Below are 72,089 nucleotides of genomic sequence, written 5' to 3' on the forward strand. Positions count from 1 at the left end.
TATGTTGGCAATGTCTGTAGGATCAGTAATCTTCACATCATTTTTGACTAGTTCTGAGCATATCTGGGAGTTTCCTCCCAGGTTTCTAACATAGCTAAAGAATGCCTTATGATTGTCTTTTGAGTCTTTAGCTATTTTTCTCTCAAAATTTGCTTTGGATGATTTTATGAGAGCTCTTAGTTTTTACTTATAGTGATCAAGGGTGTCTTACCTTTTAAGGATTTTGCTCTATCTTGTAGTAGCTTTCTCCTTTTGTTGTAGAGTTTGTTTATGGCTGGGGTCCACCAGAGTGGACGCTTGCCTTTGGTACAGAGAGTCTTTGTTTTGCTTGGGATTGCCTTATCCATGCAGTCCTGCAGGTGCTGGTAGAAGGCATTTGTGAGTGATTCAGCGGCTTGAGTACTGTTTTCCATGCCTCGGGGCCTTAAAGGAGACCACACTAGTCTTTAGAAGTGTGAAGTCGGCTTCGAGAAGTTTTTACTGTGGTCTTTTTATTTCAGGTGGGGTGGGATGAGGACCTCCAGCGAGATTAGTTTGTGATCTGATCTCACCAGTGAGGGGTATACTTCCGGTGTTGAACATTGTGCTCCCATGTTCGTGATGATGAGATCAAGTATGTTATCTCCTCTTGTGGGATGGTGACTAGTTGTTCCATGGCATTTGAGTTTATGAATTCCAGGAACTTTTGGGCTAGGGTGTTTGGGCTTGAGTAGTGTTCCCAGTCTATATTAGGGTAATTGAAGTCACCTAGTATGATGGTGTTTGGTGATACATTTATCCCTCTAGTGTTTTCAGGAAGGCCATGTGAGGTTCCTGAGTTTGTGAGGGTGGCCTGTAACATGCTACAATTTGCAGAGCAGTCTTGCCTATGGTTAATTGCACCTGGATGGTCTCCGATGCATCGTGCGTTGCCACCAGTCTTGAGGTGTGGGTGTCCTTGATGAATATGGATACCCCCCCTCCTTTCTTGGTATTGTCCGGATTTTGGGGCCGGAACGCATGATATGAGGTAAAACCTGATAGTGCTGGGGTGCTCTCAGGAGCCTTGAACCAGGTTTCTGTCACAGCACAGACATCGATGTTCTCCATATTGAGAAGGGCCTCGAGTGCGTGCATTTTGAGATTTAGACTTCTGGCATTGAGCAGCATTACCCTTAGTTTTTTTCCTTTTTTGTTCTCTTTTAATTAACAAATCATTCTGTAGAATACCAGTCTAGTTGCATAATTGTTCTTTGATATATTTAATACAATCTATTCCTTCTAGTTTCTCTGGTACAGCAAAAATGTCAGGTTTTCCCTGCATGGTCTGTCCTCTAACTCTATCATTTTTGAAATATCTGTTCTTGAGCAGTCTCATGCTCAGTCAGCCTTTTCTTCATTTCGATCTCTCGTTTTTGCAGTTTTATTAGTTCATCGGAATACAGGTTTATGGTTTCTTTCATTTTTGTCCATACATTTGTTATTTGAGTTGATATACACCTTCAGTAGTTCATTAAAAAAAAAAAAACAGCTCTGAGCACATTTGTTTTATTTTTTTCCTCCAGAGTACTGGAAGCTATGTCTTACACCAATGCTGGAGCTTGAACTGCTTTTTGTTGAAAAGCTGCATGATTCTTCCCAGTCATTGTTTTCTCTTCACATTTTCTAGTTGATTTTCTTTCAGGCTCTGTAAGTTTCTTCTTTTGTGGCATTCAGGCAGTGCACTTACTAGTCAGTAAAATGAATTTACTAAAACCAACAGTTACTGACCCTTATCGCCCATTTTCTTGTTTTAACACTGGGAGAGCTGAAATTAAGCTGTTGACTAGTGTGCAGCCATCTTGGAAGCTAAATTTCTAATAGTTTTATTGACCTTAATTTGGCCTTCCCTACACATATCAATGTCATTGTATCACTTTCATTTTTTTACATTTTAGGCAGGACACTTGGACAGTAGCAGTTATAAAATGCTATATTTCCTACATTCTATAATTAGGATCTAAAAAATCCTAAAGTGAAGGAAACAACAAAAACAACATTCTGAATGCATAGATGCTAGTCTACACTTTTCAAAACTGCATTTTTGTACAGTTTAAAATAACATAAACTATTATTTTTTTCTGAGAAAGTAGTAATATTTTAGTTTGGATATCACAAAAATACTCTAAACATGCATTTACTGAGTTTCTCAGGGTAAACTTGTCATATGTTATATTTGCTGTAAACCAAATGACAAAACACAGCTGCATAGTGGCTATGTAAGCTTACCAACTGCATTTGCCAGTATAACACTATAACTCTTTAAAAATGTTGGATTTTTGAGAAACATTCTCATGAGGAAAATGTTTCAAGTCAGATGGCTATAGAATTCATATTATATTATCATCATGAAATGTGTATCATTTCATGAGTCTAAACGAAGGGGCCACATAAACCACTGCTAGAAAAGCTCAATTTTATTTAGAAATACATTTGTGTTTTACTTGCAATAAAATACCACCTTGATAAAGACATCCCCAACTGCAGGGAGGGATCATGTACAGCTGTACTCCTAACATAAACCAAATACAATGCAACTTAGTACTCTAGCCTGTGAGGTATCTACATTTGGCATCTATATATAAGACAAAATATTTCAATAATCCTTTGACAGTTCTTATAAAAATGTTTGAGGAATTATACGTGGATACTTAGGCATGTAATCACAATTTTCACCTTGCCCTTAAGGACTTAAATGAAGTTGGTTCAATCGTATTGTCACAGTCATTAAGGAGATTTTGGCTGTAGACTCTTTCTAGTGACAAAAAAGTTTTCTAGGTTCATACATACTTCTGTTTTTAAATTTTGATGTAATGAAAACATTTCAGTTGTAGTCTGGATGTGTATTCTGTTCCCCAACCTTAACAGAAGTCATACACACTTCCCTAACTGAAACTCTGACTAATCCAGTTTGACAGACAGTCAGACTGTAATGCTAGCACATATTTTGCACCTATGTGAATGAGACGCAGTCACTCTTTGTCAGTTCTTACTAACACCTTTAACAACCTATATGTGGAACCTCTGGTATATACCAAGCTTAGACTGCAGCTCTGTGCTTAAAGGTTTACATGTAACTTAGTGATGAAGTTGGCAGGAATATTATACCCTTATAAGTACAATTGTCCATCCTAAACAAAAGTCATATATGTCACTAATGGAAACGAAATTTAACACAATTTGGCAGACTATGACAGTGAAATGATTGTACAAGTCAACATTTGATGATTATTTCAATTACCGTTTTATAATTTTTACTCAAATTTTGAGGGACTTATAGTTTATCACTCATGAGAATTCTGCATCTATGATTTCTTTCCATATTTTGGGTCTTAAAGGCAGCTCATCAAAGAATTTGGTTCAGCCATATTGTCAGATCATTACAAAGGGTGTTGGTCATAGCACATTTCCAGTGTGAGAAAAAAGTTTTCTGGTCAAACAAGTATGATTTTTGTCTCTAATGCAATGCCAAAGTCATTACAACATGTTCTAGGTCTTTAGCTGCAGTTGTAACCTGGTAGATTGCTACACTGAAATGTCTATGTGCACCTATACATAACCAGTGATATCTCAATTAATCCTTTGAAAGTTATAAATAAAAGTTTCAGGCAATTATAGTTAAATGCTAATGTACATCTTACACAACAAGAGACTCCTATTCCACTCTTAAGGATTTACAGCAGGTTAATGTTTGAAGTTAGCTGTGTAATGTCATCCTTTTTTTACTGTGGCTACATTTTTCCAATGACGAAATGTATTTTCTGAATAAATGCATATGATTCAGTGCCAACCAACCTATGAAGCTCCACATGAAGCTTGTAGCAACAGTAAAAGCACTTTCTTTAGGCACTGTGGAGGCAATCAAGAAAAATCCACACACTCGAACACCCAGGAATTAAAAACGAAAGACTTTATTTCTGCAAACAATTCCACATTAATGCTTAACTGAATCACTACGTTTTTGTCCTGCTCTTAGGACTTCATCAGATACGGAACTACAAGCTCCTTGTACAATATACACTCTAACTAAACATCTCCCATTATAATTAAATACACAGTGATTCAGTTAAGCATTAATATGGAATTGTTTGCTGAAATTAAGTCTTTCATTTTAATTCCTGGGTGATCGAGTGTGTGTGGAATTTTCCCTGGTTGCCTCCACAGTGCCTAAAGAAAGTATCATATCTATAAAACATTTTGACGTTTTGTAGTAAAATATTCCAAACACACATTTGTATATTTAGTTATGAAATGTACTTTAGTTGTGCATTTTGATACAAGGGTGGTTGAACAGGCACCTAGTGAGAAAAATAAGTAATATGTACAAGTTTGTGGGAATAGATTCTAGTGAACATACAAGGGTGTTTCCTTTCTTCCTTGAATTAGCACTAAAACAACAGATTCACCTACTTCCATACACAGTGCTTTCACCAAAAATAAGTTGCACCTGAATGGATTTTACTTTGTGAAGATGTTACATAAAGTATGCACAATTAAAATATATGATTGTTTTTATACCATGTTTCAGCTGTCATAGACAAGTTCCCTTCTACACACTAACAACTTTCTGATTAGATATATATTTATTGTTTGACTGCAATCAGAAGAAAGAAATGTTAGACACAGCTATGTATTTCAGCTTGTTTCATGTTTACACAATGCCCCAAACAATCCAGATCTATAATGGTTTAACTGTTATGAAATGACAGCATGTCAGTATCTTCACACACAGACTAACTCTTCCTCAAGTATAATCATTTTTGACTGGGTATATTTCTGATATTTCACATATAGTTATGCATTTTTGCTTACTTCCCAGAAGCAGAGATAAACACACAAAAATACAGATGTACCAAAACAATACAAACACAAAAAGTCACATTTAAATTTGTGTTTGTTTAACTATGATCAAGTGATAGTTGTAGCTGTTTTCATACACAAAATAACTTCATCACCTCAGGTGCCACCCTTTGAAGAAGTAGGTTAACAATGATGAAATGAAAGAAGATTTGGCATAGTAAGTATTAAGCTTATTTTACTAACACATACATCCACTCACTTATTCCCATTTTAATGTTATCAACTGTCAGTAAGGCAGCTGCTTTCATATCCCCACATACCTGCATAGATTAACCACTTTTTGGATGGGTGCACATCCACTATTTGACTGTAATCTGGTGAAGCATGATCTCCTCATCATAATTTATTTAGAACTTTTCACATAAGATACACACACACACACACACACACACACACACACACACACACACACACACACACACACACACACACACACACACACAAGTAGATCAGTTGCTTTCATATACAAACTAACCATGTCTCCTCAAAATTAACTCAGTTTGACAGTGCAAACCTCCAGTATTTTGGCATTGACACTCATCCCACCCCATATCATTATTTAGCTGCAATTACAGTGAAAATCCCTTGCAAACTTCCATCATCCCATAGAAAATGATTGCTAAAAAAAGAAAGACTTGCATTTTGGAGATCTGCACATGTACTGATACTCTTCTTTGTCTCCTCATCTACGTTGGTATGAATCAGCCTGTCTTATATCTTGATCACTGGTGATAAAACAGTTTGGTGCATGCTCCATGCTATTGTGCCTTATAACTAACACATGCACTATCCTATTGTGCATCATATCTAACACATTCTCCGTGATATTCTGTATCATACTAATGCATGCTCCTTGCTATTGTGCATCATGCCTAATGCATGCTCCATGTTATTGTGCATCGTACTTAATGCATGCTCCATGCTGTCATGCATCATACCTAATGCATGCTCCATGCTATTGTGCATCATAAATAACACATGCTTCATGTGATTGTGCATCATATCTAACACATGTGCCATGCTATTGTGCATCATACCTAATGCATACTCCATATTGTTGCACATCATACATGGAAGCAAGCAAGGCTGTAATGCTGGCTAGAAGCATTATAGCCTTCATTTCATGAATGTTCTGCTTTTTACTTGAGTTGTCAGAAAAATAATAAATTCTTCTAACTAAAACATTAATTCTTTATTTAAAAAAACACACATTTGATTAACTGACCATGTAATTTAAAACATTTTTAACTAGGCTGGTGTCAGAGAAAAAGAATGCATGGGGCCAGATTCATTAACACCTACATTAAAGTGTATATTAAATGTACGTGATTTGTATTCAAGAATATCCCTACCACAGGTTTTGTGCTTCCTAGTCACTCAGAAAGATTATACTAAGTGTACATGTAGCCTACACTTTGTAGTAACCTTTAACCCCCTCAGTATTTAAGGCTGCAAGAAAATCAGTAGGAAAACTAAAATTTGGAGGAAGAATGTGTGATTAGGCTTGTGTTCTGTGTTTATTCATAACAATGTACACTTAATGTTGGCATTAATATGTTTTTTCATTATTAGAGAAAGTGAATTTTAGATTTCAGGAGACAATGTTACATATATTTTGTCATCCAAGAAAGTGATTTGGCAGTATAAGGTAGAAGCTCACACAGGTAATACGCTGAATTAAACATTTGTCTTCAGCCTACATTTTGTTAAAACTAAACAAGTTAAGTTGAGTAGTTATTAATGAATGCTTGTATTTTCTGAATGGAATCTGATTATTTTATTCATTTAGTGATGTATAATACTTTATCCTGTGTCACTGGATCAATGTCACATTGGTGTTCTGCATTCTGTTTAAAACCTGGTGTTGTTAATTAATTAAGTATCTGAGTATGATGAAAGGCAAGCATTGCCCTGAAACATAACATAAAGGTTTTATTTTATTCTTTATGGTGCTTCATTGCTTCCTTTTCTTCTTCTTTTTTGAAAACTGAGTTGTTTCTGCACTCATTGTATCTGCTTGATGCCTTGGCAGCCAAAATTAAGGGGGTTAAGTGGGTCTTTTGCAGAGAGTGACAGAAATTGCCTTTCTACCAGAAAAATGTCCACTGCCACCCTCATGGAATTGGGGTGGCACAATGGTGCAGAGAGCAGTATTATCTACTTACAGCAAGAGGTTCTCCAGTTTCATTCTCAGCTGGAGTAACTTCTGCATGGAGTATGCATGCCTCTCTGTGCTCGCATAAGTTTTCTAAAGGTACTATGGTTTCCTCCCACATGCACTAGATGGATTGGATAGTCTTATCTGGCATTAGGTATTTGGGTGCGTGCGTGTGTGTGTGTGTGTGTGTGTGTGTGTGTGTGTGTGTGTAACATGGATGAGCAACTGTATCAGGACTAGCCACCTGGCAATATGAACCTTTGCTCTAGATGATTGTCACTGTTGATGTGATACCCTGACCCCATATGCAGAAATGGGAAAAAGGGGTTGTGGATAGATGGATGGATGGATGGATGGATGGATGGATGGATAATTCTAAATAGCAAACGTAATGTAAATGTACAAAAAGCAAAAAAAGCAAAAACATTTATGAATGTTAATTGTAATTGACAAAGTAAGCTCATTATTTTCATGACAGCTATTAGTTTGACTTTAGAATCAGCACTGGTATTCTTTCAAGATACCTTATGTTTATGTCAAATGACTTATTTTCTGCCCTGTCTACGTTCTGAGAGATACAGACGTGCCATTAATTCAGTACACAGGTATATGTGATACTATCTGCTTCAGTCATCACATCTTGATTTACTGACATGTACTGTTATGCATTATCCAAACTAGTAGTGATACCCTACCCCCCACTCCCAATTACTTATTACAGGAGCTCAGTAAGTCTCTTAAAATATATATACTTTTCCCCATTTCCGTGCACTGTCTATGTTTCTTTTTGTCATTTTCTCTCTCTTTTTCTCTTTCCAGAGAAGTTGAACTGTAGCTTGACAGCTACTGAGCCTTCTGTCTGCTCCTGTTTTTTCTGTGTCTTAACTCTTGACAGATGAAGATTTCTCCAATGCGCAGATCCTTGGAATCACAAACTGCACTGCTTCGACAAGTTAAAAAGAAGTATGTTGCTGTTATAAACCAATCTGGTACAAAAAAAAAAAATAAAATAAACAGAAACATAGTGACATAGATGGGTGAATGAATGCTATTGAAAGGTAGCTTTGTTTTTCTCTAGGCCAATTAATTCTATACCACCTGCCAGGAATACAATTTGGTGTTGTTACAGGTTAAAAGCACATACCAAATTTGATATTTAAACTTAATAACACACTATACAGTCTGCTGTCACTAAGTTTAGGTTTATGGTCCTTTTTTATGCCTGGCTTCCTCTGCTGACCTAGGATGTTGACCCTCAGCAGGGTGCTTCATCCCTGTCTGGAATTACTTTCAAAAGTTATTTGAAAATCAGGGATAATGTACTTGGTGACTGTGGTCCATCCAGCATCAAAAAATAAAAATAGAGTGTTGACAGTCAAAGGAAATATTAACAGTTACTTTTTACTTTTTTATATTTTTAAATAATTCCTTTCTTCTTTTACAAACAGTCACTCAGATGTATCTTTAAACTTCAGGATTTGGTTAAGAGAAGTTAGATTTATTCTAGTCTTTCCCCATAAATCTGATGGATAATTGAAACTGGATACATTTTAGCCTCATTTCCAGCCTGTATTTCATTCCCTAAGGATCCACAGTTTCTACTCTGAACCATGTGGAAGATGTATATGTTTTGCTAAGGAGTGATATACTACTTTGAAGCTGACCCCAGGAGAGAAGGACAGACTCTAGTTAAGAAAGTTAAGAAAGAATGCAGCCAAAAGAATGCCCCACTGTGAAACTGGTATGCACTGCCTATCTCAAACTGGACAGTTTATTGAAAGAAAAAAAATAGTTTACACATTTTGCTAGTTTCTTTAAACCATGTGTGTTCTGCTTTAGAAACCAAATAACCATCTGCAAAATGTTAAGCATTACCTTTTAACACCCATGTGTTTTAACTCAACATTCATTTTGAAATTTTAATTGCATACTAATAACTGTGCAGAACTCAAGTATGTTACAGGTACTGTTGAAACTAGTTTTCTCCGTATTCTTACTAGAATCAGGAATACTGTAAAATTAATCGGAGTCAAAGGGACTAAAATCAGCCAGACTTTTTAAAATATTGATATTTCTGTCTTAGAAAGTTGACAGAAAACAATTACTAGAATTAAGATGTACTTTCTGATGTAAAAGAAATTTGTAGTAATTATTTTTCTTATATTTACTATGTCAACTTTAAGGGAGGGAGGAATGACTCAAAATTCTGATCCAAGACAAGGAGCACCCCTTAATCAGTGACAGTGGAAAGATATGGTCCTCTAGAATTATTTGAAACTGCTCTAACTGAAGATATTAACAGGACTGTAATGGCAAAGTTAAGCCTTAGTGCTCTGTTTGTTTGATATACTTTCCAGACACCTAATAGCTGATAAGATATCATGGCAGAGTGCTGTATGGACTCTGTATTGAATGTTCTTGTAGCAAACATGCACTTTCATTTTATTTTAGAATTTCTAGTGAAATTATATTCTTTGTTGTTTAACAGAATTGAATGTTATATTACAATTCTGTTGAACTAATTAATACCGCACATAGTAAACTGGGTGATAAAATTGACTGGAGGCCTACAGTTTAATCTGGATTCAAAATGCAACGTTACTAGGAAAAAGGCTGCCCATTTTTGCAGTGATATCAGAAGACATATACTATGTGACTTTATTAGTTTGCCATTTTGAATGTTTTTTAAAGAAATTACATCAGAGTACATTTATTTGTAAACTGAAAAAAGAGCGACCAGAAAGTCTTTTATTCCAACATTTGTAAGCAGAATCGTTGAAGTAGCATTCAAATGCCATTCTCAGAAGTACTTTCTAATATTATCTGGGTATCCATCCATCCACAACCCCTTTTTTCCCATTTTTGCACATGATATTGGGGTGTCCCTTCAATAGTGACAGTCATCTAGAGACAGGGTTTATGCCATTGGCTGGCTTGCCCTGCTGCAGTTGTTCTTCCATACCACATATTTGCACACACACTTACACCTATGGCTAGTTTGTCTAATGTTTTATGATTTTTATCAACTACTAGATGACATTTACTTTTCGTATATGTAAAATAAAAGAGCAGTTGGAGAATAAATGATGCTATTTCTTTTTTAGAGAATGGGGGACCTGTACATTGCCACCCTGATTACAGAACAAGCATTCTTCAGCAGGGTGTTACCAAACAGGTAGCCCACTGAAAAACAAGTCTGCTGCTTGACTGCATCATATTAAACTGCTGTGACACTCTAACAGTAAAAAAATGAAATTTCCACTATCATTAAACAGGACTTTGCTGTTTAATTAGAATTAAAACAAAAAGTAAAGAAAAAAAGAAAAGCTTATGTGTGCATGCGTCTCTGTGTGAGTATCTGTACACACCTCTGTGTGTGTGTGTGTGTGTGTGTGTGTGTGTGTGTGTGTGTGTGTGTGTGTGTGTGTGTGTGTGTGTGCCTGTATGCATAAGAACATGAGAGAGAAAGACAGAGACCACTGACTGTAGCAGGGAGTCCAAAAGCAGAGATCTATTGTAGAATAAGAGGTACTAAACTTTTAATATGTGGCATCATTGACTGACTTTAATCCTCCATGACTTACCAGGTAATCAGTGGACAGAGTAGCACTATGGTGTGAAATCAGGGACAGTAAGGTGGGGGGTGTTGCATACCTTGCATTGCATATTTCTTTTTTCTTTAATTTGCTCACAACTACATATCCGTTGCACATGTGTGTCTGACAGTCTGTGTTTCTGAATATGTGTGTGAGTTTCTATGTATATGTTTGAGTCTGTCAGTTTGTGCTTCTGGATGTATATATGTTTGTGTGTGTGTGTGTGTGTGTGTGTGTGTGTGTGTATAAACATAAAGTACTTACATTACTTCTATTTTGGATATAAAATGCTTCCTCCAAAGATAATTGCATATGCTACAGTAAATGTGAAACATTACGGAGAGGAACTATTTTACATCAAAATAATAAAAAAATATTAAAATTAAAAAAAAAAAGAATTTAACAGATATTCCATTCTCTAGGCACAATAATGCCTTTCAGGTTATATGTTATTGTGGAAATAACACACTCTAGGTTGGGCATTTTTGTTTGCTTGGCACAATTTTTAGCTAACAGAGTTAAACCACTACCTTTCCATATATTGTTTTGCATTCTAATTTATCTGTTGTTTAACATATATTTTATAGTATGTTTTTGTTTTCTGGTGGCAATCATTTCCTTTCTTGTTTATACTTTTTCTAGTTAGAGTACATCTTTTTCCATGACACTGTTGATATGCGTATAACAGCCTTTAATGGCTGGTGGCAAAGAGGTGGTCTAAGACTACTGGCACGGCTAGGACTGTCATTCATGCAGGAACAGAAACCATTGTCCTATGAAATGCTGGAATTTGCATATCTCTCACGGAGGTGAACTCTTCAATATCACTGTCTGTCTCCTTGAAGCTCTAACACTTGAACATGAGACTCCTTTAGCATCCAACTGTAGTCCATAGTGTGCCAGCTCTTTTGCAAAAACATCAAAAGAGAATGTGAGTCTATGTTTTTTTTTTTATATATTTTTGTCCCAGTTCTGATAGTCCGCCAATGAGTAAAGAATGTTTTTTAAACCTGAGTCACTGGTTTTACAAAAGAATATCCAACAAATGTTTTTCAAATTTTTGAGTAGACCACAAACTATTGTAAGCTTTCGAGAGCATCCATCAGATATTGTCCAATTGTGCCACTCAAGCCACAATACAACATGTAATAGGATATTCACACAGACCAGATATTCTGAGTTGTACTGCTTTTGGACTTTCATGATGCTACAACTGTACTATTACCAGACAGAGGTTAAATGTGTTATTTACTGTATACTGCTCTGGCCCCAAATACAGAAGACCAAAAGCAACAGCACAGCCAAAGTAGGTGAATTACCATATAAAGAAAAGCAAACATTTGATGAAGTGACCATTCGATAACCTGGATATTCACACAAACAACCCTGCACTTCTGGCTGTTGACCAAAGCAGTGGTCGACCAGACCACCACAACTATAAATATCTATATCTATAGCTACATCTCTCTCTCTCTCTCTCTATATATATATATATATATATATATATATATATATATATGTATGTATGTATGTATATATATATATATATATATATATATATATATATATATATATATATATATATATATGTATATATAGATATAGATATCTATAGTGGATCCAAATATTGTACCTTTTTGCTGGAGATACTAAATACCTACACGATGCTGAGTGAAGATGTCTTAATGGAATACAAAGAAACTAGGTCGCTACTGATTAATAGAGACAAAGCCTGGAAACTATGGTACTCTATTAGGTCTCAAGCATCTAGACAATCCTACTTAGAGCACCAGAACAAAGCAAAAAAAAATCATTTAAACAAGACAGGGTTAATTACTATCAAGACCTGCAAGTGAAGCACCATAGCAACCCACAAAAAGTTTGGACAGCCATCAATAATATCTACCACCCAGGAAAATCTACCACACCAACCCCATCAACCACCACCAATAACATAGCTATCCAGTTCAAAAAGTTTTTTACAGACGCCATAATAACCCTTTCCAACCTCCAAAACTCCCCCACTATACCACCCACTACAATTAACAACAGCCATGTTCACCGAACCACCTAATACACTCAATAACAACCCCCCCTTTAGATTTTAGCCATTCCCCACTACCCACATAAAAAGATTACTAAAGAGCTAAAACCCACAGCCCTAGCCACAGACCAACTTCTAGCAGAATTTCTACACATTGCTGCCAAAGCATTAGCATTTCCCATGTCAATCCTTATCAATAGTTCCTTGTCTGAACAGAAAGTCCCACAGATCTGGAAATTTTCCCACATAATACACCTAAACAAAGGAGGCAACTCCACAGAACTGACTAATTATCACCCAATAGCCATTCTATCTCCCCTATCCAAAATCCTTGAAAGATGTATACATAAACAAATTATGGATCACCTACACACACAAAAACTTATAAGAAACACCCAACATGGCTTTCAGCACTCCAACAGCACCACCACTGCATTAATGGTCTTCACCAATACTGTTAACCTTCACAAAAATAATAGCAAATTTATATCTGCCATCTTTCTTTACCTTTCTAAGGCCTTCAACATGGTGTCACATAACAAACATATTCAATTTCTCTCTGAATTTAACATCAGTCAGAACTCCATATCCTGTTTCCAAAGCTATTTATCAGGTCGCCAACAGGCAGCCCAATGGCAGAAAGATCTCTCCCCTCTCCTTCCAGTTACAATAGTAGTCCCTCAAGGCTCCATTCAAGAACCACTACTTTATTCACTTTTCACCAACAAATTACATACTTCCTCTCCACATGCCTCAGTTATCCAATATGCAGATGACTCTACCTTAATCTGCTCTACCTCCTCCCTTCAGGAGCTGCAGTCAATCACACAAGAATCATTTCTATCAGTCGAAGCTTGGCTCACTTACTGCAATCTAATTCTAAACCCAAACAAAACCAAACTTCTTCTATTTAACCCAACATATTCACCTCAGCTAGTCTCCCCCCTTCAATAGTATGTCCAAAACCAATACAGTAATTTCTCTTGTATCTTACACCAAACTCCTGGGAGTCGAGATCAACTGCTATATGAAATTTGACGTTCATATCTCCCACACCATAAAAAACCTGGTCTTCTCTACAGAAATGAGCAGTTCCTTACTAAACACACAAAATACACCATTGCATGCACTCATCTAATATCTTACCCTACTCTATGCCTCCCCTAAACTCACAAATGTGAATAAGATTGAAACTAACAAACTCAGTATCTGCTATAATAAAATAGCCACGTTTGCCACTGACTCTCCCTTCAGATCACACTATTGCTCAACCCTTAAATAACTTAACTGGCTTTAGCTGGCACATCTGCTCCTATATAATCAACTGATCTTTGCCCATGAACTCCTTCACCAACCTGAAAAAAACCTTGCTCTGAAAAACCTAATTCTCCCATACACTAATAACAGACCACTCCACACTAGTAACACGCAACCTCTACAGGTAACAAAACCCAGTAACACAGCCGGTGATTCCCTCTTCTCCAACATCATATCCAAAAAATGGAATTCACTCCCTCATAGTACAGTATCCCAATCTTCCTTAACACAATTTAAATATATGTTGAAAACTCACCTGGCTGATACTTGGCTATGCTCCTGTACCAGCCCTGGTTAACCTACCCCACAGTTATAAAGCTAACTAAACCACTGCATCAACCAACCTACCTAACTACTAACCCCACCCTTCTCATACTTGGTCTCAAAGCTATTCCTGCAACACTAAATATTCTGCAACACTGAATACACTATACTTGAAAGACAGCTCTCACCTCTGATCTGTACTCACTATAACCTACCTTCTTTCCATATACCCTACAACCAACTGTTTTTCACATGCTCACACCTTCTCCAACTCTGTGGTGTATAGCTTCCTTGCTAAATCATACCAAGCTCAAACTGTAATTGCTTGATTTTCATTGATGTAACAATATTCTCTATGTTAAGTGAATTTTAATTTGTATCTACTTTTATTGTACTTGTAGCTTAGTTGTGGAGCTTTTGTCCCCAGGCCTCCACTGAAAAAGGACATATGCCCAGTGGACTTTCCTGGTCAACAAATGTAAAATAAATAAAATACATAAATAAATAAAAATTATCATATTTGAGGACAATGCAGTACATGCACAAACCCGTAACATCATTGAGTATTTGATTGTCTATCTGAGAGATTAGTTCTGTTACCTTGATACATCTGGGGGCACTACAGTATAACGTTTTCATGGTTTGCAGTATGTTTTTAGCATATGCCATGCTACATAATATGAACCTGTGGAAACAGGAAGGCACCCACATGGTACTGATAGAGCCAGACTAAACACACATGTGACTTGCAATGGAACACAATGCAGCATCATTGGTGTTAGTCGTGAGGTACAAGAGGAGCAAACAGCAGCTACACCACCCACTCCAGAAAGCAATGGGCATGATACAGGGCAGTGCAGGCAAAGTGGTAACACACAGTCCAGAATGATGAGAGTTGATAGGTAGACAGCGACAGCGCAGCACCACATAAAATAAACATGATGCATGCAGTCATTATATGTGCTTGGATTTGCCACTCTGTGTATTGGACATCACCACATACAGTGCCATTACTAGGGTGTGGTGAATGGAGCAGCTACCCTGGGTGCAATCTGTTAATTGGCATGGTTATCAGCTACAGATGGTGTGTAAGTGCAGTACTGGCACTGCTTTATAAGGCACTTAGTCTGTGGTGATAACTGTAGCAAGCTATTTCTTACATTTGTAGCAAGCAGCTTTCAACAAAAGCAGCAAGCAGCTTTAGGCATTTTGAGAGCTTTTTTTTTCCTTGAGTTGAGGGGATCACCATTTTAGAGAAGTGCATAGAGTGTCAGGTAACCTAACTACAGTTCTGTACAATATCCCACAAAGGAGACAGGGATGGAGTAGATGGTCCAAGTTCTCATCATGTGTACAGATGGCAAGGCACACAATGCTACATGACTTTCAACACACACTGTAGTAGTGGGGATTACATTAGAAGAGGTAGAGATGAGGGTTTTGAGGTAATAGGCACTCTATGGCAGGGGTTACTTCCTCTTGTTATGCATATGGGGCACTATTACCTGGGACCACTCTGCCAATAGAAGGAACTGAGGCTTCCAGTGGCAGGGATGGTGTCCAGCTGTGGGACCAGGATCTGGATGGAATCTGCTGAATGTTATTACCACCAATGACAAGGGGTAGCAGAATGTCATACATTTCCTGAGTTGATGAGGACTTTGTATCTTATGATAGCCCCCCTCCCATGTTTACCGTAGTTACGTATCACACCTTAACCTTAGACTTCAATTTTAACTTCCATTTTACTTAGGTGTTTTAAAACAAAGCACAGTTTACATCAGGACAACTATTAATTCATGCTACATGTAATAACAGAGAAAGAAAGAAATTGAATTAATGGACATAATTACTGTCAACAAATATGCAATAATGAACATGCACAACTTACCCTATCCAAAGCCATTTCAAAAAAGGTGAATTTTAAGTGCCTTATGGAAACCATCCAAAGAAGGACACTCCTGAAGTTACAGAGGTAGCAGTTTCTACAGGTAAAGAGCCGGGTAGGTAAACACATGAATCCTTTGCGATGTTCATGTGCAGCTGCTATCAACCTCTGGGAAACTGAGTGCAAAACCTTGGCACAGCAATAGGGCACAACCAACTTCTTCAGGTATGAGAGATCCAAGTCATTAGTAGGCAAATAAATAACACCCATGTTTTATAAAGAATGCTGTAATAAAGAGGATGCCAGTGCAGGCAATGCAGAAGTATAATATGCTGATAATGAGCAGTACCAGTTAATAGCTTCGCAACAGAGTTCTACACCATCTACAGATGACTAAGGTCTGCATTAGGAAGTCCCAGGTATAGGGCATTGTCATAGCTTAGTATAGAGAAAAACAATACAGCAGCTATTAAGAAGGCAGCTTGAGATAACAGGATCTTGATCCTTGAGATGTTTTGCAGATGGAAACATGAAGATTTCACAACAGCTGACACTTGGCCTTGTGGTGTCAGCCTGGAATCTAGAATAAAGCCAAGAAGGCATGCCATATCCGCAATCTCAAGCTTACTGCCACCATGTGTGTGATGACAGTAGGGAGAGGTGGGTCAGAAGAATCCATCAAGGCTGCATCAATTGTCAACTGCAGCTACTTAAATGTCTACTGATATTGTAAAAAAGCAATATCACTAGTGGCTTATAGGAGCTGATCAACATCTCTTCCACAGTGCAGATGCACCCCTAATAGTTTGTACCTGCAGCAGTCATTCATTTTGTCTTGCACTAGCTGCAGCTTTGTGTTCAGCCCTCAAACTAATGTTATTACACTGAATTTCTGTATTCCTCTCTTAATACTGTAATTCTGTACTATGCCAAACTATAGTCATGTACTGCTGTCACAACTTCTGTGTTTAAATTATACCACCTCTTCAGCACTCATACTATTGTTACTACAGTAACTATTAAATACAGCTGTAGTTGTGTACTATACTGTACCAAATTGTAGCTGAGTACCACTCTTGGATCTTCCTGGGTTTAACTTCTTCTACCTTTTCAGCCCTCGTACTAATGTTATTATCCTGAAATTGTGTACTGCCTTCTTACTAAAGTCATTGTGTGCTACACAGAGCTATATTTGGGTACAACACTTGGACTAGACTGCGTTATGTTTTACCCTGCAGGTTGAAGTAGTTGATGCATCATTATCAGCGCATTCATACCTCTCAACTGCCCAGACTTTTGCAGAACGTCCTGGTTTTTCCTTCAAATTTTTGGTTTGTTCCTCCTAAAATTTGTAACACATACATTGCTTATTTATCCAGTTCTGACTCCTGAGTGAACTCTGAAGTACTATCAAGGCTATGACCATTTTGCCATGACTGTCCGATTCAAGGGCTTTTGAAGTAGCTCTGTTGTTTTGTGTTCCTACCCTGCACCTCTGTAGAAATTGTTTGGAATCACAAAGAGTACTGGAGTGCAGTGTTTTGGTTCTCAAACTATATTTATGTATAGTCTGTGAAGACTGATGGAATATCATTTTGTGTTAAGGCAAAGCTTGGTAAATTAGTAACGCTGGTTATCAGTGGAGATCATTGAACTTTTTTCTGTGCTAGTGATCTCTTTAAGGACCCTAAAAATGCTAGGGCTCTGGAGACATTAATCCTTACCCCTTGCTTATTTTGGTGGTCATACCTTTACCTAAAAACAACCTAATATAAAATAAGGTAGCCTTATGAAATTCTCTGTTGATTAGACTACATTTTTTTATATGTCAAAGACCTTAAGTTGCAGTTACAGTTTTAGTGTTTGGGTCTTTAATTGAGACCATACAGTTTTGTTTTTGACATTTCAGATTACTTTAAATTTTAGATTGTTTAGACCTATTTTGAAGGTATGTTTAGTTTGAGTTTAATTGGATTTACATCTTGGTTATAATGTTATATGTAGTCTTTATTTCTTGTTTTATTTATTTTTTTCATAAAACTGCCTTATTTTATATTGGGCTGTTTTTGTTCAGTATAGTTAATTTTGTCATTGCAACTATTAATGTTATTAGACCATTACAGTTTATTAGATCTTTATTATTTGCACTGCATCCATTTGTTCAACCACATTTACCTTTGACAGTTTTTCATCTATGCAGGAATTTACATATTTTACATGAATGTAATGGTCTGAGACATAGGTTGGTCACTTCAAGTGCTTCCATGTGCATTCCTGTACTGTTTCAGTTGGCACACTGCTGATGGTAAACCATCATAGCCCATATCTCTGAACAATACCCAGTGTCTAATTTTTCCAACAATTGAGGTACCTTTCTAGGACCCTGCTTGTGCACTACATTCTAATGCATGGTCAATTGGTAACAAGACCGGGATTATCTGATCTATTACAGTATGTTTATCTTGCATTTATTACTGAGACATGGCTGGATGAAAACTTTGACCACATCTGGCCACACAATTCAACTTGAATTCTTGGTCATACAGTGCCTGAGAATTGGAGGTGGAATTGCTGTCTGCGCTGGTGACACAGTGGAGCTGACTCATGTTGCCACTAGTAAGACTGACTCCTTTGACCATGTTTTGGCCACAATAGCAAACTATAGGTATCTTTTCACCTGTTGTCCACCATGCTATGTGAGGACATTCCTATACGAGTTCATTGATTTCCTAATTGACTCAGTTTGTTGATCTCCTTCATTTATTTGTGCCATATGGCTTTATTAGCTGGTTTGATTATGAGTCAGTGATTCTTACTTAATTTAGTTGTGCTATGAGAGGTTTGGGTTTGTTCAGATTATTACTTCTGTAACTTGTAAAGAGGGCCATAACCTCAACTTGATCTTTTTAATGGATGCGACAATGTTGGAACTTGTGGCAGAACCAGTTTCTTGTTCTGACCACATCCTAGTTCACTTCAGCCTTGAACTGTTGCACTATAGTTCCCTCCAGTCTTGACTTGAAGGTAATTGTTCTACTAGCACATTGGTTTGGAACATTTTTCCAATATGATCCTTCAGGATGGTGCTGATTCCTTGCATGCCTTGGTCAGTAAATATTTATTTTATTTATTTTTATTTTACATTTGTTGACCGGGATAGTCCGACTTGACACATGTCCATTTACAGCGGAGGCCCGGGAAGAAAAGCTCCACATTCAGTACAGAAAAACAAATAGTTAAACAATATGATAACAAAACGATCATCTATACAGAAGCAAAACATTGACAATAGATAAAAATGCAACTTTCAATACAAAAACAAAATTTGACACTAGATAAAAAAATACAACTTCCGATACAGAAACAGAAATTGACATTAGATAAGCATTATAACTGACTATAGAGACACACAGAAACTACTTATAGAAATTAATTAGTGTAAGTTTAGCATAAGCTAGTGTAAATATTAGAAACTTGAGCAGAAAATATAATTCCTGATACTGTAGAAAAATTACAGTAGGTATAATTGGATATGAAGCTATCTGGGGCGGTAGAAACAGTGAAGATTCGGTAATGCATGGACATAGCCAGGAATTCATTAAGTGTAATTTAAGTAAGTTTTTGAACAGAGTAATAGTGGAGGCAGAAGATAAAGCAGGGGGAAGGTTATTGCAGGATTTAGCTACGGTATGGGAGTATAGTGCCTGTAGTGTTGTTAACCTTAGAGATACAAAGGAGTGATTTGTCAGTGGAGTGAAGGGGATGATTTGATTTGTAGGACATGAGTAGGTGACTTAGTGCTGGGGTTCTATCAGGATGTCTCACAATATTGTAGGCAATGATTATTTGATGGTAATTGAGTAGTTGGGAAAATTCTACCCATTGTAGTTCCTTTAGAGCCTGACAGTGATGGGTTCTGAAGGTACAGTTATTAGTGAACTTGGCAATTTTGTATAGCATGTCACAAGTCTAGCAAGATCATGTTTTCTGATATGGGTAAGGATTGGTGCCGCATACATTAGAGTGGACAATAGATGGGTTTGGGTTAGAGAGATTTTCGCTTGTTTTGAAAGAAAGTTTTTGTATCTATATAGTGTTCTCATTTTTTTATGGACTTTTTTGATGGTTTGTGAAATGTGGACATCAAACTGTAGGTTTTTGTCAATTTCTACACCCAGTAGTTTGGTGGGATCAGAGAGGGTGATGACAGTGCCATTTCTGGAAGTGATTGAGAAGGATAGAGAGGCAGGAATAGATTTGTTGGGGGTGAAAAGAACCAATTTAGTCTTTTTGGGACTTAGGATAAGTTGGATCTGAGTAATCCAACTTTCCACTAAGCTAAAGGAATCCTGAGTGAGTTGTTGTAATGTGGTAAGTGAGGGTGCAGAGCAGACAAGAGTCGAATCATCTGCATACTGTATGAGTGTAGCAGGCTGGGTGGAGGTATGAAGATTGTTAGTGAAAATCGAGAAAAGAAGGGGACCTAATATAGATCCTTGTGATACATCTATGGTTGCTGGGAGTAGAGGAGATAGTATACCTTGCCATTGGACAGACTGCTGCCTATCTGACAGACAATTTTTAAATCAGGCAATAGTTGGAGGGGCAGCGGCTAAGGAGGCAAGGGTGTCTAGAAGTAGGGAGTGTGAGACCATGTCAAATGCTTTTGAGAGGTCTACAATATAGCAGATATAAAGTTGTTGTTGTTTCTGTGTTGGTTTACCAGGTAAAACAGAGAAGAGCAGTTATTGTGCTATGGTGTTGCTGGAAGCCATGTTGTGTGGAGGAGAGAAGATTGTGTGAGTTTAGAAAATTCATTACTTGAGAGTAGGTAAATTTTTCGAGTAGTTTAGATAGAGGGGATTGAATGTCAATTGGACGATAATTAGAGAAATCATAGGAATTACCACCTTTGTGAAGTGGAATAATATATGATACTTTCCAAAGTTGGGGGATGTAGGCTTCCTGTATGGAGTGATTGATAAGGATGGATACAGGGTAAGATATGGACTCAGACGCTACTTTTAGGAAGTTAGCAGGTAGATTGTCTGCAGCAAGGATGGTAAGCTTCAGTTTTAGGAAGAGATTTTTAATAGTAGAGGTAGGAACAGATGAGAGAGTAAAAGGAGGATTTGTTATCAGGGTATTTTGTTGAGATATGTAACAGATCTCTGTCCTTAGCACAATTGTCTAGCACTGAGTTATATTCATTAAGAAACAAGAACCCTCGTTTAACCATGTATCCATCTTCTACAATGAAAGGGGCACTGATTGAAGCATTGTTGGCATCACAGGGGTCTTTTGGTGAACAAACTTGACCTGGATGAACTCTTGTCAGTTACCAGATGGAAACTTCTTCTATGAAGACAACATTTCTCTCCAGAGAGATATCATCAATGGTCACTTGCTACTAGAAAAGCATTATCTGCTCTGAAATGTGAGAACACTGGATGCTACTATCATATCTGCTCCTCTGCCTCTTCACTCCATGGGTGTTTCAGTAGATTCAGCCTATCCACCTCCCACATCCTAGATGATGTTTGATATGGCTTATTATGATGAGCTTGCTGGCATTATCTCAGGAATACGTCCAACAACTTGCAGTCTGCGTCCTTGTCCATAAACACTAGTGTTGGCTACTCTTGATGTTCTTGGCCCAGTCATTTTCAGATCCTCATTTTGTCATGGAGACATGGGGCATTTCTACTGGTTTTGAAACAGACCTTCTCTGCTCTCATTAAACCATCTTTGGATCCTGATGTTTTTGACAACTACTACCTGATCTCTCACTGTCCCATTTTGGGAAAAGTTATTGAAAAGTTTGTCTATAAGGATCTGGACACTCACCTTATTTATTTATTTATTTATTTATTTATTTATTTATTTATTTATTTCAGTTTGATAATCAGGTAAGTGGACTACTTGACAGACCTTAGAGTCAGTGGGTGCATGCAAACCTTTCAGTCAGGTTTTTCCACACCCTACAGTACATAGACACCTCTTGTGAGAGTAGCTCATTTTACTATGGCCAAAGACCAATGGCATTATTCATTTTTAATCCTCCTGTATCTCTCAGCAGCAACAGCATTTTATTTGATTGATTGTGGTATTTTGATAGAGCATTTACAAACCTGATATGGTATTTCCTCTATGGTCCTATAGTAGCTTGTTTCTTATCTCTCTGGGTTTGTTCTGGGATCAATTTCTCTTCCTCTTACCCTCTGGTATGTGGAGAACCACAAGGTTCTATCTTAGACCTTTTGTTGTTTAGTTTATATGCTTTCTTTAGGAGATCTGTTAAGGGAGAGGAATTTAGCATCCCACAGTTATGCCAATGGCACACGAATCTACCTATCTTTCACACAAACATAATAATGGCAAGTGTGCATTCCCAGGCTGATGATGTAGGAACCATACATATTTAGTTAATTTGTAACCGGCTGAAATTCAACACTTCCAAATCTGAGACCATTTACTATACTACTAGTATATGTTTCTGGAAGAGTCATTATTTAGAAACATAACAGCATTTTGGCCAGTGGGTATTTTGTTTGGTCCTCAGTTTTGGTTGAGGTTGGTCACCGACTATGAGATTGTCCAGGGTGGCAAGCTACAACTCTTGTTGAACAGGTAGTGAGAATTACACACACACACACACACACACACACACACACACACACACACACACACACACACACTATACACCAGAATAGCAGGCTAAAATGCCAGCAATACTGTGACTGGGAAATGCTACATGCCACACATTTCAAGACTTGATTGCCACCATTTGAATGAAGTTAGCATGCATTCCACACAGCACATGCTTCGAAGAGTCAACAGCCTTGGGTGTTACATCATGATTGATTTTACAATTTAACAGAGTGCTGTCAAATGTCTGCATACTGTCATATATAATTATTGTCAATAATTAGCCTCAATTCAAAGGAAAATGTAGATATCAATATTCATTTATGACGGCTATGAACTGGACTGAGAACAGCTATGATAGATTATAGCAAGAATAGCAATTTCTGCAAATGGTCTGCAGATTATGAAGAATTATTATAATGAAACAGCAGCAGCATTGCACAGGAAAGTGCATTTGGACTGGAAGCATTAAGGAATTTACTTGAACAAGGGACAGCAGGAGCAGCATGTGAGTCAGTGCAGTTTGGAGACAAGTTGTGTTACCAGTAGCAACATCTACCAGCTGCATAAACTATGTTAACTGTTCAATGTTCCTTATACAAGCTCAGTGCCTTGACAAGCCTTCAAAGGGCTTGCCACCACAATACACTGGAGCAAAAACACTAATGCCAACCCAAACATCCAACCTGTTCTTAAATGAAATAATTGACCCAGGCATTTTAATTTTAAGTAGAATATTATTCCACTAACTAGGAAACCTCCCAAAAAATAAATTATACCACTCAGCAGTCTTACATAGTTTAGAATTATTCAAATGAATGACCAATATATTACCAACATTGGAATCTCTAAAACATTTGTAAGCAACAATCAAGCCACCTCCACTACTCTGTATTTAATAGTATATAATAACAAAGAAATGAAATTGCTGTTATAACTAAGGCCCCACATACTAGAAATCCATCTAGTGAAGCACCATTGAATGTCTTCCAATCTATTTAATTGTTGGTTATTAAATATACAAATTGATCCACAGTATTCAATTATATGTCTAACTAAAGTTTTATAAAGTTGTAATAAAACCATCTTATCTTGACTACCAATAGACCTAAATATATTATGTATTTCTCAATAACACGTCCTTATATAATTCACCAAATGTTGTTTGTCTTTTTCAGCTTTTTCCCGGTTTGGGGTCACCACAGTGGAACTCTGGTCTGCTAATGATTGGCAGTAGATTTTTTATGGTGCTGAGTTGCCAACCCGACGCCCAACCTTCAACAAAAGCACACCCATTCACGCATGTCTTTCAAATGCCACTCGACCACGGGTAGGACATGCAGACTCCACACAGAAGGCACTCCAGATGAGAATCGAACAGGAGAACCTCTTGCTGTGAGGCAACAACGCTACCAGTGCACCACCACAGCTCTTATATAATTCACCAAATATGGCTCATAAAATAAAAAAATTATCAACTGGTACCCCCATGTCTTTTATAGATCCCTCAACTTTAATCCTCAAATTATCCAAAGCATAAGGTACAAAGGATTAACTGCTCCAAAATGTATTACACTTCATATCATTTGATGACGCACACATTTGTATATTATCCAGATAACTTTGTAACACAAATTGATTAGATATACCACAGATGACAGACCCAATATTAACATTGTCAGCATATTTACTCAGCTAGATCCTTCAGTCATTGGGAAAGCTGGACATAAATACACCAAAAAGAATGAGACACAACTCAAAACCCTGAGGGACTTCCGATTTAACGTCTTTCTCTACAGATAGTTGATATCCTTCCTCAGTCCTGCATTTCCCAAATCAACCAATTATTTTTCCATCAAACCACATAACTGTTAAAGCCAGAATCCAGTAGTAATGAGATAACCCTGTCATTCTGCATAGTGTCAAATGCTTCTTTCCAAATATAAATTATCCGTACTCAAACCATCATCTAACACCTTCCATAAATTACAGTAAAAGGATAACAAATTTGAAATACAAAATCTACCTGGTAAAAAAGCATGCTGAGTAACATCCCTACTTTCACAAAACATCTCAGTGATATATTCAGAAATATTTTCAAAGCACTTCCCTAGTATGCCAGTAAGACTGATAGGTCAATAATTTTTAATAACAGATGAATCAATGCCTTTTGGGACTAGGACAACACAACTCAATTTTCAAATACCCAGCACATAACCAATCCATAATTATTGATGAAACAGAAAACACAAACAAAGGCCAATTTCTTTGATTATAGTTGACAAAAAATGCCACTTATAGCAGCAGGGTCAGCAGTAGAACTAGCATTTATCAACCTAACTAACTTATTATAATGAAAAAAATAGTTGAATATCATATCCTGTATTACATCAATACTACTATCTACAGCCTTCAAAGCATCATTGCCATAAAATGAGATAAAAACACATTAGATGAAGTACCTGAGTTAGTTAACAATTTATCTCCCTCTCTCAGGGACAAATTTATATTATAATGACTCGTGTACATCTTAAGAAAGCTAAAATAGAAAGCTCTCTTATTCACAACTACATATATAGCTAAATTCTTTTCATAGTTTCAGCTCATACTCCACAATAATTTCCTAAATTTACAATTAACTCTCTTGTACCTCTCCAGCTTTCTTCTTCCAGGACTCTTTTTATATTTCCTCCAAAAATGTATTGTTCTATTACACAATATTTGCAAAAAATAATTCCATCACAAGGTCTTGAATGAACTGGATTTACATGGAACTACAGGAAAATTTCTCACCCAAATTATAAAGGAAACTGTAAAAATATCCCAAGTAACCTTAATGTTATTTGAACCAAACACACTCATCCAATCTCAGGTGGAAAATATATTCCTTTTTATTTTATAATAGTCTGCCCTATAGAGGGCATATGTACATCATTTATAATGAATTGTACTAATAGGCTTAATTACCTTATAAACCTGAGTAAACTGGCAGTGGTCAGAACCAGCTAATTTAGGATATATGTCACAGTCCTTTATAAAACCCAGTTTCTTAATCCAGAAAATATCTAGGATATTACCACCCCTAGTGGGAGACGACACTATCTGGGCATACTCATATACCTTATTTACATTTACCAGATCAACTATAGGATCTATATTGCTTTTATAATTAACCCACTTAATGGAGGAAGCATTTAAATCCCCAGCTAACACATAAAATTGAAAGCCTTAGTAAAATTAAACAATTCACTTCTATCCTGATGATGGGGTCTATAAAAAGGCACAGTCTTGAACACATTATCCTTCCAAAATGTTTCACCAAAATAATTTCATAATCAGAAGTAACATCAAATGTACTGGACACATTACTCCCTAATACAAAAATAGATACTCCACCACCCCAACCTACTTTCCTTATCTTATGGTAAGATTTAAAGCCTAGTAAACTTATAGGAGGATTTCTGTTAGGCATCCAAGTTTTAATAACAATTAGCACATGGTAACAATCCCACAATACCCTAGCCTCCAAATGATGCAGCTTATTATTAAGCCACCTAACATTATACAACAAAAATATCATACCACCATCCTTAATATTGCCAGTAACTCTCAGCACACCTTGTCCTATAAAAAGAATCAAGAACACCATAAAACCTCCTCAACAAAAATCTACAACTCAAGTAACTTAGATGTCTATCAACATACCCAAACAAATTCCTAAGCCTTAGACATCTCTTCCCATAAACACACTTAACACCATTTAAGAACTTGTTTCTTAACAGTGTTAGTACAACTTCTTGCCTCATTAAATAAGGCATTATTAAAACAAAAAGAAAGCATAACATCGTATAACACCAAATCAAAACATATGTCTTGACTTCATTTAATCATTTCATTAATAAACCGAGAAAAAGTAGTTAAGTAGCCTTACCTACATCATTAACCCCTGCAGCCATAGCTACCACATCATACCTCTTCCCACTCAAAAATAATCTTTTCCATAAAACCAAAATATCCTACATCTTACACCCATAAGACAGGAGACTATAATACATTCTTTATTCCTAGATGGCATGATATTAGATTCCTTTAAGCAGAAAATCACTTAATAAAACATGTTTCTCGCACCCTATCATCTTAGGCTGGTATAAATCCTTATCCTCACAACACTTCAACTTGGACTGGAATAGATCTGCTACACTAATAATCTCACCTGTCCCACCCATAGCTCTTCAGCTCTTCTTTCTATAATCACTGTCAGCATCTTTTCCCTAAATTACATTCTCAGTAATAGAACCTAAAACTCTTTTTACCACTCTAACTCCAATGGGAGACCTATTGGAAATCATATCATACTAACCTGTATTAATTTTGTTTTAAAAGTGTTTCATAAATTAGTTTTGGAAGATTCAGCATGTGGACTGTTTTTGGCAGCACTGGTTTTGGTGGTATGCTGCTCTGTTTTGGATTAAACAAGGTGCACTACATGAGCCTTCTTATTGTTCAGAGTTTCTTCATATTGGTTGCACGGATACACGCTGTAGTCTGTATTACTAGTTTGGAATATCAGCATGGCAGTGTTACCAGAGGTGTTTTGTTTACAGTATGCTACGATGGAAGGAGTTAACTGAGCATGTTCTGTACCTAATGTGGGTGCTGCTGCTCCAGTTTTACAAAGAACTATGAAAATGAGTTCTACCGCTATTGAAGGTGACTTAACTCCATTGGTCACCCTGCTCTCAAAACAGTTTTGTCAGTTTCAAAATACACTACAGGAGCTTCACTATCCACCAGCATCTTTTAGAATGAACCGTTCCACCCCAACCACTCCCGGTGATGTCACCTCAAGGAACAGAATGAGATGGAGCAGTCCTCATGAGACATTGAGAAGGGAACAAGATAATGTACATGGTGGACAGGCATCTGACTCATATAGGGATGTATTAAATAACAAAATGCCCATTTTCAGAACTGGTTTAATAGAGAGCTTGAACTAAACACAAATGATGTTCTTCAACCATCACAAAGTTTTCAAACCAAAATGAATGAACTGGAAATGAAACTTAATAAGGTACGTTGTTTACAAAGTGAAAATCTATACCTGGCTGAGACTATTAAAGCTAAACAGGTCCCTAAGGGGCTACGCATGTATTTAGAACTGGTGGACATATTTGATAGACATGGCATTGAGTTAATGCATTTCATAATAAAGTTGAACAACATCAGAATTAACAAACTTTTAGAAAAGTTACATACTATTAATAATGAAATTACAAGTGATTTATTGTTTGATATCAGTGCTGTGAAATATGTCCAAATGTTTGAAAAAGTTGAACAGCAAGTAAATAATAAGTTAAGCAGTAAACAAAGGAAATTATTAAAAGACAAAAAATATTATTTTTATAATAGAGCATACTCCTATTCCTAAGTTTTGTCACATTGCCTCTAGGGGTGTACAATATTTGGAGGAATTTATTGATTTTGGGAATAACAAAAGGAGTGATATAAGGGACGATGTTAATCACTTCTCAACTCAAGTTAACACTCAACCTATTCCCCCAAAACATACTGGGGAGTTTAGAAATGATTTTGATCATGACTTTCCTCCCCTTAGAAGGTCAGAAAGAACAGGAAACCAATGTAGACAGGAGGCTTTTTATATCAGCCACATTACCTGAAAGGACAGAGGAACAGGGGAGAGGGAGAAAATGGAGGAAGAACAACCAGAACAGACAGACATTCACTGGTGGCAACTTTACACAAGTAGATAATATTGTATCAGCCTGTAAGGGAAGATGTCAACTTACCACAGCTACAATATTTTTAATTATGCAGATATAGAAATGAATAAGACTTTTTTCACATTGTTTACAAAGGCGTTTAAGTTTGTACCCTCAGCAAAAGTAGATACAGCAGATATTTTAACTGAATTAAAATTGTACACTGGAAACTTAATTTTCAAATAATGTTTAAGGACCAGATTACAGAGAAGGTATATAATATATCTGGGGTTTGCCTGAAAAAGAAAAGCACACTTAACCCCCCACTCTACCCTATGGTTGCTATATTTGAAAAGACTTGTAATAATGAATTACATAATTTATTGAGATCACAAAAGAAGAGATGTTACAGTTTAACCAGGGATGAAAGACTTCTTATGAAAGAATTTAGGAATAACACCACACTTAGGATTATGAATACTGATAAGGGGGATTGTTACTGTAGAAAACAGATTATTTAGGTCATATGTTTTGGTCCTTCTCAACACAGAGAGATATGAAACTGTCTCCAGGAATGAAATTAACGTAGCACATAAAACAATACTATTGTTGTTAGAATATTCTTTACTACAAGAGGCAATTACTGGAGATTTATTGTGTTTCCTGGTGAATGAGCATCCATTTATTTATTTATTTGTTTATTTATTTATTTCTAGTAAAAAGTCCAAGGTACCCAAAGAAGGGAAATTCAGCCACAAAATTAATAAAAACAGCTTTACTCCAACGAACCAAACCACATTAATGTTTCTTAGCAAACTCCACAAATACGTTTTTGTTTAAAATATTTCATCAGATGCAGACTTATTGGAGGGTCTAGGTAGTGTATACATCTTCTGAATCCCACTATGGGCCACCAGGTACTTCATATCTATTCCAGAATTGACCAGTATCAACCTCCTGAAGAAAGGCGGTGGTACCTGGGAGAGGCTATGAGCAATTTAAGAAAGGTCATGAGACTCTGTAGCCTTGGAATATATTAAATATTTTTATTCCATCAACAGTCCTTGGCTTGAGATTTACTCGAAAAATGAAGATTTTTTTGAGTAAATCTTGAGCTAAGGACTGTTGATAGAATAAATATATTTAATATATTCCAAGGCCACCGAGTCTCATGACCAATCTCACCTTGCTCATAGCCTCTCCCAGGTAGCACCGCCTTTCTTTAGGAGGTCAATACTGGTTAATTCTGGAATAGATATGAAGTACCTGGTGGCCAAACTGAGATTCAGAAGATGTATACACTATCTGGACCCTCCAATAAGTCTGCATCTGATGAAGTATTTTAAACAAAAACATATTTGTGGAGTTTGCTAAGAAACGTTAATGTGGTTTGGTCATTGGAATAAAGCTGTTTTAATTTGTTTTGTGGCTGTATTCCCCTTCTTTGGGTACCTTGGACTTTTTACTACTGATTTTTTGGTACCTTGGTGTGCTTTTTTGCATTTATTTATTTATTTCCATTTGTTTACCGGGAAAGTCTGGCTGGGCAAAAAAATATCCCATTTTCAGTGGCGGCCCGGGAAGAAAAGCTCCACAGAGTACACACTTGTAACGGTTCGATATACATATCGGGTACAAAGTATTTACAGTATGGCAGTTCAGTTATCATTTAGATTACAATCAAAGAACTAGTAAGAGGTACATATTATAGCGATACACCGTATGTAGAGTTCAAATTTTGTTCAGAATACAAGTTGAGAACTAGTAAGAGGTACATATTAAAGAGAAAAGGCTAAGAAACACAAATTTGTTTGCACTAGGGGGTACAATTAAAAACTGTAGACACCAAAATATAGAATGTAGGTTGTTTCCATAGGGGATAGAAATAGACAACTGAGAGGTGGAGGAAGGAGTGTTAGATGGGGAATAGACAGAGTTAGGAGTAAGAGCTGATTAGGATTAGAGAGGGGTAAGAGAAGTATGCCAATAAGTCAGCTAGGTAGAATTAGAGCAAAGATGCTCCCTCAGTAGCTGTTTGAAACTGGTAGTGTTGCTAGTAGTGAGTATGCTTTGAGGTATGTCATTCCAAACTTTAGCTAGTTTGTTTGAGTACAAAGAATCTCCATAGTAATTATTTGACTTTCAGAAGTAATTTGTTAAATGACCTTAATGTTCGGCTGGTGGAGTAGGGCACTACTAGTTTGCTAATGGATGGACAGTTGTCTGGGTGATACAGAATAGAATGGTAAGAACTAGTTGATTAAGGGTTAAAAGGTTGGGAAGTTCCAGCCAGTTGAGTTGGTGTAGTGCTTTGCAGTGATGAGATCTGGCAGGTTGGCTGGAAGCAAATCTAGCTACTTTATGATAGCAGGATTCTAGTTTGTTTAGGTTACATTTTCTTAAATTAGTGAAAATGGGGGAGACATATAAGAGGGTGGAAAGAAGGTGAGTTCTATAGATGGCATGTCTGGTGGAATCAGTTCGAAACAGTTTATTCTGTATAGGGAACCTAGTTTGAAATTGACTTTCTTGATAACTAGGGCTAGGTGTTTATCAAATTTGAGATCCTTGTCTATGGTGACCCCTAGTAGCTTTGTATGGTCTACAGGTTTGACGATGGTCTTGCTTGAAGAATAGATGGTGAAAGTAATAGGGTCAATATTTTTTTTGCTACTGGAGAAGAGCATAAGTTTAATTTTGGAAGGGTTAAGAATTAGTTGTGAGTTAGAAAGGTACTTTTCTGTGTCCAGAAAGGATTATTGGGTTTTGATGAGAACAGTAGACAGGGAAGGAGCAGAGTGTATGAGGGAGGAGTCATCAGCATACTGAACTACTGTAGCATATTGGGTGGCTATGCAGAGATGATTTGTGAAAATGGTGAAGAGGAGAGGCCCAAGAATAGACCCTTAGGGTACACAAACAGAGACAGGAAGAGGAAGTGATAGTTCATGATGCCGTTTAAGTGCCTGTTGATGATTAGTTAGGTGACTAACGAACTAGGTGAGGGTAGTATGGCAGAGGTTGAGGGAGACTAGTTTGTCAATAAGTTTTTTATGGGAAACAGTATCAAAGGCCTTAAGTCTAGGAATATGGAGGAGGTGAGTAAGCCTGTCCCAACAGTGTTTGGGATACCAAAACTTCATAAAAGTATATAAGATCCCCCCCTATCACTTAATAGTTGAAGCTCATAATTCTATAACCTAACCTTTAGGAGTGTTTGCAGACAGTATTTTACAAAAAATGCTTTGGGTCCACTGGAACATATACTTAAGGATTCCTCTGATTTTTTAACTAAAATTAAAATGATTTCAGTGAATCCTGTAGCTTTTCGACAGTGGACATTGTCACTTTATTTACATCAATACCTCATAAAGAAGGTCTAGAAGTGTTCCACAAAGCCATACTTCAACTCCCTAACCTGAATAATATATTGATTAATTTTGAATTGGAAGTTATGGAAATTATATTAAATAACAATTACATTTCATTTGAAGGTGAATTTTTAGCCAAGTAAAAGCCATGGGAGCTAGTTGTGCCCTTATATATGCTAATTTAGTGAAGTATAGGTGGGAAAAGGTTCATGTGTTCAGTTCTAGATTTAAGGAGAATTGGTACACCTACTTACACTTTTTATATGACATCTTTATTCTATGGAAAGACAACAGGGTAGTTAGGGATGAATTTATAGTATACATTAACAACATTACTCCCTTCCTCAGATTTACACATGTACAGTATTATGACAAGATTCATTACTTAGATGTATTGATTTTTAACCATACTTAGCTGGAGTATTTTTGTTTTTTAAAACATTTACTGAGCTGAATTAATTTTGTTTTAAAAGTCTTTCACAGAAAAGTGGTTTCAGAAGATTCAATGTGTGGACTGTTTTTGGCAACACTGGTTTTGGTGGTACGCTGTTCTGTTTTGGAATAACCTAGGTGCACTACGTGAGCCTTCTTATTGTTCAGAGTTTTTTCATATTGGCTGCACGGACACACGTTGTAGTCTGTATTACTAAAATATCATACATCTTATAGCCACTAAGACAGGAGACTGTAATATGTTCTTTATTCTTACAAGGCAGGACATTAGAATCCTTTAAGCAGAAAATCACCAAGCAATAAAACTTGTTTCTCACAAGCTATCATCTTAGGCTGGTATAAATCCTTATCCTCACAACACTTTAGCTTGGACTGGGATAGATCTGTCACACTAATAATCTCACCTGACCCATCCACAGCTCTTCAGCTCTTCTTTCTACAATCATTGTCAGAATCTTTCCCCTAAAGTACATGCTTAGTACTAGAACCTACAACTCTTTTTACTCCTCTAACACCAAGGGGAGACCTGTTGGAAATCATATCATCTTCCATCTGTAGGGTAACAGAATTAGTCAGAACACCCAAGTTTTTTTTCTTCCTTATCCTCATAAAATACCTGACCATTAGCCACCCCACAAACACCACCATTAGAATCCTGAAAAGAAACATTACTCTGAGGATCGTTAGTTTGCATCTTCATAGTTTTCAAAACTTTAATAACTGGATGAAATGAACAATTAACTTTATCTTCATCCACCTGAGTACACACATCAACATTCAGACTACTCCTTTAGTCATAGCACATTTTGGAGAACTTAGCACATCTTTATCCCAATCCAGAAGACAAGTGTCTAACATAGGACACAACAGTACATTTATGCAGAAAGCCTCTGTCAAGCAAATCCCTAAAATAAAAATAATCCATTCTTTCCATAATCCTAATTCAAATCAAACCCCTGCAATACCAGGCTACAACTCTTACCACACTTTTCGGCCACCAAACCAGGACCGAAACACTAAAAGTGGAGGAGTGTCAATATTCACCAAGGATATTCACACCACCAGGCTAGTTGGCCAACACAATGTGTCTGAAATTCTCCAAGTGCAACTAACACTACGTAAGACTGCAATCCAAATTGTAGCTTGCTACAGATCCCCCACCATACCCCAAGATTCTCACTACACCTTTCTAAACATACTGGAAAATATTAAGATAGAACCAAACACCCTAATACTGGGTGATTTTAACTACCCTGCCTTTAACTGGGAAAACTACTCATGTCCCAACACCTTTGCGCAACGGTTCTTGGAATTCATAAATTCCAACGCCTTGGATCAACTAATCCATAGTCCCACCAGGGGCTCCAATATCCTAGACCTGGTCATTACCAACATGGGAAATCAATGCTCCATACCTATGGTCACCCCCTCGTTAGTCAGGTCTGACCATAAGCTAATCACCCTTAACATCCACATCCCACCCCCACCCCCCAGTAAAGAAACCACCATAAAAAACTTCTCCAAAGCCAACTTCATGCTACTCAAGTCAGAAGTGACAAACTTCATGACACCCATGCAGACGGGAACTGAAAGTTCGACTGCTGAATCCTACACTAAGGCACTGTACGAGCACATCCACTCATGCATGAATCGTGCCATCCCAAATAGAACCAAAATGCTCTCATCCAAAAAAAGGAAGCCAATCTGGTGGTCCCCTGCCATAAACAAACTTTACAACAAAAGGAAGAAACTTTTGCAGAAAAGAGGAAAATCCCAGGATGCAAAAACTCCCTTACTAGCCTCAGTAAGAAACTGAGATGCCTCATAAAATCCTCCAAAGCTAGTTACAAAAATAAAATTGCCAAAGATTCCAAAGGCAACCACAAAGCATTCTATAACTATGTCAAGAATCTAAATGGCAATGCTCAGATCTGCTCTGAGCTAAAACAGAATGGCATTAAATATACTGATCCGAAGGATATTGCCAATATCCTGGCAGATCGATTCAGTGCCAACTTCACCCCCCTCTCACCCCCTAAATGGCCCATCTCAATACCGGAAGATTGCCAAATTCCAGTAATAACAGCCACACAGGTACAAAACGCACTCTCTAAAGCCAAGAATACAGCATCCATGGGACCAGATGACATCCCGGGCTGTGTACTACATGAACTACAATATGAACTGGCACCTCACCTAAGTGTCATGTTTAATCATAGCCTCACCTCAGGTTTCATGCACACTGAGTGGCGCAGAGCTACAGTTATCCCAATCCACAAGGGGGGATCCACCTTGGATTCCGGAAACTACCGTCCCATCAGTCTGACAAGCCTTATCTGCAAGGCCATGGAGCGTATTATCATGGAACTTATAAACAAAGACATTGGCAACCTTCAAACACTGGACCCCACCCAGTTTGGGTTTGTGAGGGGCCGATCTTGTCTCCTGAACCTGATTGACTTCTTTGAATCAGTCTCCAGAGCCATGGACAAGGGTAAGGTGGTCCACACAGCCTATCTAGACCTTGCCAAGGCCTTTGACACCATCCCCTACTCTGGAATCATAGATAAACTTACTAAGTTGGGCATTAATCCCTATGTCACCCAATGGGTTGCTAAATGGCTTACTGATAGAACCCACACTGTAAAAGTAGCCGACCCAAATCCAGCTCCAGACAAGTGACAAGTGGAGTACCTCAGGGTTCAGTCCTGGGGCCGCTCTTGTTTGGCATCTACTTCTCTGAAGTACAGGTCAACACTAAGGGACTTTGGCTAACAAAGTTTGCAGATGACTGCAAATTGGGAGCCATTATTGAATCCCCAAATGATGTGGATACTCTACAAAAGGGCCTTACAGAAACAGATGCTTGGTGCCAGAGCCATGGGCTCAAGCTCAATGCCAAGAAATGTATTGTTATCCCCTTTGGGAAAAAACATGTATCTATGAATTACCATATAGGTGGCAGTACACTAAACACAGAAAGTGTGATAAGAGACTTAGGGACACAGGTGGACAGTGGTCTCACCTTTGATAACCACATCGCCACAACAGTCAGGAAATCCTTCTATGTGGCACACCTCATCATGAAGGGCTTTTCATCCAGAAAAAAGGAGGTCATTGTCCCACTGTACTCATCCCTCATTAGACCCATTATAGAATACAACGCCCCATTTGGTATGTACCTCTCAAGACATCTGCAACAACTGGAAAGGCCTCAGAAATACCTCACTAAAAGAATCACAGGCCTAAAGCAGATGCCCCACGCTGACCGCCTTAAAAACTCCAGCTATACTCTGTCGCATATCGTCTACTCAGAGGCGATCTCTGCTTAACATACAAGGCCATGTCAAACCCAGAGCTGTTGGACATGCTACACTTAAAGAAATCCCAATCCCTCAGAGCTACACGCTCCAGGGATCTAAACCTTGTCATCACAATAAACAAAACATGCTGGAGGGATAGGTTCCTGACCCAGAGACTCCCCAGACTCTGGAATAGATTGCCCATACATGTCAAGCAGAGTGCCTCTTTGGACCTCTTCAAGAGGAACCTTGACGATTGGATGGGAGAAAGGAAATTCACCCCAGGGATCACGTCAGTTGCCCTGCTAGACAGGGGTCCAGGAAAGTAAATAATGTGGGAAGAAATAGCCAGGGAATTGTTATGGCTAGGCTTGTATAGGCCCTAGGGCTGATAGTCTAGTACCAACCTATGAACCTATGAACCAAAGCAAAAGGAAAAAGAAAAGGAGAAGCAATAATTATCCCTCATGGTACCTCAAAACATTCCTAACATACCTAGCATGCTTAACACGCAAAAAAAACCCAGCTTTTCATCTTTCCATAGATTCTTAGGTGCATCTACTAAACTCACATCCACTCAAATTGAATGCAATTTAAATTCTCAAAACACACAGCAATTGGCTATTCCAACAATACCCACCCCTAAATGTAAACTCTCCGTCTCCAGTCCTTACAAGGACTTGAAAAGCACACACAAAAGAAAAATAAAATAAAAATTAGCTACCAAAATAATAACTTCAGCCCTTAAAATGACTCAAGGGGGAAGCACACCAACACCACTAAGCAACACACCTTGTTATAAAACTAGACAATGGCCTAAGATGAATGCAGGGGATGACAAATGACATTTCTAAATACTTAAAATAAACTAATTATTTTCATCTCTACAGTGCAGTGGATTCTGCTACAGTGTATAGTGCAACAAAGACAGTTCTGATCAGAAATGATCAGTCCAGTAACAGTGTATAACAAGGAGTGCAGCACAGAGCAAATGAGCCAGATATAGCAGCAAGTCCTGCTGTGCAACACAATTTAAAAGCTATACTTAAAAGTTATAGCCAATCAGGAAAATAAAGCTTAAGCCTGGACCAAAGATAATGTCCAGAACACCAGCAATTTCCTACTCTCAATAGGAAAAAAATGACTTCAATGACCAAAACTCTAGTGCAATAAAAATAATTAACAGTGTAGCAGTGCATGCACTTTAAACGTACACAGATGGAAGAGGATTAAGCAGACACCATTACCCTGGCTGGAAATTCAAATCCATTTTGTATTGATTAGTCCAGTAGCAGTGTGTAGCCTATTGTACTGTCTGAGCCTGCACAGTGTTCATTCCTGTGACTACACAAAGGACACAATGAAATGAACATTATATCTGTGCTACTCCTGTGGCTCTGTGGAGGACATGCTAAGGGTGCACATGCAAAAAGTACTATATGAGCTCAACCGTAGCTTATTTTGCATCATGATACACCTGGATATCTCATGTTCCTCTGCCAAAACATAAGCAACATATGGTGTGGTCAGCCTAGTGTCTAATGCAATGCTGGACTACATAAACCTACTATGTTACTTACCTGGTTCATCTTTTAATGAGCTGAGTGGGAGTTAATCCATCCTGATGCCAGTGTCCACTCATCCCAAGATGATCCCAGTACTACTGTCTCCTTGCAAGATTACAAGAAATTTCTCTGGCTGTGCTAGAGGTGTTCTCCATGCGGCTGACTTCTCAGTGTGAGTATTATTCCCTACTGAGTGAGACAGGGAACCTTTTAGTTAGCTAGTGACATTTTTCCTGTAAAAGGAATATATAAGAAAACAGCTCCACTTCTTAATAATAATGACCATTCCTCCTGGCATGTCTAAATGTCAGTTCCCTGTGCTTTTTCCTATTAACCTGGTGAACCTGGGCATTCTGAGGCAGTGTAGCAACTGCCTCATGTACACAGAGAACCCTCTCCCCTTACCTCCCCACACTCAGACTTGTGAAAGATGCACTTATATCTCCAAACTGGAAGCCATGCACTCTCAAACTAAGACTGGAATAGCTGGTCAAGAGGAGAAGGTCAACACCTGCATCACACCAAATACAAGACATAGCCCTCCAGAACACCCACCATCACAGTTCTTACATAAAAACACAAACCACACACCTATCTTCACAGAGGCTCTCAATAGAAATCTAGAAAAACAACAGAGACCTCCAAGGCAGAAATGCACTCGACCATCATAGCACAGCACAAACCACAAGACACATAGCTCATCTACACAATGTGCCCCTCAACCTAAGTCCCTAAGACAAAACAGCTTGCCCAATACACTAATCATAGGTGACTCAATAGTGAGGCACACTGATGTCCCACTCACTAGTTTGAATAAGGAGAAGGTCACAGTCAGCTGTCTATCAGGTGCCAGAATCTGACACATAACACACACACTCAGGACTGTTGTCACTGCCCATGTGGTTGTGAATGACCTGAGATGCACCTCCCTGGACTACATGAAAAGAGACATGGAGAAGCTTTCGGATTATGTGGCCCAGGCAGGTATGACCCTAGGCCTGAGCAGCATCCTACTGTCAACTAGAATGATACCGCAGTACAAGCAGAAAATGATTGACTTCAACAATTGGCTAAGTGTCTGGTGTCATTCTAAGGGGATCCAGTATCTGTCTGCTTGGGATGACATGATTGACAGACCTCGATGCTTTACCAGAGATGATCTGCATCTGTCACCCCTGGGTTTCCGGATACTGGCTAAGGCTCATGCCACCCCTATAGTGCCTTTTTTGGTAATGTTCCAAAGACCAAATTACCACCATAACAACTATAAATAAATGCAGCCTGAGGGTCATGCTGCTCATTGCTAGAAGTCTAAATCTCAAGATGCACTTGCTCGAAGCACTCCTCAAAATGAACAACATCGACACTTGTGCTGTAATGGAGACCTGGTTTAAAGCAGCAGAAAGCACCACTGCGCTACCAGGCTATAAGCCATTCCACACCTTTAGGCACCAAAACATGGACTGAAGCTCCAAAAGCGGTGATGTCTCCATAGTCATAAAGGATATGCACACCTCCAGACTAGTAGCCAAGCATAACGCATCTGAGATACTTCGGGTACAACTAGCATTGGGTAAGACATTGATTCAGGTCATAGCCTGCTATAGGTCCCTAACTATGTCCCAAGACTCTCACTCAACATTCCTAAGCACCCTAGAAACTATTAGGGTCCATCCTAACACTCTCATACTAGGTGACTTCAACTACTCCTCCATCAACTGGGAAAACTACTCATGCACCAATACACTGGCCCAACCCTTCCTGGAATTCATCAATTCCAATGCCCTGGACCAGCTCATTGTTACCCCCACTAGAGAAAGCAACATCCTTGACCTGGTTATTACAAACATAGGCAACCATTGCTCTACACCAATAGTCAATTCCTCCCTGGTTAGATCTAACCAAAACTAATCACCATGGAAAGCCACATCTCACCACACCCTCCGCAAAGGTAACCACCATGAAAAACTTCTCCAAAGCTGACTTTGAGCTCCTAAAAACAGAGGTGGTTAATGTCATGGCACCTATGTCAATGGAAAATAGATGCATGACTTCTGAATCATACATCAGTGCACTGTACGAACACGTATATAAATGCATGGAACTAACCATACCCAACAGAACCAAGATGCTCTCCTCCAAAAAAAAGAAAGCCGATCTGGTGTTCCCCTACCATTAATAAACTCTACAACAGAAGGAAGAAACTGTTGCAGAAAAAGGTGAAGTCCAAAGACTGGAAAAACTCCCTTATTAGCCTCAACAAAAAGTTGAGATCCCTCATCAAAACCTCTAAAGCCAGCTATGAAGGCAGAATTGCAGCAGACACTAAAAACAACCACAAAGCCTTCTATAGTTATATCAAGAATCTTCACAGCAATACCCAGGTTTGCTCTGAGTTATTGTACAATGGTACCTCCTATACTGAGCCAACAGATATTGCCAACATACATGCTGACAGATTCAGTGCCAACTTTACCCCCCCCAAAGGACCAATCACAATACTGGAGGAATGTCATGCACCCAGCATTACTGCAGCACAGGTTAAAGATGCATTGTCCAAGGCCAAGAATACAGCTTCCATGGGACCTGGAAATATCTCTGGATGTGTTCTACATGAACTACAAAGTGAACTGGCACCACATCTGTGTGCCCTGTTCAATCACATCCTCACCTCAGGCTTTGCCCCTACCAAATGGCACACTACTACATTCATCCCTCTCCATAAAGGTGGAATGACTACAGACTCTGGAAATTTTTTCCCTATTAGCCTGATGAGTCTGATATGTAAGGCTATGGAGAGCATCATCATGGACCTAATTAACAAGGGTATAGGGAATCCCCAAACTCTAGATCCCACGCAATTTGGTTTTGTGAAAGGTAGATCACGCCTACTCAACCTGGTTGACTTCTTTGAGTTAGTCATCAGAGCTGTGGATGAGGGCAAGGCAGTTCATACAGCCTGTCTCGATCTGGCCAAGGCCTTTGATACCATTCCCCACTCAGGAGTTATTGATAAACTCACCAAACTAGTCATCAACCCCTATATCACTAGATGGGTTGCAGACTGGCTCACAGACAGAACCCACAGTGTGAAAATAGCAGACTCCAAGTCAGACTGCTGACCAGTCACAAGTGGAGTCCCACAGGGATTGGTCCTGGGTCCTTTCCTGTTTGGCATCTACTTCTCAGAAGTCCAGGCCAACACAGAGGGACTCTGGATAACCAAGTTCGCAGACAACTGCAAGCTGGGAGCCATTATTAACTTCCCAAGTGATGTAGACATCCTACAGAAAGGCCTCACTGAGACCAATGACTGGTGTCCAAACCATGGCCTTAAGCTTAATGCCAAAAAATGCATCATCATCCACTTTGGGAAAAACTCATGTCCCACTAATTACCACATTGATGGGAGCCCACTGAACACTGAAGGAGTTATAAGAGATCTGGGGACACAAGTTGACAGCATCCTCTCCTTCAACCACCACATTGCCACTGTGGTCAGAAAGTCCTTTTATGTGGCACATCTCATTACCAAGTGTTTTGCATCCAGGAAGAAAGAGGTCATCATCTCTCTCTACTCTTCCTTCATTAGGCCAATTGTCGAGTATAATGCCCCATTTGGCATGTACCTCACTAGACACATGCTACAGCTGGAAAGGCCACAAAAGTACCTCACGAAGAGGATCCTAGGCCTTAAACACATGTCCTACATGGACAGACTCAAAAAACTCCAGCTATTCTCTGTCTCATATCATCTACTAAGAGGTGATCTCTGCTTGACTTACAAAGCCATGTCTGACCCAGCTCTGTTAGAAATGCTACATCTAAAGAAATCCCAACTGCTCCGCACCACATGCTCCAGAGACCTCAACCTCATTACCACAATCAACAGAACATGCTGGAGGGATAGGTTCATAACCCAGAGACTGCCCATGCTCTGGAATAGACTTCCCGTACATGTCAAGCAGAGCACCTCAATGGCCCTCTTCAAGAGAAATATTGATGAGTGGATGGGAAATAGAAAGTTCTCCCTGGGGATCACTCCAGTGGCTCTACTTGATAGAGGCACTGGGAACTAATGTCTTGTGGCATGATGCCAGGGCACTTCTATGAGCTAGGCTTGTAAAGGCTCCAGGGCCATTAGCCTAGTACACACCTATGAACCTATAAGACATGCATGGAAAGAACAGTAAAATTGAAGGAGAATGCATGAAGATGACTGCTGTAAGGTGTGACTATATCTTTCAAATGTACAGATTTTTCAGAATGTACAGATTTTGGCCTCATATTTTTGGTCCATGTTTCATAAAGTTCTGTGTTTTTCTGGCAAATTAGTGGTAAATCATTAAAGATTGAAATTTGAAAATAATGACAAACATTTGAGTTTCAGACTTGATTTCATTCAGAAAATTCATGCTAATCCAAACCTGTTATTCTATCAACTTTTCAAGTTTATAAGAGCGATATTTAAAAATTGTCCCTGTTTTCTGGCCTTTATTCCACTTTTATTTATGGCTTTGTCCAGATTTCTTGCTCTAAGAGGTTAAGAGGTATGCATGTGACATGCAAGTACACAGACAGATTCTGCTGATATAATGGACTACCTTGTTTCCAGTACAATTCATAAACACTTGACACATGCAGGTACATATTCATATTGTAGAAGGGTGACTATCTTTAGGTAGGTAAACAAAGACAGCTTGACTCACACTTTCAGAGTATTGTGTACCTCTTCATAGCTCCATATAGGCTTTGAAAGTGCTGCTGTTTCCTCAAACACTGCTGCACAGATTTCTAAAATAGTTTTCAGAATGTCTACAAGTTAGCATGCAAAATAGTGGCATAATGTCTAGCTACTGAAATGTATACCTGTTTGCACAACATGTAGGCAAATGAAGTCAAGTGCTGTGAGTGTCTAGAAATCTCTCTATTTCTCTGTCATGCATCTATAAAACATGAAGAGAAGCTCTGTGCTTTGGCTCAACTCTGACATCCCATGACCACATACATTTGTATGGGACTTGCATGAGTACACACATTGTACTTCTTTGTAGTTGCAAACTCCACTGTCTTCTTTTCAGAATCAAATTGCATACATGATTTGCAGCCACCATTTTGCTTCTCAGGAATGCACCAACAGTTTATGAAGATATTCACATGGCAATGGCTACCTTTGTAGGATCCCAATGGGGACCACTTGCATGATGCATGGAATAGAGTAAGATTACACTCTAGCTCTTTCATAGTCCTTTCAGAGTGTGGCAACTTGTTCCCGTAATGTAGTCACTTCCATAAATCTGCTGTTTGATTTGTCTAAAACTGACCTCATCCATGGGTATTACTGTGACAGAAAACAGTGGAAATGTTGGCCTGCAACCCTACTACTCTGATGATGTCCTTGGGTGAAAGGCAAAGGTTAGGCAAAGTGGACTGCGTTGTATTTTTGTCTTGGTATATTTGTAGAACTGTTCTTATTACTGGCAGGTCCTTGTTTCAGTCAGCATAACAAATGGGTGTGGGATACTTCGTGGTATCAGGCAGACGTGGTAGTGGTGGCATACTGTGTAATATGTTGATAACATTTATTGTGAGCCTCTGCAGGGGCATGATGTGATGTGGTTATGCTGCACTATCTCAGGGTGCCTACACAGTACATAATATGCATGCATGTGTATTAGGGACATATCTCTGTATTTTAACCTGTACATATGGGATATGCACATTCCTTTTACCTAAGTCACAGCTATATTGGCACATACCCACGGGACTGTAGGTTGTCGGTGTTGTTTTAGCATCTTATTATGCACCTGTCATAGTTCTCTGAGTTGAGCTTTATGAACAATTCATGAACTGTATAACCAACTACAGGAGGTGGCTGGTTTAGCTGTACTGTCATTTGCTGACCTGTGCTAAAAATAAACCAGTTTCATTGTTAGGATATGTTTATTTCTGGCAAACTGCCTGTCTTATCGCCTCCTACAAATCCTGGTGCAGATATTCTCAGCAGGTAGCTGAACTGCAGGCTTCCCCATGCTAAGGCATTAGCTGGGGAGGGTGATAAGGGTGAGAGTGTTTCTCCAGAGTGGGGTCACTACTTCTCACCAGTAGATGGCCAAGCCACTTTGCCAGGACTTACCAGCCACAGCTGAAGCACATGTCAGTGGGAACACCAAAGAGAGTAGTGGGTTGATACAGGACTAGAATGGAGAGTCTTCTGGACAAAACTGCAAATTTGTCACCTGGCCATCAGGACACCAGCGGAGGGTGTGGCCATACCAACAGCCTCCTTGGTTCATCAGTTATGGAGGGAGCCCAGCAATGTCCTCAAGTGGAAGACATCATGCTGCTGCTCATGCCAGACTATTTCCCTTTTGGTGTAACTCCTTCCTCTTGTGCCAGGCTCAATATCTTATGGGTTTTACAACCCTCCACACCACTATTTGTTGCCTTCTGTTTAACTCTGTCCATTCCATATCTTCCCATCCTGGTGTGTGCACATCCACCTCTGTTTGCCTATTCCATTCAGCTCATGTCTGTATCAGTGCAATGTTCTCATCTGATCTATCTTCTTCTCTTCCCTTGTTTTCCTTTCACCCTTCCCTTCTCTCTGTATAAAGAAAAAGGGGTCCTTATTTCCTAAAAAAAGTGATGCATTGCCTCCCCCCATCATGCACATTCCTATATGTTTTTCTCCTTTGCATTCTTCTGTTTGCTACTATCCTCTTTTTTCATCTTTCCTATACACTACTTTCCTCTTCTTTTATGCATCAAAGTGCAGCAGTTGCAAGAACCATATGGCCATATAACATTATACACTGCTTGTCCTGCCATGGGATGTGCTATCATGTCTTACATTGCCTGTACATATACCAGTTAAGTCTGAAATGTGTCAGTCTGTGAAACATTTTCAGTTCTGATGACAGTCTAACAAACTGGTACGTGGCTAGTATATGGGCTGTGTCTTGAACTTCAGTGTAAATGTTTCACTGCATGGATGTGTCTGCTTGTGTGTTTATTTCTCATCTATGAACACAAGTGTACAGCTAGCTGAATGAAAGTACTACCTGTCTCAAGATAATTAATTAGTTTGTGCAGTGCTGCACAGTGCCACCAAGGTGCGCAGGTTTTACATTGAAGTGCAGTACATCTCTATCAATCTCATATACAATGTTTCCATTTTAATCATATTTTGCAACATGTTTTCCCCTACTGTTCGCTGGTCTTCAGCCTTTTTCCAGTCAATGGATCCATTAATACTTTATCACTTGAGCAAGATTCAGCTGGGAGAAGCCACTATTTAGGAAGCCATCTAGGGTAGTTTGGATTATTTCTGCTTGCACCCCATCCCCTGCATGCACTAGATTAGCTGCGTATAAGGGACATGGCAGTGGGCTGATCATGGAGGCCATCATCTGAATTCCACAAGGGGCATTCTCTCCAAACTGGCTGTCACTGGGAAGCATAGGCAATGGCTGGACTCCATGTACATCCAACCCTTCTCACTCCTGGGAGAAGTGAGTGCACCACACCCCTTTACTCCTCCCCCTTCCCACCAGGGTCCTCCCGTACCAGGGCTGTTAACTGAACCTTAGCAGTCTTTGTCACAGCAAGTGCTACATTTTTATGTGCCACATGGCCAGGCAGATTCTGCAACACTAAGTTTATTATATGCGCTAATCAGAAGTAAAATAAAGGAATGTTTTAGTGAGCATGAATCTTTTGTGATTGTTTTTATGTGTTTTTGTATTGTCCTTATATCACATTTTTTGGTTTTACAGTAGAAGCTGCAGACCATCTGTCAATGTTCCTTCTTATAATGAATTTCAGGTAGCCATCCAATAGAGGCTGCCCAATTCAAAAAATCCACATGTCTCAACTGTTCGCTTCAACAGTTTATTATAAAACAGACACACAGCACAAGAAATATCAGATGAAGCGCTTTCATCTCTTATCCAGAGACTTCATCAGAATCAGTTACCAAGAAAGGAAATTCATTTAAATAGTCAACCTGTTGTACAAACATCCACTTCATTGGTTGAATATACAATTGGTAAATTGAGCATTCACAATTATAGTGCACAAACTCTGCTTGTAAAACAGTATAAAAAGAAAGGAATGTTTTAGTGAGCATGAATCTTTTGTGATTGTTTTTATGTGTTTTTGTATTGTCCTTATATCACATTTTTTGGTTTTACAGTAGAAGCTGCAGACCATCTGTTAATGTTCCTTCTTAGCATAAACTCATTATTTTTGCGACAAGTGCAGTATTTCTTTAAAGGAATCAGTGTCAAGCTACTGTCTAATGATAATCTTGAATGATCACTGCTTTTAGAAGTACAATGTTTGTTAAAAGCAGTCAGTATCGCGTTATTTTCCAAAGAGACACTGTATGATTTCATTAAACAATGACACCTAAGTCTATAATAGTTGTCTCTTCAAAATCCCAGTTCACCTTCAGTTATGTCCACAGGACAAAAAAAAAAAAAAAAAACTCTCATTGCTTTTACAGCTCTTTAAAAAAGTAGTTTTACTTTTCTAGATATAATGATAAACATTTATAAAACTTTTAATGCATTGCATCACAGAATGAAGGAAAGAATGTATAGAATAAACTGGTAGGCCAAACAAATCCTTTATAAACATCAGCATACTCCATTAACAAAGTTTATATTCAGTTAGAGAATTGGCAACATGTGCATTAGTGAAATATATTTTACATTTTTTTTTACTAAATTGTTTTCATCAGACATATGCAATGTATTGCAGTGGTTCTAAAATATAATACTATTATAAAATATAAGCCACAATGTTATGCTGCTAGACAGACAAAAGTGTGCCAAGAAGTTTTCTGCTACTCACTCCCCTGTCAACTGTTTTGAGCTCTCTGCATTTGTGTGTGTTTGTGTGTATGTGTATGTGTGCGTAAGTGCATGTGTTTGCGTGTATGTGTGCGTATGTGTGTGTGTGTGTGTGTGTGTGTGTGTGTGTGTGTGTGTGTGTGTGTGTGCGCATTTGTATGTGAATTTTCACACACTATCTTTTATTCTTTGTCTTACAGCTTGACCAGTTTCCTTGCAAGTAGCTTTTTATTCTTGTTTTTATTTTACTTGTAATATAAGTATTATGTCCTTGTATTCCTTTTTTTTATACACAGTTTGCAACAAAAGAGCTATACCATTTTTTGCTAAAGTTATCGACATACTCTTTTGTATCATTTAAGCATCCTTGAGATTAACCTCAGCTGCTTAAATTATTACTGACATTTTCGATCGCTGTCAATGACTTACATGAAATAATTGGCACATCTGGTTACAGTTCAGATTGTGCCCGCTAGCAGTTTGTACCTGAGGGAATCAGTCCACTCATCACATCCTAGCTACAACTGTGTTATGTACGTAATTTTAAGACATTATTGTCATAATTTTGAGATTTATTCTGGGATGCTTTGAGCACTGTCGGTACAATGAAGTGGTTAAAAATTAAATAAATAGTGCATTTTTTTAATTTGCACATGCTGGTGTCTGGGGTCCATGATGAAAGAGGGCTAAATCCTTGACTGTGACCAAGGCAACCTTGGAATGACTAGTGCCCCAGGCGACTGATGAGGTGGGAACAGAAGTTGGGAATGAATGACTGACAATAGCTTGCCATCTTGGGAAGACACGAAGTAGTATGTCCTGCTACAGTGCTGCCACACACTGGAGAAAGAGGTGAATGACACACAGTGTATGGGCCAGGAATGTGGATTTGGTTTTGTCCAATTGTGTCCTCATAGGTTCATAGGTTCATAGATTAGTACTAAGCTAACTGCCCTTGCGAGCCATTTTAAGCCTAGCCAATTATCCCTTGTGAGATTCAAACCCTGCACCTTGTGTTTGTAAGGCAAACACCTTAACCATTAGGCCACCCTCCCACCATGGCACACGTGTGGGAATACCCACACTCTGAGGCTCTTATTTTCCACTGAGATCAAGGAATGTAAGTTCATGCAGTTATAGGCATTCTCTGAATGGTGAGCATAACATATCTTGCTATGAGTTGCTGTATAATAGTTGTGTGACATGGCAAAAATCTACATTGCTAAGTGGACTGCAGTGTGAAAAAATTTGAGAACCACTGACATAATGCAATATTTCACCATTGTAAACCATCCAGACATTAATGACTACAATGGCATGTCATTCTCCAACTCATTAAAAAACGGAAAAAGCACCTGTGCCCTGTATTCCATTGAAAATAATTTTCCAAGAGCCTCAAAAAATGTTGAAGATACTGTCAACAACATAAGATGACATGCATTATTCCATAAAAAATGGCAATATATGAGCCTCATTTTTTACTGCCACCCTAATTAGTACAGCGCCTTTTCAACCAAGAGACCTGAAAACCAGGAAACTAACAACCTCCCCCCATGACCATAGCATCTACATATATTTATGCAGCCAGCTTCTCTAATGCAAACTAACAGTAAACATCAACAAATCCCAAAAAACAGGGTCTTATTGCACTTAGAGAATGGGCTATTTGTTAAATTGTTTTATATTTGTTTTTTTTAATTACTATATACGTTTTAAAATATGTTTGATGTAAAATAGTCCTTTGCTAAAATCTCAAAGCTTGCTGTAACATATGTAATTATTGTTGGAAATGTATTTTACATCTAAAATGTAAGTTATGTAAAAATTTATTCTCCATACGCGTGCATGCGCACACACACACACACACACACACACACACACACACACACACACACACACACACACACACACACACACACACACTAGTTACACCCACCACTTTGTTGAGTGAATACATGTCAGATATCTCGGTGTGAGCAAATAAACAAAAAGAATGCACGGCATTGCAACTGTTCCCCATGCCTCTTTTTTAAAGCATTTATATTAAAGTAAAACATATAAGTAAAAATAGTATGTAATAACTCATCTTATAAAAAGTTGCATAGCATTGCATAAGTGTAGCAAATAAGAAAGAATATATAGACAGAGGAGATCAGGGAAGGAAAGGGAAAAAGAAAGAAAATGCAAGGAAAACAGAAACCTACAACAGAAGCAAAAACACATACACCAATATAACTGATCAATAGTCACACTCTACTACATTCCTGACTCTCAACAAATTTAAAAAACAAGGTGCTACACTTGTTCAACTTAAGCTCAGGCATAAGCACAGCTTTCCAGTTCTGCAATATCTTCCTTTAGTTACCATTGCCCCAAGTGCAACGACTTTTCTCATATTAAATTCAATGCTTTCTAATATTTAATAACCAAACCTCTGGAAGAAAAGGTATTTTTGTCTTAAAATCATGGAGACCCTCTCAGATGATTTTTCCATATAAATGATTATTTTGTCCCCCATGCCGCTTTACTATTCTTGACTTTGTCACAGAGTGCTGCTCTGTTCCTCACAGAATGATCAATTTTCTGGTAAATCACTGAGGATAAAAGTAATTCAATAATGACACACACTTTGTAGTTTCGTACTTCTTCTTGTTAATAGAATGCCTGCTGAGAGACTGCCTGTTGCAGTTGGAAAATGCTACTATGTGCTATCTCTGTCTCTCTCACATGCACAGACACATGTATACACACGTGCACACACACACACACACACACACACACACACACACACACACACACACACACAATACATGCACACAAACACACTCGCACACATACACATACATGCATGCACATACACAAACACGTTTCTGTTTTATTTAAAGTTTACGCTCGATAAACAGCAAAGCGGTATTTAGTAAGCATAAAAAATAATGATCATTTGCTTTTTTTCTTTCAGAGTTTCATGGCAGCTTAATATATAGTTGTGAGGCAACAGGCTTGTTTTTCACTGGGCATTACTTTGTACATGTGCAGACTGACCATTTTCTGATTCTAACCTCAACATGAGCTTTTTCAGCCTCAACCAATGCCAAAGGCAACTTTAACTTAATTACCAAAAAGACTCTGCTTTGTAGCATTTTTTAGCTGTTTCTATTGTTGTGCATCACAAAAGGAAGATTCAGATGCTAACTCAAGACCCAGCCAAAAAAAAAAAAAAAAACTCATACAAATAGCACAGAAAATCAGTGCCCCAACATTATGAGGTCTAATTCCACACATTATTAATCACTGCTGCCATCTACTGGTATACCATTACAATGAATCACTGCCAGTTTCCTTTTGTTTAGCATACACTGTTTACAATATCTACAACTATACTATATGTTGCTCACTGTAATATTTGGAAGTACTGATTCCTGATACATGAAGTTTCCTATTAATTCATTCCTGCAATATCTGACTGTTACTAAGTTCTCTATATAATGGAAGCAGTAATTATTATTTTGCTTCTGTGCCTTTCAGGTACATAAGCTGCAACTAGAGTACACAAGCAAAAAGTCTCAATAAGCTGCTGGTATGGTGTATGAAATAAAAAATATGTTATACACCACTACGGCTTCTGGCAAATAAAACTCTTTGGCACACCACTACACCTTCTGGGAAACAATCAACTCTGGCAAATAAAAGTTTCTATCAAACCAAAGTCTTTGTGTAAAAAGCCTTTCAGGCAATACCTTGTTTAATCACATAACCAACATCTCTGGCTCACTATTCCTTCATGGAAAATATGGTTGAAGGCTCCACTCACCAAGACTTTTATTGGCAACTCTACAAGTTGAGACAAAGCCCCCCCCCACCCCCCATCTCACTATTCTCTCTGATTATTCCAGCCTTGATACCATACCTCTCAACTTTTTAGCATAAGAAATCTGGACAAATCCTAAAATAATGGGGGTGGGGGGTGGGGGGCAAAGGCCCAAAAATAGGGACAGATTTTAAATGTTGTTCTTATAAATTTAGAAAGCTGTCAGAATAACATGATTGGTGTTAGCATGCATTTTCTGGAGGATATTAGGTCTGAAACTCAAATGTATGTCATTATGTATCAAATTCAATCCTTTGTGATTTGCCAGAAAACCACAAATTTTATTAGAAACACACTAAAAATATGAAGCAAAAATCTGGACAGTCTGCAAAAAGCTGGAGAGTTGAGAAGTATGCTTGATACATCTCACTTCACAAGAAAAACCCTCCAAATTCCTCTGGACTCATAAAAACTGATATCTGCTATTAATAGCCAGGGCAGCTAAAGGCAAAGGATTCCTTCTGAACTAACTTTAATATGGAATGTCCACAATAGGTACATCTTCTAAGAAAAAACTACTCCAGACTGCTTATTATTGAAAACAAAATCTTTTGCTTCATCATTAACTCACCCTATAGTGAACACTACTGCCTCACCCTCAGAAAAGCCAAACAGCTCTCAGTGTAGCACAAAATAGACCTGCTACTAGGCTCTCACATCATCAAACTTCACCATCTTAATTTATTCCCACCAATAGCAAATACTAAACTTTATACCAAACACACACACACATACACACACAGACACACACACACACACACACACATACACACACAGACACACACACACTACAATCTCAGATACTTCCAGGTCACACTGCACCAACCAAACTTTCTCCACACTTGCTCCTAAAATATGGGAATCTCTCCCCCACCACCTAGGGGAACTACAATACCCCTTTCAGCTCATTCAGAGCTGAACTTAAAAATTCCTCCACACCAAATCAAACTGTACTTGCTACACAGCAGGCCACATCACATAAGGGCCTCTCAACCTTTGTTGTTACTCTCTTTGTGTCTCTCAACTACTAAGACATCCTAACTACCCACTGTTCCTTCCCTGACTCCCATTACCACACAGCATTTCCACCATGATGTAAACCTGAAATATAATCTTGTGAATTGTAAAATCTGCATTTCTCTTGTAATTGTTCTATATATTTTTTTGATATGTACAGTTTACTGTCTCTCTGTTCTCTTTCTTCTTCTTTGTGAATTATTTCAACCAGGCAGTACCTGCAAATGGTGAGTTGCGATCAGTGTACCACCCTGGTAAACAAATATAAAATAAAATGTAAGTGAACTTACCTTATATACGTACCTACTTGCAGATGTCCCTGATTACCTGAACATTCAGATTATCTCTTAAGTGGCAGAAATTTATATTTCTGAAGAATGGAGAGTTATTTATGCAGTTCAACGATCAGTACACTGTCAGGAAAAAAAAATAACTGGGACATTCCAAACAACTGCAATAAATAGCAGCACTTAGGTGGGAATCAGTAATATTGAAAGATGGCTGACACAATCTTCATAACATGACAGCATTACTGAAGTTATCCTTTAATAAATGATATAGGTGCAGAGAAAAAAAATTAGGTGATGTTTTGGTGTGGTGTTAAAGTCTAGCATTATATCAATGCCTTCCTACAGAGCATTTCTGCGTATCGTACTCAAATACCTGACAATACGTCTCAGAGGGAAAGCACTTTCCTAAAACATTTCAGTCAGACAGTATTACCAGTATGACAGATTTTAACAGCAGTGTAATTGAGATCCTGCTATGACCCGGATTATAGCTCTACCCCCAAGCCGCAGATATTGAGGTGCATTATCTAAGTTCAAATAAACTGATTAACTGATTTTATTCTAAGGAATAACTTTCAAAGGGATGAGAACTGCCTTCCTATACAGTATAACAAATCATGCCCTTTTATTAGGAACTTCCACAGACACTTTCATTTATTATATATTCATTCTTAGCAGAGACCTCATCAATCTGAAATCTCATTTTCTTTCTGAATTCCATAATAAATCTGTTTTATTCAAAAGTCCTGCTTTTTCATTTAGAATATTTTTACAATTCCTGCTGTTTTCATGCTATAAATCTTATTTAATGAGTAAAAAGTTTAAAGAGCTGAAAAGTTTTCATGCATTCCTGTATGCTACATTATTATGAGACATAATATAATGAAAGGGCAGCTTAAAGTTCAGGAGAGTTTTATTTTATTAAACTTTTAAGAATCACAACCCTCCCACACTCCCTGAACTTACAATGTTTCAAAAGTAAATTCCACAAAACTTCCTGCATAAACAAGAATTGATTTGAAGTAATTCATCATTAAATCCAGCACTGTAACTATGGTTCAGTTTATTTTATAGGAAACATATTCAATTACTTTTTTTTGCTAAATGACATTCCCTAAAATTACTGGACATAACATAGCATGTAGCTTCAATGGCTGAAACCAGATCAGCTATTTTTATTGTTGCTTGTAATAAAGCCAGATTCTTTTCAAGATTATAGGTCATGAATGCCAACTCTCTCTGTCTTTAACACAGGTCTGAAAAGCTACATCCAGTGAAGCATTCCAACTTCCAAAAGGAATCACTGGTTCCCTAAAAACTAGGCTGAGAACTCTACAGCAGTGCAAAAACAGTGCAAAACTGGCATAAATCGGGAGAGTTTTCACATACACATACACACAAACACGTGTGTGTATATACATATATGTATATATGTTTGTGTGTCTTTTTGTATAGAGAAAAAGATTTAGTGAAATGTAAAACTACTTGGGTATTCAGTGCTGGCATTTTAAAAAAATAATCTACTGAAAATGCTACCAAAAGTTGTTGTATCTTTTGGCTTTTCCCAGTTAGGGGTCGCCACAGTGGAACTCCGGTCCGCTAATGATTGGCAGTTGATTTTTATGTGCTGAGTTGCCGGCCCTAACGCACAACCTTCAACGAAGGCACACCCATTCACGCATGTCTCCACAGAAGATGCTCTAACTGAGAATCGAACGGGACAACGTCTTGCTGTGAGGCGACAATGCAAATGCTACCAAAAGTAAAAAGAAAAAAAGATTGTAAAATAAAATGAACAGTTTCTTTTTGCGATCTGACCGAAACCCAACCAAACATTCAGACATACTTTTTCCAAACTGAATAGTTTTAGTGCTATGAAAAGGGTCTTTGTAAGGTGTAAAGTTAGGGTTAAGGTTAGCAGGCATTAGTAATGCAGTGCTTGGGGGGGGGGGTGCATGGCTTCACTGTTATGGCCTCTGAGTCACATGATATATTTTGTAAAGGTTGTCTCTTCCTGTGTTTCTAATAGTCATGCTTTCATTTTATAATGGGATGCCACACTCTGTTCCAGCTCAGAAGATTCACTGGCGTTGTTTGTTGTCACCCCAAAGAATTCTGGGAAGTATACTTTGATTTTGTGGACCATTATAGACAATTATAAGTCTGTGCTTGCTGAACTAAACCCTTTAGACAGACTGTACTAAGTTCAAATGGTTAACTGACTTTAAGGTGATATAGTCTGTGAGTCACTTTAAAGGTTATTTTAGCAATATTACAGCCTAATCTAGCATTCCTTCAGGATCTTTCTACCTTGGATATTTGTGAGGTGTGAACTTGCTTCAAACTTTTTCTGTGTGTTATAACTGGTGCTGTACTGCAAAATTAGAGGAATTTCACTGCAAAAGTATTTTAAAGAGTGATTACAAGAGCTTTCTTCTCCATTTTGTGATCATTACAATGGATAGGTAATTGTTATTTATTTATCTGAAATTTGTTTACCGGGATGGTCTGACTGGGTCTACAGAACCCGTTTTCAGCAGAGGCCCGGGGAGAAAAGCTCCACATACAGTACAATGCAAATACAGTATAATCCAATACAATAAAGATTACATTCGAAATACTATACAAAAAATATGTTGAAAGAACAAACTGCTACAAGATGTTGTAATATATTACTACACAGCTAGACTATTCAATACAGTTAAAACATTACAGACGATAATAGTCACTCTCATCATACATGATGTAGAAATATTAGCCAGAAAGTTAGTGATGCAGACGGTTTACTATCATATTTGTGAACATCATTTAGAGGAACGCAACAATTTCCGAAAAATATTGTCGGAAATCAAAACACCAAGCAACCGAAATATCGAACTGAGCATTTCAGCAATTTTGAATTTTGACTTTGCTGAAATGCTCACATCTACCCACAACTAACAATAACGTTTGCAGGGGAGCAAGCCCGCTTGCAACCCCCCATGTGGGGGGCTGCACCCCCCCTACTAATGTATACTAACTCTGAGATCACACTACAGTGGTGGTAAGGGTACATTTCCCGATCCCCACTATAGTGTGATCTGCACCGCAATGTTGAAGCTGACAATAGTGGCTGTTCGCTCATGTCAGCTTTGACATTGTGGTGATCAAACTTTCAGTTTGAGAAAATGATTTTCGCACATATTCGATCGTCTAAATGACAATCGAATATGTGATAGTAAACTGATGCAGACATACGGCAACAGAGAGAGTTAAGAAAGATCAAAGCAATAAAAGCCTGACCAGCAGCTTAAGAATATGGTATCGAAGCAGAGAAGGAGTTAGAAGAGCTTTAGGATCTTGCAGTCTGAGAGGGATTGAAATGTGAGAGAAGAGGAAGATCTGTGCATTAGGCAGGCTTTATGCAGGAGGAGAGCCATGTATTTTTGAGATGATTTTTTAAAGAGGCTTTGAAATGGGTTAGGCCAGGAATAAACCTGGTAGCTAGAGGTAGTGAATTCCAATGTATAGAGACAGAGTATGAATACAGAGAGTGACCAGGTTTTCTTGTGGGTTTTGAGATAGCTAAGAGATTTTTTTCTTCTGATTGTAGAGATCAATTTGATGTGTAAGGTGCGACTAGATCGGCTAGTGCAGGGCAGGCAGTAGGCTTGAAAATAAGGTTGTGTAAGGTGGATAGCTGAATAAAGGCAAGTCGGTTGGGTAGTTCAAGCCATTTTAATTCTAGGAGTGGTTTACAGTGGTGTGTATGATATTTAGAGTTTGTGGCAAACTTAGCAACTTTGTTGTAGCACTATTCCAACTTGCATAGGGTAGAATTTTGTAAGTTAGTTAAGACAGGGGCTCCATACAGAAGAGAGGGAAGTAAAAATGTTTTTGCAAGAGTAGTTTTGGTTGCTGCAGTAAAAAAAATGTTTGTTTTTATATAAGAGTCCCAGTTTTTGATGAGTTTTCTTTATATTTTGCTGTATATGGGGGTCAAATGAAAGTTTGTCAGTGATAACACCTAGATGTTTGGTTTTCTGCACTATTTCTATGCCCGTGTTGTCAGATGCAAGGATGTTGAAATGATCAGTGACAAGGGAGTTATTTTTGGGATGAAAGAATACTAGTTTGGTCTTCTTTGGATTAAGAAAGAGTTGGGCATTTCATAGCCAGGATTCTACTGCTGTAAAGGACTGTTGAACTTTTGAGAGTAGTTCTGATAGTGACTGAGCAGTGCAGATTATGGCGGAATCATCAACATATTGAATGAGTGTCCCAGGGTGAGAGGCAGTGTGAAGGTTGTTTGTGAAAATGTTGAAGAGTAGGGGTCCTAGGATGGAGCCTTGGGGGACTCCAGTAGGGTTGTGGAGAAAGGGTGAGAGTTTGTTGGACCATTTCACTGCTTGCTTGTGATCCTTCAGGTAGCTCTGAAACCATTTTACTGTGTTATGTGAGAAGCCTAAGTTAGACAGTATATTCAAAGGTAATGGGTGAGACACTGTGTCAAAGGCCTTAGAGAGATCAAAGAATACTGAGGTTGTATAGCATCCTGCATCTCTGACCTTGTTCACGGTATCTGTAAAAGATAATAGCACTGTAGCTGTGCTGTGGCTAGGTCGGAAGCCATGTTGGGTTTTGGTTAAAAGATTATTTTGCAATAGATATTGCATTACCTGCTGATGGATACCTCTCTCGAGAATTTTGGATATGGGTGACAAGATGGATATAGGACGGAAAATGGATGGTCAAAAGAGTTGCCTCCTTTGTGGATGGGGGTGATGCGAGATTGTTTCTATATGGTAGGTACTTCAGATTCAGATAAAGACCTATTTATAAGGATACTGATTGGGTAGGCAACTGAGTTAGCAGCCAGTTTGAGGTAGTATGGGGGGAGACTGTCAGCTGAAGTAGTTGCATGAGCTATTCACCATTACAGAAGGTGGTTGATTGCCTTAGCTTCCAACCATCACCTTTCCTCATGTCTGTTCTTGTCTAGATGGTCTTAAGTTCCCTACCAGTGCTGTCGTTACATTACTCCTAGAATTAATCCTGGGGACATTTGCTATGTGGATATTGAAGTGATGTATACATTTTAAGACTTTTCACGACAGGAGGAAGCAAAAAAGCAACTACTGCTAGTTTCCTTTTCCTATATTTTTTATTGTTGTTGGAAATTAGTGTGAGCTTAATGGAAAAGATGCCATTCCTTGATTTGATTCCTGGCCAAGAACATATTAATGAGGCATTATACTGGTTACACTATGGCACTGCTGCCAAATTGGAAGGTGTTTTTATGTGCCTAAGCCTAGTAAGTGTCAGTGGCTCAGAGATTTCTTATGACTTTGGGGCTTAAGGAATCACCCCGTTACCTTATGGTATCTGCGTGTTCTTTTGATTGCAACTATCTGATGACCCCATATTGTAAAAGCAAATAACAGATGGTCACTACTTTTGGAGACTGAGCCGAATAAGAACAAATGTCTACATACTGAGCCCATAGGTAATGATTACTGTAAAGGAAGAAGGGAAGCCAGATAAAAGTTGTTACCGTATGTACCTTAAACATCTTCTACTGACTAAGCACAGAGACATGCACAGTTGTCTACAAGGGCCAGTGGTCTCTTCTCTTCCTGCCCCCATTAACTCCCCACAGAATCGTATTACTAAAACATGCCGGTTCATGTCAGTTGCATTATAAAGACAGCATCTTTGTGCACCTATAGATGAAGATAACTTGTTGCAAAAGAAGGAGAGCTCAGATTTAATGATGAGCACCTTGCTTTAACTGCATTTCCTCAGCCATTGCCCTCATCTTGAACACATCAAGGAAAATTCTACCAACTCTGCTTCAACAAATGCTGAGTACTTAACCCACAGTAGCCCAGAACCCATTTCAGAGCTGCTGATAGGCCTTTCTGTTTCTTTGGTCCTTCTGTCTAAGAGTCACCTCCACACAGCAGCTATCTTTTGAAAAAAAGAAAGACCCTTTAGGACCACTTTATGTATCCATCTGAGCAAGAGAGGGATACCAGAAGAAATGCAGGTTCCTTTTTGATAGCATATGTAATGGCTATGAAGACTTTGCCCACCTTCTATATAAGAAATAAGGATGATGTTTTTTTTTCTTCAGTGTTCATTGTTGGATTATTTTTTATTTCCTTGTGAGTGAACAACTGAGTTTAGCAGGTGTTTCTCTGTGTTCATTGTTTAATAATATGGTGTACATTTTCACAGATTCACAGATATTCCAAGACTACTGAGTCTTATGGACATTTATGCCTTATGGGTGCCCACCTCGGGACATGTATCCCTTCTCTAGGAGGGCCATGCCAGTCAGTACTGTAGTGAATATGTGAATGTCCATCCTGTTGTCTAAGTAATGTTTTGGGTGGGATAGTGAGTGACAATGCTTGGCATGCATGGAAGGTTTGTTCCAAGAGCTGAGAGGTGCTGCACTTCTGGACCTGTCCCACCACCATGTTTTGTTTGTCTGTTGCTGAGGATTTGGATCCCTGGTTCTACTTCTGGCACTGCCATTGGACTTGCAGAGATACAGGATGACCAGGACAACTGGGTCTCTAGTGGTCTGGTGGGCGACACAGAGATCTCTGATCAAAAGATCATAAGACACTGAATATATTAGTCTGGCAGTTAGCACACAATATTAGGGCTATGCATTGTAGGTGAGTTACTTCCTGTCATGCAGGATTTGGTTCCTTTGGCCTGCATTTGCCTGCCATGTGACTTTGAACAAGTCACTTATCCATATAGTGCTCTGGGGAAATTGGGCTAGATTTCTCAATAGTTTTCTGGACTACATGGGCAAATATGAAAGATGACTAATGGAAAATGTCACTCTGAGAGACTAATAAATCATGACTTTCCTATTATAGACACTAAAGTATTTATAGGAAAACTGCATAAGTTTAGCTTGCACCGTGCAATGAAAGCATTAGATTTAAGACTGTTGCTTCTGAAGCTCTTACTAATTTACTAATTTAAGTATTTCACATCAAATGATAGTAGAAAGAAATAAAACAGCTTCTACATATTTCAGTTGTTTCAAAAAACTGCTTCTGCCAATCTTAACCTATGCTAACGTGCTGTCCAGTTTCAGACCATAAACCTTTTATCATGCTGATTTAAAAGTATAAGTACAGTTCAAACAATTTTCCCTTTCTCTGAGGTTGTGTGACCTTGGGGTGATTTCATGCAAGCATGAGTTTGTGGGTGCACAACCACTATATAACTATTGCAGGGGCGGGGAACAGTATGCACTAAGGTGTCATTTTCAGTGGTCTTTCTGGATCTTTCTTATTGCTATAGTCAAAGACACCCAGCTATAAAATTACTGTAAAACTGTACAGTATTACAACAGATAAAATACACTGGGCTCTTTAACTGGTATTGCATCTTCCACAGGGTTCCTCCATCACAGCAAATATTGAGACTCAGTAATCTAAGAGTACTGCAAATATTATCATTTTTGAAAACTTGTCTGCCTAACACCAAGCTGGACTATAGACTCTTGGAAATCTAAGTATAGAAAGAACACACAGGGCATAAGTCCCAAAACCTGTTAATTTAAAAAATATATATATGAACGTATGATAGCATGATTTTCTTTTGTTGTTACAAACGTTATCCCTTGGTGATGCTGACCATCTCACCAGTAGTTCTGCATGTTATGCTTCTTCACGCCCTGGCAATTACTGATGCAGTGACCCTTGTCCAGAAAGGTCCCCTTCTAGATGATACTTGTAGACTTAGCCAGAGGTATAGATCACCATGTACCAGGAGTGGAATGATGACATGATGAATGATGACATGATGAATGATGACATGATGGCGACATTACACAGTGGCTCACTGGGGTGCTTTGTGTGTATAATGCTCCATCTCCTCTTTAATATGCCTGAAGGAACCTTCAGGGGGGTATACAAATGTGAATAGCAGGGTTGTGAGACACACTTCCACAGTGAAATAACCCCTAAAATCCTGCCTGCTGCAGTGCTTGTTAATTCCATCTATAGCCTACTGTCCACTGGGAACTGTGACGTCAAAAATCCCATCATGCTGTAGTTCCCTGGCCTCCCCTTAACTTGTTCAGTAGCCATAAGCTTTGTCTTTCCTCTCTTGTGGGCTCCGCCTGTGCTGGGCCACTAACAGAACCCAAGTTGTTTGTACATTCCTCTTTGCCAAAGACCTGACCACCTGTGATAACATACCTTTTTTGACACACACAAAATGGGGATAAGGTCCCAAAAGCATGGACATTTAAAAAAAAAAATTAGTCCAATTTACTTAAAAAGATTAATAAAAGAACGGATTTTCATCAACATGCTTTTTCTGAACAATATGAAATATGAAGCTCTAATGTTTGGTATTATTGACTGACTACAATCCTCAGTGATTTACTAGAGAATCAAAAATTTTATGAGGGACATAACAAAAATAAGAGGCAAAATAATGGACATTCTTCAAAATCCGAGCTAGTGTGGTCAGAATCAGCAGGTGTCAAAGGTGCATGAGTATAGTACCAACATTGATTTATGAAGTTGTAAGGATATTGTGGCTTCATAAATGATAAATGATTACTAGTACTGCATTTACACTTACAGCTGAAGCACTCACTGTGTGGAAGTAACTGGAGCAAGCAGTTTGTTTGCCAAATTTACAGAGCACAGAAGACTTTTGGGGGTGTTTCCTTAATTTTGAGATTAAGAGGTGCCGGTTTAAGGAACTGTCCTAGCTATGGTGCTGGTAATAAGATCATTATAGACAAACACTATTCAACAGTGGCAGCTGGTAACTTCAAAGCAAGGGGGGGGGGGTGCTGCAGGAAACAGCTGAATGGGTGGAGCCAAATACAGTAGAGCAGAGCAGAGCTGTATTATAGCAAGTCAATAACTGTCACCTATGATCAAAGAGATATGGCCATTCACTTTCATTAACAGACTGCTTCAGTACAAACTTACTCATTATAGCCACTTTACTGATTATATATACCTTAGATGTCTAGCCACAGTCAACAATCCATGGGTCCTCCAGTTTCCCACTACTTTCCCTTGCACTCCTCAAGTGCCCTCCTCTGTTTTCCCCTCATCCTGGCTGCATACCATCCAGATAGATTACTTATTTCTTGCGTTTGCATGTATTGTCTTACTTTTTAAACCCCCCCATGCTTGTAACACTCTAAGAGGCCAAGACTACATTGTAATTTAAGTCTGAAGGAAGTAACTGAATTTAGATAGGGGTCAGCTAGGACCCCGGGAGGTATAAAGTTGTAGATGCAGTGAGGTGCATCTTAGATTTTTTTTAACTGGCTCTTGACTTAATGATGGTGGCATAAGCAAAAAATCATGATTAAAGAAATATATTCAGTCTTTCTGGGAATAGTGCCTGCCCTCCTGCCTCTCCAAAAAGACAGTTATATTCTATGTATATCTATGATGTTAGATTGGGGTGAAAAGTAAAAGAACAGATGGTCATTGGCATATATTATACTGCTTAAGATCTGGGACAAGAAACCAAAGTAACTGTATAAAATTTAGAAAGAGAAAAGGACTTAACATGGAAGGAATGAACAGACAAAAAACTCAACAAGAGAACCTATTGCTGTTATATGACAACACTACTCAGTGCAACACTCTGCCAGTGATCAGTTGCTATCACATATCCTGCCCAGACCCCCCACAGACAGCTACTTATTGAGTGCAATGCTGATGCTTGATTGTTACATAAAGTGAAAAAATATACACACTACGTCTGCAAAGCTAGAGTAATCAACAATAGTGTCAGTCACTTTTATCCAAAGATAAACCCTGCATGCAACAATTAAGGCCAACTTTATTGACTGAAAATACTTCAGATATCAGATGTAATAAAATAAAAATAGCAACAATTGAACAGTGATTTTACCCCCCCCCCCATTCATCGATGTGACCATCAATTGTTTTCACATCGATCTCTTCAGTTTAGCCATGTATGCACAAGCAGTAAATGAGATAATTTCACCATGGATTCCTTGATTAGTTTGTTCATATATGTACAAGCACTTCACTGACATCAAAATTAAACATTTCCCATAATAATCCCTTCAGCAGGTTGTCCATGTCTGCACATGCTCTTCACTGACACTAGGTTGATAGGTTTATAAGAGATTTCTAGGCTAACAGCTCAAGAGTCCTTACAAGTCTATCCAGTTTTACCCAGATTTTACCCACATTTCTATCCCTAGAGGAAAGATAATAAGGGTCAGCAAGCAGGATTTTGACAATTTTTCCAGACTGCCTCTGTCCATAAGGGACATGGGTGCCACCCCAGAATTGAATTTCCAATTTTCCATCCATTGGTCCAGATTGTGCTTGGAGATGGTCAGGGAAGTGTTATGCTTCATGTGATTAGGAAGCCTGTTCCAAAGGTGAGGAACTCTCTGGGACACACATCTGTCTCTCCAGCATAATCTATTCATATCAGAGGTCAGGTTTAGGTCCTTGGAGCAGGTAACCCTTGTGCAATTAGCTTTGCAAATATGCAGCATTTTCCTCAGAGCTGGGTCAGATACTGTCTTGTAGATTAAGCATAGATCACTCCTCAGTAACTTGTAGGAAATTGAATACAATGATAGCTTTTTAATCAGTCTACATGGGACATGATGGTTATACCCTATATTTTTAGGTGAGAAACCTCTGAGGATGATCCAACTATTGCAGGTGTCTGGCAAGGTACCTGACAAAGAGTGTATTGTACTTAATTATTGGTCTGATGAGGGCTGTGTAGAGTGGTACTAGTACATCCTTAGATCTGGATGCCATGTCCTTACTTATAAGCTAATCCACATAGAAAGATTTCCAAACCACTATGGACACATGGTGGTCAAACTTCAGATTACTGTCTATCTGAGTATCCAGATGTCTCATCACTGGGTTCACTTTAAGGGGGTGCTATCAATATTGTAATTTGCAAGTGTATTTGATTTCCCAAAAGGTATTATTATGCACTTCTTTGCATTTAGTTTGAAGCCATGGCTCAGACACCAGTTGTTTGATATATATTTAGAGATTTATAAATGCATGTACACCTGTTTGCTAGTTAGATGCATATACACTTCTGTTGCTATAATATATGTAAGAATAATATAGTCAGTTAGATGCACATATTTCTGTTTGTTAGCATACATATATTAAAGGGTTAAACTGTTTTCAGCTAAACTGCATTCATGTGTAAAATGTAACATAAAGGTTCTGGTACAGATTGAAAAAAAATGTTAATAAGAATAAGCTGAATGTTCAGTGTTTAATGCAAGCTTCAAGGATTACAGATAAAGACACAGGTGCAAGGAAGGAACCGAGTTGGAGGCAAGAGCAAATTAATGAACTGCCACGTAATTCACCTTGAAACAAGAACACAAAGGAGCTTATTAACAGATTGCATGACATCATCAAAAGACTGCTTTCACACAGAAACATTCTCAAACAGGAAAGACTCCTTTCTTGTTAGCTCTCTTAGATTTTTCTCATTTGGAGATCATCATTCATGCTGCACTGAGAAGCAAACTTGAAGACAGTAAACCCTCCAAACTGTACAGTTGTATATGTTGTCTGTTATATAGACAGGCTATTAAGTACTGCTCAAGAAAGATAATAGTAATATACTGCTGAGAAGGTTAATAATTTGCAAAGTTTATGTGCATTAACCAGACTTTGTTTCTACAAGGCATGCAGCATTCAGCAGTCATCTGCATATCTGCAATTAATTAACTAAAACTGTCATTCAATTATTCATTTTAAATAACTTTTCAATGGCGAGCCTTGCCTGTATCCGAACAGAGGGGAATGGTGCCTGTGCCTTGTATAAGGTCACTTCAGTGAAAGCACAGTAACTAACATTTATGTACTTGGTTGAGTCCGAAATAGGAGCACTTCAGTTTACACAGTTTGCAGCAGTACAGTTCCTTAAATGTCTGAATCCAGAGAAGGACTGCAGTGCAGGAAGTAAGCAGTGCCATAAATTCTTCAGGTTGGTGACACTTCAAGTTTGAATTTGTCACTGCCAGATTCATTTCACCAGCTTTTCAAGTAACTACAAAAGTTTTTCAACCATCTACAATGATCAGAAGTGGCCAGCTGACGTCAACATGGACTTTGGTAAGAACATTTTTGTGGTTACATACCAGCATGAATGCCGTAAATCAGGCTAGTAAAGGTAGTAAACAGAATATGACTATTAATGTGTCAATTTTAGGTAGACTACAGAAGTTGTGTAAACAGCATATTAGCAAATGTAAAACCTTATTAGGGGAAGTTGACAGTAAGTAAATATGTAAATGGATTAAATTTGACTGGTATCTTAAACAGAAACATGATTGGTTTGACAGTAAATGTTTATTGTGCAAGCCATATAAAACTTCTTTCTGTGTGCAATTTCATAAAAATACAGTTCAGACCATTGTTAATGGTAAACAACCAGATAAGGGTCATACCCTTGCATTATATCCTCTTACCACATGTGAAATGTTAATTTCAGAGTTACAACAGCAGTCAAATCAGTTATTGACAGAATCTTCTGTAAATCTTGTTAGACAAAAGTGGCATAAAACCACTGCACAGTCCAAAACAGATAAGAACAGACACAAGGTTCATGGTGAACTGACAAAAAAAATTAATAAACTTCAAAAAAAGAGACAGCGTGAGTTGAGAAAGTTTAGACAATATATGCAAACACTTTTTCAGAAGTGCATAAGAGCTTTAGACTCAGCAGAATAGAATACTGAGAAATATCAGACAGCCCATGCAGAATCACAAGACAAAAACAATCTGGTTAGTAAAGAGTTAAAGCAACAGCAGTTAGCTGCACTAATAAAAAATAATTCACGACATTCTACTCTACATCTAGAAAATGGTTAGTGTACACAGTAGGATCTAATGTAATTTTCATTCCATTAAAGTGGGACACTTAGTTAAACAGTAATGTAAAATCACCATTTTAAATAACAAAACAGTTCTAGGGCAGAGAAATCAAATGAGAGTAGTTAAAAGCAGTAAACACATGAGGTCACAAGACTGACATACATGTATTTTATTTTCACCTAAAGTGCATCTGTTTAAAATGTACAAGAGCAAAAGACAGACAACAGCAAATGTAAATAATGTAAATATATCTGTTTTAAGCATGTTAGTTAAGCCAATATCTATTTTGTTTCTTACAATATTTTGTAATTGTATAATAGCATAAAAAAATAGCAGAGACTCCAGCAAAAAACAGTATTCAAAAGCAATGGTAGTAATATAAGGTTGTACTGAGCACATAATACTACAAATAAAATCCACGTTTAAAAGTTATGCATAGTTATATAAATTACAAATACATATTATAGTTCTAAGTGTTTTACAACTGCATTCTAATATCAAGTTATAAGTGTATTAACAAATGACTGATGGTAAAAACAGTGCTGAATGGGTTAAGAGATGTGCTACAGAGTCTGGAATGTGCAAAAAGGAAAAATGTAAGACATTTTGTTTTATGTCAGCTTGGATCTTCCTAGGCTGATATAGGTAGCTACAAGAAATGTTGGAGAGATAAAATGTTACTGGTACTGAAATTTATAAGTTAAAAAACAAGACTGGTTGCCAGGCCAGGCTGGCTTATGTTTTCCTAAAATATTATTGTTACTAAAACATAATTGCTAAGTATTCACATGCAGCACAAAGCAAAAAAGCAAGAAAGTCTACATAAAATCATATTTGGTTATTGTAATAAAATGTTACAATTGTGCATACGTGTTATTAATAATCTGTTTGCAGGTAAATACTTAAAATAAAAAAAAACTCAGTTACAGCAAGTACAGCCAGTAAATGGGCCATGGTATGCAATTTAAATAAATTATGCAGGTCCCTAACAGCCAGAGCGTAGGCATACATTCAATTCTCATAGCATAAATGGAATAAATAACACTACAATAAAATGCTGCATACTATAAGGGGAAGGGCACTATTCTACACTGACTGTGTAACAGTACTGCAGGAGGGACTGAAATAAAGGTACAAAAATCTCCCCATATTGGTCTCTGTTAATAATTCAGAAATTATTAAAAGACAACCTTGCCTTTTATTGTCATTAAATGATTACAGTACCATAAACATCTATGGTAGTGAGACAAACATACCAAAAATACATTTTAATGTTTCAGTAACATTTAATTAACAGGCTCCATTTTAATACTACGTTTGTAAACTAGAGTGAGTGTATATTACAGATGATGTATGCACAAATGAAAAAATATTCTGTACAAGCAGGTGTATGCTGTACAGTAAATGGTTTAGTATATAAACAGCATTCTTCAGTGTATAAACCATGTTTTCTGTGTAAATGAACAATTTTGCATTGAAGTTTTAAATTGTTCACAGAAATTGCTCCTCAGTTCATTTGTATGTATAGTAACAAATCAAAGCTTGGCGTTTATGACACGTGTTTATTCAAAAAACAAGACTGCAATGCCTTTGCAATAATATCCACAAGCATTGCCAATATTTTCACTTAAATCACTGTATAGAGAATCACTGTATAGAGTCATATCCAGCAATTGCAAAATACAGCTCATAACTGGTAAAATGTTTTTACAGAATGGACTTCAAAGGAAAAAAAGTTGTTAAATTAAATAATTCATCCAATTCTAATAGTAATGCTGCTATCATTGTGTTAACCATATAAAACTGTGTTTTAAAACAAACACAGGGAACTGTTAGATATATATTTAGAGATTTATAAGTGCATGCACACCTGTTTGCTAGTTAGATGCATATACACTGCACTTCTGTTGCTATAATATATGTAGAAATAATATAGTCAGTTAGATGCATGTATTTATGTTTGCTAGCATACATATATTAAAGTGTTAAACTGTTCTCAGCTAAATGGCATTCATGTGTAAAATGTAACATAAACGTTCTGGTACAGCTTGAAAAAAAATGCTAATAAGAATAAGCTGAATGTTCAGTGCAATGCAAACTTCAAGGATTAATAAGGACATAGGTGCATGGAAGGAACCAAGTTGGAGCAAGAACAACTTACTGAACTGCCACGTAATTCACCTTGAAACAAGAACACAAAGGAGCTTATTAACAGACTGTATGACATCATCAAAAGACTGCTTTTACACAGAAACATTCTCAAACAGGAAAATTTCCTAAAAGTTTAATAAACAGACTGTATGACATCAGAAAATACCAAAAGTAATGACTTTGAGAGTTACCAAAAGACTGCTTTCATAAGAATGTATATATCTGAGATGTAATCTGATTTCTTGTTAGATCTGTTATAGTTGCATACTGGAGAACACCTTTCATGTTGTATAAAAAGAAAACTTGAAGACCGTAAACCCTGCAAACAGTACAGTATTGTACATTCGGTCTGTTATATAGATAGGTTATTAAGTACTGCGCAAGAAAGATAATAATAATATACTGCTGAAAAGGTTAATAATCTGCAAAGTTTATGTGCACTAAGGATATAAGGAATCTCCAAACTCTAGATCCCATGCAATTTGGTTTTATGAAAGGTAGATCATGCCTGCTCAACCTGGTTGATGTCTTTGAGTCAGTCACCAGAGCTGTGAATGAGGGCAAGGCAGTTCATACAGCCTACCTCGATCTGGCCAAGGCCTTTGATACCATCAGGAGTTATTGATAAACTCACCCAACCAGGTATCACCCCCTATATCACTAGGTGGGTTGCAAATTGGCTCACAGATAGAATCCGCAGTGTGAAAGCAGTGGACTCCAAGTCAGACTGCCGACCAGTCACAAGTGGAGTCCCACAGAGATCATTCTTGGGTCTTCACCTGTTTGGCATCTACTTCTCAGAAGTCCAGGACAACATGGAGGGACTCTGGCTGACCAAGTTCGCAGATGACTGCAAGCTGGCTGCCATTATTAACTCCCCAACTGATGCAGACATCCTACAGAAAGGCCTTACTGAGACCAATGACTTGTGTCAAAACCATGACCTTAAGCTTAATGCCAAAAAATGCGTCGTCATCCCCTTTGGGAAAAATTCAGTTCCCACTAATTACCACATCAATGGGAGCCCACTGAACACTGAAGGAGTTATAAGAGATCTGGGGACACAGGTTGTGAGCAACCTCCCCTTCGACCACCACATTGCCACTGTAGTCAGAAAGTCCTTCTATGTGGCACATCTCATTACCAAGGGTTTTGCATCCAGGAAGAAAGAGGTCATCATCTCTCTCTACTCTCCCCTCATTAGGCCAATCATCTAGTATAATGCCCCATTTGGCATGTACCTCACTAGAAACATGCAACAGCTGGAAAGGTCATAAAAGTACCTCACAAAGAGGATCCTAGGCCTTAAACACATGTCCTACACAGACAGGCTCAAAAAACCCCAGCTATTATTTATCTCATGTCATCTACTAAGCGGCAATCTCTGAGTGACTTACAAAGCCATGTCTAATCCAGCCCTGTTAGAAATGCTACATCTAAAGAAATCTCAATCACTCTGCACCACATGTTCCAGAGACCTCAACCTCATTACCACAATCAACAGAACATGCTGGAGGGACAGGTTCATAACCCAGAGACTGCCCATGCTCTGGAATAGACTTCCCATACATGTCAAGCAGAGCACCTCACTGGCCCTATTCAAAAAAAATCTTGATGAGTGGATGGGAAATTGCAAGTTCACCCTGGAGATCACTCCAATGACTCTACTTGATAGCGGCACTGGGAACTAAGGTCAGGCAGCATGATGCCACGGTAATCCTGTGGGCTAGGCTTGTAAAAGCTCCAGGGCCATTAGCCTAGTACACACTTATGAACCTATGAACAAACCACTGAATCTAGATACTAACACAGAAGTTGCAGTCAGCAGCTTCAGTAAGTAAGATAAGACTATCAATCAGTGTTATCATTCATTTTAAATAACTTTTCATCAATTATTAGCTTGCATTGGTGCTTTGTGTAGGATATCAACATTGTTTCGGTTGTCAGTGATTGTCCCAGCTTGCAGTTCTCAGCAAACTTGGTCAGCCAAAGTCTATCTACATTTGCCTTGACATCTGAGACATGTATACCAAACAGGAAGGGACTCACCACTGACAGCGCTGTGTTACTCCACTGGTGACTGGCCTCTTGCTGGAAGTGGATTCCCCCACAATATTAACATGTGCCCTATCAGTGAGCCATCTGGCTATACATCTGATGACATAAAGAGTTATACCCAATTTTGTGAGTTTATCTATACTACCTGAGAGTGGTATTGTGTCAAATGGCTTGGGGAGTCAAGGTAGGTGGTATGCAGTGACTTACCCTCATCCACAACATTGTTAACCTTCCCAAAGAAGTCCACCAGATTCAGCAGGCAGGACCCGCCCTTGTTGAAGTCAAACTGGGTTGGGTCTAGAGTCTGGAGATTTCCTCTGTCATTGTTAATCAGTTCGATGATTATCTTTTCCATAGCTTTGCATATGATGCTAGTCAGATTTATGGGTCAATAGTTTAATGGGTTCATTGATGTTCCCCCCTTGTGCAGAGGGATGACTGTTGCCATCCTCTACTCTACTGGGACAATGTTTGTCTGGAAACTGCGGTTAAATAGAGATACAAGTGGGTCTACAAGGTCATGTTTCAAGCTATTTAACAGGCACCCTGGAATTCCATTATGGGCCATTGATGACATATTACTAGTTCTGAAGAGCACAGTGACGGCCTGGTCTTTTCCGATAAAAGGAAAAGGAATGGTAAGATGTACAGTATTTCTTGGAAGTGAATGAAGGTGATGGGGGGATGAAATCTGAGCTGAATTTATCAGCCAGCAGGTTTGCTATTTCTTCTGGCTGAGTACAGGTAATGCCATCTACAGCCAACTCAGCACATTGTTGAGTGTTTCCCTTAAGATTACAGATATAACTAAAAATGCTTTGGGGTTATTCTTTGCTTGGGAGGTTATTTTAGTCTCGTATTTAGCTTTTGAAGACTTGACTAGTTCCCTGATTTGCCTGTTGAGACTACTGAGGGATTTTCATTTTGTTATGGACCCTCCCACTTACATTGAGACAGGAATTTCTTCCTTCTGTTGTGTAGTCTATTTATGCCAGGGGTCCATCAGGGTGGCTTGTTTTCTGACTAGACCTGGCTTTAGTTCGATCAGGCACTGCCATTTCTATGCAGTTGTTTAAGTGGTTGTACACAACATTCATGTATATGTCTGCATAGGCCTCCATATTTTCATGATTGGGGAGCTTTAAAATTACCTATACTATCACCTAATAGAAGGTAATTTGCCTTGGATTGTTATGATTTTAGAGTTTGATGGGGGTTCTACTATTACATATATTTCAAAGGAGAGAGATTTATGATCAACTCTTACCAATGAGGACATTACGATGGGGGGCTGCAATGCTCCCCCATATTTGTGAGTACTGTCTCAAAGACATTTGAGCCCATAGTGGGATTGCAGATCAGCTGTTCCAGTGCATTTGCAGTGACAAAGTCCAGGAATCTCTGAGCCTGCATGTTAGTGGTTGTATGTGTTTCCTGGTTTATGGAGAGTAGTTAAAATCACCCATGAAAAGTGTGTTGGGCTGAATGCTAAGTTATTATAGTAACTTCAGGTATGTGAACTGGTTTTCATGGTTCATGTCTGGGGACCTGTAGCTAGTGATGATATTGTGTGGTATTTTGCCTTTGATCAGCTGGACATGGAGTTGCTCAAGTGAGTTTCCTTCTTGACCAATCCTGAATGTGATTTTTTTATGTAAATGGAAACACCTCCTCCTTTCATTTTTTTCCTTTTCAGAAGGTGGTCTGAATGTGTGATAGGCATTGTAGCGTTGCACCGCTGAGATACTTTACACAGCCTTGAGCCACTTCTCTATAACTGCACAGGCATCAGAATTCTCCAGGTTGAGGAGAGCTTCCAGGGAGTGCAATTACTTGTTAACTAGCATTGAGCAGTAGTACCTCCAGCTTGGCATTAGAAGAATTTATTATGTTGGTAGGTCTGTTGGTTTTGCACTGCCTAAAAAATGTAGGTGGCTAATTCCTTTGCCAGAATTCAAAATCCTAATGACAGCATGGTCTATCGATCATGTGTTCCCAGGCAGATAAATACTGGATTCCCTTGGAATGATGCCAGCAGCTACTACGCCAATTATTGAAGTCAATCATTTTCTTTTTGTATTGCGGTATCATTCTTGGTGAGTGTAGAATGCTGCTCAATGCAAGGCTCATATCAGCCTGCGATACATATTCAGAGAGGTTCATCAAGTCTCTCTATGTATAGTTCAGAGACACATCTCAGGTTATTCACACCCACTTGGGTTATGACTGCGTTATACTGGGACTTATAGTTCAGTGACCTGAGTGTCTGCATAATCTGGTGAATCTTGCCCACTGACAAGCAACTGACTGTAACTATCTCTTTATCCAACTTGGTGAGGGGGGCATCCATATATCTCATGATGGAGTCTACTGTGATCAAGGTGTTTGAATGTGTGATGTTTTGCCTAAGGGACTTGCTTGTGGAGACACCGTGATGTGCATTTTTATGTACTGTGGTATGAGTTGAATTGGTTTTGTTTGCATGTGGTTTCTGATAGCAGCATACAGGAGGCCTCTAAGGTTTTGATAAGTTACTTGTGAGTCCCTCCACATATGTGAGCTTATGGTTCGAGACCTTATTTAGTGAGGGAAATTATGTACATATGCTGACAACCTGTCATTTGATTTGTCAGTATGTGAGAATCGTGACTCAATTTTCATAGTGTAACTACATCTCTCACACACTCTTTGTTTGTTTTAGGATTACATGGTTGTCAGTATATATGAGACAATTGCTACATTGCCACAGGAAGCCCACGTTCACCACACTGACCACAGAAATTGCAGAAAAGTGCCTATCCATGGTTTCAGACTTTTTACTATGGGTTTAACCAGGAAGAAGATTGGGTAGATTTAAATGGAGAAAAAAACACAAAAAGGTAAGCCGTTGATACAAATAACACTGTTATAGGCTCCAAACTTTTTGTATAGTCCAGGATATATGAACTAACTGTTGAAATGTCACAGCACAAACAATTCCACAAGAAGTTCAGGCTCCAAACCTTTTTAATAGTCCAGGATATAAGTAATACTTGTGTTCTTAAATTAAAATCATATGTAGTGTGGGGGGGGGGGGTTTAAACAAGTTTATACTTAGGTAGTTCCAAGTTTTTCAGAATTAGATATATACATGCTTTTCTGAGTTATATTTTTGATATATAACATGGGTAAAATGTATTTTTTATTTCGGATTAATTTTTATCGGATTTCAGTGTTTAGAATATGTTAAAAATTTAGTTTTCTCTGTGTGTCACTTTAAGTTTCCAATTGATGGGGAAATTTTATTGGATGACTGATTAAGGGTTGGGTATTTATATGTGGTATTCAGTGGTGTATGGTGATTCTGATGAAGTTTTTTACGAAAGTGCTAAATCTTCTGTGAATGTGCAATAAATTGTATCTACATACCAGCGTTGTTTGGTTTGCCTTCCTTGGTTTGTACAGCTGCCTGCTATCGGATTTAGTCTGTTACTACTTTAGCCAAATTCTCCAGCCTCCTTTGGACTTTTCCAAAGGGCTTTTTCTATAGGTTCATAGGTTCATACTAGGCTATCTGCCCTAGGGCATTTATAAGCCTAGCCAGAGTGTGTTTGGCTTTCGCCACCCATTTTAAATTAATTTTGCTATGCCTTTTTTTGAGGTTAGTATACTGTGCCTCTGTCTAACAGTGACACAGAAGTGATAGCCGGGGTAAACCTACGATCTCCCATCCACTCATCAAGATTCCTCTTGAAGAGAGTCAATGTG

The sequence above is a fragment of the Protopterus annectens genome, chromosome 3.part0 (genome assembly GCF_019279795.1).
Source record: "Protopterus annectens isolate FY-2018-M chromosome 3.part0, PAN1.0, whole genome shotgun sequence".
NCBI classification, from domain to species: Eukaryota; Metazoa; Chordata; order Ceratodontiformes; family Protopteridae; genus Protopterus; species Protopterus annectens.